This window comes from Styela clava, chromosome 5 (assembly GCF_964204865.1).
Source record: "Styela clava chromosome 5, kaStyClav1.hap1.2, whole genome shotgun sequence".
NCBI lineage: Eukaryota > Metazoa > Chordata > Ascidiacea > Stolidobranchia > Styelidae > Styela > Styela clava.
The window spans coordinates 7,960,776-8,032,864 of record NC_135254.1 but is presented as its reverse complement, the minus strand read 5'-3'; the positions used below and the strand labels follow the sequence as shown (position 1 = coordinate 8,032,864).

Here is a 72,089-nt window from a genome sequence, read left to right as displayed (position 1 = left end):
CCAGGACATTAAGATTGATCAGGAAAAAATCAATAACAGCATTGATGCATCCTTCAGTATAAACAAAACTATTGGCTTCAAAAATCTGAAAAACAATTGAAATATTGGAGATGGCAAGGCTTTGCAATATTTATCGATTTGATGACAAGTATTTTTTTAGCATGATACATCAGCTAGCGAAAAATCATGGAAGACTCCGATAATATTTTAATTCAATTCGACTAGTATACTGTCAATTGATACAGCAATTATAATGAAAGTGAAATAATCAACTTTACAAAAGATTACTCAAAAAGCCACATAGAACTGAAAAAAATTTAAAAATCGATTGCCATGGACTACGGTGTTGGCTAGCATATAAGAGCATATCAGATGATGATCTATTACAGTGGTTTCCAGCTTTTTGTTAAAAACAATCCAAGTGAAAAAAATCCAAGTGAAAAAGCTGTGCTTTTTTGACGAACTAGTTTTGAAATCTTGGTGTGGCTTTACTTAAGCAAAACAGCTGCTAAGTTTGTTTTTACACTGTGATACACAACACACAATTACACACACAATACACAATTACTATTGAGCAACATTCAATGCGATTACAAAATGAACAATAAAATTTACTATAAAATAAATGCTGTAACTTTTAGGTTTTTGCTGAAAAAACAAGCGACCCAAGAAATTTTCAGGCAACCTAAGTTTGGGTTGTGGGGGTGGCCCATAGGTTGAGAAACAAATCTATTCGCAACACAATGAATGACCCTATTACCTTGAGATTTATGGTATCATATCCACACATAGAATTGATGTTGATGGTTCCATTCTCTTGCAAGCAGCATGAATAAGGAACTCCACATGCAGTTGGGCCTGGTGCAGTACAATTGTGATAAACATTCACTTCCCAGTCTCTGTATAGTTCTCCTCCACAGCATTGGAACTGGGAAATTGATGAATTGAATGTAGCTTTGTACAAATAGATTAAATTTACATGAAATAAATTCTGTGCTTTACATTGCAAAGTAAATTATTTAAATGGAACTCAATTTATGAAAATGTATGTAAAGGGTGGATAGGTACCGGTATATGTTTTGGATCACTCTTTCGATACATTTTAGAATTTTATACAAGTCATGATGGCTCACTTTATTAAAGTAAAACTTAGCAGGAATCCTATTTATACAAGATGAAATGGCACGGTCAAACTTAGTAAGAAACCGGACTAAATTGTGGGCTGTGCACCAGTGAATCTGTGCATTTATTTATAATAAGTGTTGCAATTACACATTAGCAGTTTATTAAAAAAGAGCTAAGTTGAAATGTATATCACAAGTTAAGCTCAAACAATTTTAACACAAATAGGCTGATAGTTGAATGAATGTGCAATTATTGTTGATGCAAACTACCCCCATAAACAGTTTCTCGTGTTGAGTAATTTCAACCATTATAAGTCTAGTTAGCAAATATCTTACCTCTCTTTGTACATAATCTATGACATCTTTCATATCTCGATCATCATAATACGTTGTCAAACCTTTCAATATGAAATGATTCACGAAGTCTTTTGCCTGCAAAAAACAATGATTTAAATGTTGGGTGGAAGAAAACCTAGCAACCCTTGCTAAACTAGATAGCGAGACCGCCGACTTATCTATCAGCAGTTTGATTCCTTCGTTCTGACTCAATAGCGACACCACGTGTCTCAACACTAATTAATTAATAACTCGCCAATTATACGACATAATTCATCCAAAATCAATAGGCTTCTGGTCCGAGATATGATGAATGAAAATGTATTCAACCTCGCTTTCGTGAGATATCGAGCATAACATACGAAAGTGTCCAACAGACAAACGAGAATATCGGTTGGAAACCGAAGACTTATCGATCGATAGTTAGGGGATCCCCCAAAACAGAAACTGCAGTTTCGATTCATCCGCTCTTGTAACTTGCGCACTGCGCATCGCACACACACACTCGGCGGGTTTCAAAATTCTCTCGCTTTACAAAAATCTAGATCACTATATCAATAATTGATTGATAACTCGCTAATTATACGACATAATTCGCCCAAAATCAATAGGATTCTGGTCCGAGATAAGATGAATGCACATGCAAAATCTGGAGCAGATTCAATCCCGCTTTCGTGAGATATCGCGTGCATCTAACAGACACACACACACACAGACAGACATACATACAAATACCTATCAATATACTTACCGATCTTAAGATCGATAAGTAACAAACAAATACCTATCAACATACTTACCCATTAGGATATTAAGTCACAGTACCAAGGAATAATTGCCAATTTTAATCGATACAACAGTATTGTCCCGCTCATCTACATTGATATTTAGAGATACCACGCAAGACTCGGCAGTATTATGCATCAAACTAAGCGGTAGGGCAGGGATTCCCAAACCAGGGGTCTCGACCCCAAATTGGGTCGGAGTTATAAGTAGGTAGGGTCGCAAACAGGTCATGGGGTCGCTGAGGTATGGTAGAGGATGGATGTACAAAACATCCAAGATTTGACAAACCATGTTAAATTTAGCAGTTTGTACCATGGCTTACTGTAAAACAGGCCCATAGGTATCGCTCTATGCTTAAGCTATAGAAAATATAGGTGATTAATGTGACATCACTGTTTGGTTTTAGCTTATTTTACTTAATACCACCATATGACCAAACTTAAAAGTCCAGTAAAAAAAGCTCTAAAGTTTCGTGAAAAATATATAGGCTATATTGACCTCGGGTCGCAGGACACTTGAAAGTTGTCTTTGAAGTTGTCCTGAAAAAAGCTTGGGAACCCCTGCATTAGGGATACGCCTGTCCTCGCAACTCTGTAATTAACCTGTAATGGTTCGCTTAATAAATCCAGCAGGGTGATAATTATGTGCAAGAAAATTGGTGGCTTTGTCGTCTGCTGCTATCCAGACCATGTATCTGGAACAAATACCTTGCTGACTAATCCCATACCGACATGGTCTGGTAATCAGATGAGAGGTCGTGGAATGCCCGGCATTATGATTAAACAGTCTTATCGTCTTTCATCTCTCCTAGGATAAATATGTACATCCAATGTAGTTCTGGACCAGATAAAGCCAAATGTGATATCATAATACTCACAGGTTCCTTGAACACAAGAGCAAGAATTCCACAAGTCAGCTCGATGATTACAAAAAATAGAATTGAGTACACAAACTGAAAAACAAAAATTGATACTGTAAGTAAAGACATTTTCTGAGATTAACTATATACGAGTCTTTTTCAATTTTCCTAGCTTTGGTAAGCCAATCATGAATAAAAATCAAGTTTACATCATTGAAAATAATGAATGAGAAAGTAAGTTTTCCAGTCCAAACATTTTCCAGTTAGCTTACAGTTATATATAAATGTATATATTAGTAATTAGATATATTTCAAAAATAATGCAGGGCACCCATAAAGTCCCTTCGCAAGTTCAATTATGTTATGGAGTCAGTTCTCAATGTATGTTAACAAGACAGTTGTTTTTAATCAGCAATTGTTCAAGTATTTTTACTTCACTTAGTACATCTGTTAGGGCCAAAACAATATATGGTATCGACATTTCCCTTCGCAATTGTAAATTTTTTCAAGACCCAATGGACACCCTATATTATATTAATTCTACATAATCTCTACCACAGAAAATTTATTCAAACCTTTGACAAAAGGAGTAAGACAAATATACCATTTTTTCAAGTATGTACAGATAGGGTCATGAACCCATGGGGGGCACAAAGATGAATTGCTTTCGTAAAATATCTTTGAAGGAATTATGTTTTGATTTACAGCTTTGTGGAAATTATAGATTCTTTGTGTTTTACTCGGGTTCAGATTAAACTTTCACAAAATATATACAGTGAAATAAGTGCACATAATTTATCCACTCACTGTTTTCAGCATGCATAAGTTGTCTCTGAGAGCTCCTATGCCACCTAATGTAGCAAATATGAAACAAAAAGATCCAATAAAACAAAGAACAACAGACGGAGTTAGAAAAACAGCATTTGCTTCTGATGAATATTGCTGTCGCATGATTTCAGAATAAACTCCCAGTGAGATTAGGCAAAATCCAAGAAGCTGAAACAAATAAAAAATTAATTAGCATAGGATGCGGTTTACATATTTATCCCGGGGAGAGGAAAGGCGTTAAAAGACGGCTTAACCATATGGTGAACCACGGCCTCTCATCTGATCACCATTCCATGTTGGGTATGGGATTAGCTGGTTATTTGTTTTCGGAAGCACGAACCTAATGGTAGAGGAAGCCGTAACGTAAGCGACTGGCGGCTACGTGAACCGCCCTATGATGACGAGGAGTCCAGCAATCCTCTGCACATGACCATCCCCGCATGGGATTCGAACGTGCGAACCCACACAGAATAATCAGAGGTGCGATAGCGAGCGTATTCCTAACGCTTAGCAGGGTGAGCCACACCACTACTTGAATAATAACAAGTTACAACATAATTTACAGATTATACCAAGATAAAGTATTCATAAACAAATGAATTAATTTTGACCTCTAACATGATAAAAAAAAGACAACACTGAGGATGGAAAGCCACCAAATAAAGTTACAAGCATGAATAACCTATTACATTGGTGTGGGCAGTGAAGTATCACATGGACGATACCCCCTTGTAACATAGAATATACAGTGAGTGGAAAAAAATGCTGAGATGATCCCTAATCTGACTTCCAGCTTGCAAGTAATGTCATGACTCATAATACATGAATACAAGCTAGATGCTTACTAATTGGGCTTCAATTATTTTAAGCTTGGAAGTATACATGCATATAAAAAAAATGAGATGCTTAAAAATCATGCTTATTAATGCTTGTGAGCATAGTGATATTTAGGGCTGGGCATTTCGAATCGAATATTCCGATCGAATAGTAAATTATTCGAGTCGGTTTAGAGCAAAATTTTGAATCGCCGCCATCTTGCTTTTTTTTCCGCCAATGATCGAGGTGAATTCCCCAATTTTTTTTCAGCAAAGCCATATTTTTTCAACACAATTCTGACATATGACCAATTGCTGCAGTGGCCAGTCAGTTATTGATAAAACGTGTCTCTAATGGTGTGTTAATAACGCTCAGTAATCTGTCTGAGTAACATATTCTATTTATTCAGTAATTCATTGGTTGAGAGGACCAATTAAAATAAAAAAGTGCTTACAATTATATATTTTCAAGTATTCGAGATTCGATTCTGAAATCAGAAGGTATTCGAATATGCCCAGCCCTAGTGATAATATGTCCTGATCGCATAACCAATGGAAATACAAACAGTGAAGTGACAAATATGATTAAATGAACATCCATGCTTACCGAAGTGAAGTCTGTTAAACTCATTAGGCCGACTATATCCACAGTGTTATGCAAGTGAGTAAAAACATCTCAATTGAATGTGATTCACTATCATTTTTGTATTAATTGTAAGATCATACTAACGTATGAAATCAAACTTACTCTTGTTGAAAAAAGGTTTTTGATTGAAATTATTTGAAGTTGAGGGACTTTGTTGTGTGTCTTTTATACAGTTAGTTTATTACGATTCAAAAATAAAAAACAAACAAACACAATACATTTCAAACGGATAAAAATATCTTAAAAATTATATCATAAAATCTTACCCAAAATATAAAATTATACAGTAGAAGTAAATTCTTCAGCCAAACATAAACACCTTCCTGATCACATCCCATGCACCAGCAGCATATGCAGGTTTTAATATTGTTTCCTCCATCAACACCGTCTTCAACTATGCCTGGAAATTATGGTATATGAGTATAATCTAATATTTGTTTCATTTCACAATATTATATCAGTATAAGGGGTTTCTGGTTTTTCTATTACAAGGTTTTCGAACAAGTGGCCAAATATTTTGCCCACCTAGACTATCGGGCCATATAAATGTGAGTTAAGAAGTTACAATTTATGAACAATATTTGGGTCTAGCATAGTTTCGTACCTAAAGAGCTTTCAGTGGGCGTAACATAACAATTTTTGCATGTGTCAATCCTAACCCTCGCCTGACTGTGTCATCCAAAAATTACGTCACAGTGACCTAATAGACCCAATCAAGCTATACAAACTGTCATCCGAGACGCGCAGACGATCACCCGGAATACAACCAAGCTATTTTTCTTGTCGCAACGATCCTGATATGAGAGAAATCGCTACCGTTAGTGAGTTCTCTTTCATCGGCACAGATGCAACTTCGGGCGATCATAGATAGGTATACTTTGGCAAGCTCTATGACATGATTGTGACGTCGTAGTGATGTAATTTTTGGATGACATAGTCAGGTGGGGGTTAGGATGGAAGTTCGGATAGAAGTTCGCTGGGTACAAAACTACACGAGACCCCAATATTCACAGTGTCACAAACGCAAAAATGAAAACGGAAAGCCTCGTGCCCAAACTAAATTTAATCGAAATCTCAACAAACTCCTTGAGCTAAAACATCAAAATTTTTAGTTTGGTACTGGAAGCATCAGGCGGGCCACATCGTCAGGTATACGATATATATTCATAATTTTGCAACAAAAGGCATAGCAAGTAGATACTGGTACGATAATGGGCTGTAGAATAGGAAAAAACATCCTAACAAAATTTTGAATCCGACTCATGGTTCTGTGGTTGAAGACAATTTTGACTCACAACTCAAACTAAACATTTACAACAAAATGTGCATGACCTATTGGATTACCGGTATCTGTTGTAAGGGGTCAACGTACCGGTAATGTTCTTAGAGTTGACCTTGACTACAACTTTGAAATTAGAGAAAGAGAAGTCTCCGTCTCCAGTATCAATAAAAATATGCCAAGTTACAGACTGACACAGCATTAGGTAAATAGGCCCATATTTCTCAGTTTAATATTTTTAAATTTTTCGTAACAAAATCAATACCGGTACTTCAGTACTTTACTGAATTACCGTATTACTTTTCTAAGTCGAAACAGTACATAAAAAAATATCGGTAAGATACGGTACCTAATTGACGAAAACAAAAGTAGGCTAATTCTTACCGGTACCATCTGTCACAGTTCGATTGTATACGGAAGACGTTCTGCTTTTGGCAGATCTTATACCGCAGCAACAAAGGCATTCTGCCTGGGTCCCATCCTTTCCTTCTGAAAATTTCATCTTGTGAATGTAAATCCACTACTTCACCATGTAGATATCCAACGAAAAGCTAGCAAACAGACAACTATAATACATGAACAAACATACGAATATACCGTAACACTTGAATCATGGAACTGCAGAACTGAATTGAATAGGAAAATAAAAAACGGAATATCTTCTTGACCTTCGACCCCAGAAAAAATTTGATCTACTGTGCGCGTCACAGGCGCACTTGTTTATCGCATAAGTTTTAGGCCGCGAGCCGAGGCCCTGAAAGACGCCTAGAAAGAGAGTTTCGTAGCGCACATCAGGTAACTACCTGAAAATGATTTTAAAATATTCCTTAAAAATTTAGTAACAAATATTGCCTTGTTCCCACTTCAAAAAGTTGCACGTATTACGGAAAAGACGCTTTTACTACAAGAAATATGTCGACACCTCAAAACCAAACAGTGCTAAGTCCACTTTTCCAAAAAATGACATTTTTCAATTGCTGATTTTCCTGGACTTAGCTCTACATTTTGGTCTATTTGCCTTATCTCTAGGTGCTCTAGATCTCAAGACAGCTATGGACATTAACCTGCTTTTTTTAGGGCATTTGAGAACTAAACAGAGCTGTGTCTACTATAGTGGACTAAGCTCTGGATAACTGCATTGTAAGTTGGGGCTAAGTCCGTTTTTTGGACATAGCTCCTCTCAAAAAATATAATACAAAGCGCTAAGTTCGTTTTTTGGACATAGCTCCTCTCAAAAAATATAATACAAAGCGCTAAGTCCATACCAGCCTCTATAATAACATAATAAAGGGGCCCTAAGTCCAATAAAATTGTTTCTGGTCCAGAAAATTGAGAGCCAAAAAGGGTTAAGTCCAAAAAAAACCCCCCCAAAAAAAATTGGGGCGGAGCACAAATTTTTTTATACCATCTAAATATGGCCTTCATTGTAACTTTGGTGGACCATAAAAACTAGACATCTTCGATGTAAGGTATTAGAGAAATAAAAAAAAAAGAAACAAAAAAAAAACGTTTTTTGCGTTTTTCTCAAAACTAGAAAAATGGACTTAGCCCAATTTGGATTTCATGCGTCGATGTGCTACGATCTGTCCAATATTCTCTACATTTTCGGCAATGAACAATGACTTCTGAATGACGTAACAATTGAATCGAATCAGCTGTTAGCGAGCGGATGAATATTAGTTATTACTGCTCGACCTTGCGTTGAGTTGGGCAGCCTTTCCATAGCCCTGTTTAGTTATTATTGGACACGTTTAGTGGCCATAACGATCGTTTCAATATTATGTTGTTGGACTCGTAGTGGACATAACGATCGTTTCAATGTTATGTTGTTGTTGTTGTTCTTGTTCTTTGACACGTTTTTAAAAAGTCGCTTTTCTCTTCGAATACTGGACCAATTGCTTTGAAATTTTCAGTGGTCAAAGATAAAAATTTTCTCCAGAAGGCTATTACTTTTTTTTTCGATATGACGTCATCAAAAATTATGTGACTCAACGTGTCCATATATTTGAGCATAGCCTTCTTGTTGTTGTTGTTGTTCTTTGACACGTTTTTAAAAAGTCGCTTTTCTCTTCGAATACTAGACCCATTGCTTTGAAATTTTTAGTGGTTGAAGATAAAATTTTTCTCCAGAAGGCTATTACTTTTATTTATTTCAAAATTTTGCGTGAATTCTATGAAATTTGATATTTCGTCTAAAATTTTGCTGTATTATTTTTTATCCATGGGAACACGGATTTTAGTCAGTGTCATGATTGGCTGTACGTTTTGATTCTGCAAAATTCTTGCTACTGGAAATTCAGAACTTTTTTGAGGGTACCGGTAGCGTCAAAGGTACCGGTAAGGACTGATTCGCTCTGGTCTAACGTGTCCATATATTTGTGCGTAGCTCTCTTGTTAGTTAAGTTATGCTAAGACGTTGTTCAAAAATGTATAGGTAAGTTATTAAACACTTGTAGATCCTTACCACAGATATGGGCCATGAGACGAAGCCTTGAAAACGCCCGGAAAAAAAGTTTCGTAGCGCACATATGGTAACTAAATAAATTCTTCAGTTTTGTGTGAAAATGAACATACTGAACGCATTACAGCTTTTTCCGCAATCCTGATGCGAAATTGAATATAAGAGGTTCCCGGAAATTCAATAACCATAAGTTTACAACACATACATAAGAACTATGCAATTCGAGAGCCCTACAGCACACTAACACAAATGTATTCCTGTAATCCCTAATCCTGTAATTCCCTAATCCTTAGGCCCACATTTTGCACAATTTTTTGCCCTTGCAAAGGCAAGGTCGCAGAAATAGTGCAGCGGAAGTTCGTGACCACTTAAAAAATTACTTTATGGTTGATGAAGCTTGCCCTTGGCAATTACAAGGAGTTAGAAATACATAAAAAGTTATTTTTGTTTAGTTTAGTGGTTACCATTGAAAAACATATTAATATCACAAATGAATTTGAACGTTTGGCAAGCTGCACTAAATATTTTTGGTTCTAATTAGGGATGGCCAGTATGGAATAATTTACTATTCTAGAATAATTAAATACAGAATCCTGTTTTATTTTTATCGATATACAAATGCGGTGAATTACAATTTTAAAAAAGCAACGGCGCGGTGGTGTAGATCAACGGGCTAAGAGTTAGGAATACGCTCGCCACCGCACCTCTAATTACTCTGCGTGGGTTCGCAGGTTCGAATCCCATGCAGGGATGGTTATGTGCAAGAGTATTGCTGGACTCCTCGCCGTCGTTGGGTTGTTCACGTAACCGCTGGTCGGTTACGGCTTCCTCCACCACCAAGTCCATGCTTCCGAAAACAAGCAATATAACTAACCCCATACCCGACTTGGAATGGTAACCGGACGAGAGGCCGTGGTTCGCCATATGGATAAGCCGTCTTATCGGCTTTCCTCTCCCCGGGAAAAATATGTAAATCCTATCCTAATGTTTTGCCTGACCAAAATCGGACTTCCTCAGTCAATCATAATTTATTAGGTAGATTACAAAAAATATGGCATACAAGTAACCAACAACAAAAAATACTTTAATTGAGTGACAGGAGTCGCGAGTGACCTCGAAAGCAGCGACACCAACAACGCTGATTCACATTAGCGAATACATTTTATGTAATAACCCCAAGCAGTTTACAAAAAGAACAGCATAAAAAGCTACATCCATTTTATAGAAGCTATCAAACGTATTTATTTTTAAGCAATGAAGTCACAAATTAACATCTTGAGCAGGAAAACACAAATAAATCAGTTATTTCTCACTTAGAAATTTACCGGAAAAGTCAAGAAAATTGAATGTATGTTTAATATGTACATAACATAGTGAACAAAAATATTACAATTAGTCTTTTTTCAGTTTATGTGGTTATGTATTCGAACGAAGGCAATATTATTTCTAGAAACAGGACTACGACACTAACAAATGTCCGAAAAAAAACAAATAAATGATACTTATTAAATCAACTGCAATATCTAATTCACTTTCCTCTGAATTGTTTTCGAAACCCACTATCTCGAAAATCGACTTTTCCTCTATAAGTGTACTGTGATTTTTGCAGTCAATACAAAAACAAAAATCTGTGCAATTTAAGTTGATTTTGGCACAGTTGCATAAATTATTTTGACTATTTTTCTTACACTTGCAGTTTGCCAACTCAAGAACTGATTTGAGGGCCACATGCTTCTTCAGTGAATTATTGTTGGGTGGCAGAGTATAATGAATCCTTATGATTGCCAGTGTTAAATAGACGTGCCCTGGTATCATTTACATTCTTCATATCCTCTTCATACAGTGAACAAACAAATTCCTCAGCTTTATTTATTAATGCCTCGTTAACCTCAAAAGATCTTTATAGTTATAGAGAAAAAAATGAATTGAAAACCTCGATGAAGTCTCCAACTTGAGTTTGATGGGCAGTTCCAATTGCAGAAAAGTGCTAAAGTATTTCAATATGAATAGCCCATCTAAGCTGTTTGCAACTATTATGATTCTCATATACCTTTCGCTTCAAGACTTGTTTAATCCATTTTATAGCACTGATAGCAGCAGGGATTAGAGCCTGCTTTAGGTCGGATTGGTGGAACTTTGCCGTTTTCTTTTGTAGTACAGTATCTAAAATGAGGAAGAAAATCATATTTGGAACAGCATGAGCGTAAAAATACCACTAAATACTAACTAATACCTTGAATAAATAATGCATTTTATCTGATGTACTCAATGAGCGTATATTTGCTCATTGCATGTACTACAGTCCAGCAGTGTTTGCATATCATTACTAGACTATATCTACACTAAATTTTGATATATCACAGTCTGAAATGCCCTATGACAGTATGAGTATGGACTATATTTTAAAACATCAACTGTCTGTCTACAACTTGATTTCTCACCTCTCAATCGTTTCCAATGCTACTTTCTTTCCACTCCGGCATAACTTATCATTGCTTCCCAGGTTCTTGTCGACTCTATGAATTTAGATTTAGACCAACCGACATTAGTAAAATTGATTATTTTCTTCTCTTTCACACAACCGTGCATTACAGAAACAGCCATTAATTTCTATTTCCAAATATGCTGTGGCCTATATAGTAGTATAAGTCTGCTGAGTAGTCAAGAAGAGTCATTAAATTAATCATAAACATTTCATGCGAGCCAGAAAATATCGTTGTTTGTGACATATTATCTAGGTCTGGCCTTCCTTGGAGTTACCGCACCGTACCTATTTAACAACGTCTTATGAGCTAGTGCTCAACTAAAATTGCTATTTATGGTAAAGATATACAAGTGTTTAATATCTTACTTATACTTTTCAACACCTCCGTAGAATAACTGAACTAATAATAACTGAAAAAAACTATGAAAAGGCTACTCAACGCTAAAGCGAGCAGTAGTACATCTGATATTCATCCGACCACTGGGGATCCACCCACAGCTGACTAATTTGATTGTTACGTCATGCAGAAGTCTGCGTTCATTGGCCCATGATACTGGAAAAGCAGAGAAAATAGGACAGATGGTAACACATATTTATTGTAGTAAAAGCGTCTTTTCTGTAAAACGTGCAACTTTTGGAAGTGGGAACAAGGCAATATTTGTTACTAAATTTCTAAGGAACATTTAAAATCATTTTCAGGTAGTTACCTTATGTGCGCTACGAAACTGAAAGATAAATGGCCTCGGCTCGCGGCCTATTTTCTTCCCAAGAAAAACACGAGTTCATTATGACTACCGTGTTTCCCCGAAAATAAGACCTACCCTGAAAATAAGACCTAGCATGAATTTTCAAAATTGATTTCAATGTGAGTCCCTCCCCTTATTACAATAAGACCTAGTCGATAGCGCAAAATTTTTTTTTGTCTGGTCGATAGCAAGAAATATTTCCTATTCGCTTTAAAGGATTTATAATTTCTGTTTAGCATTAAATAAAATCTTGATATTTATGAGTAAATGGATATCGTTTTTCATATTTTGCATTTTGAAAATCTCGCAATTATAAAAATGAAAATAAAAGACATCCCCTGAAAATAAGCCCTAGTGTTATTTTTTGAGAGAAAATTGAAATGTGACACTGTCTTATTTTCGGGGAAACACGGTATTTCATGAAAATTACAGACGATTTATAAAAGTTAGTAAACCGTCTAGGCCAGTGATTCCCAAAGTGGGCGATATCGCCCCCCAGTGGGCGAAAACGATACAGAGGGGGGCGAAAAAGTCTGAGGGGGCGATAGGGGGGCGATTTCGCGAAAGCTGTTTTATGTTCGGCGCACTTAATTCTGTACTTTGTGTGCATTCGCAGACTTGAATCATGTGGGCGATATTCACACGCGAAAGGATTACTGGTCTCGTCTTTGCAGTAAGGTAAGGTAGTTTGCGTATCCCAGTGGTCGGCAAAATACTGCCGAAGTAAAATAATCTGGCCCGGGACGATTCACTGAATGGACCTTTCCCCGACCTTTGACCGCGGAAAATTCTTTCCATACTTTACCATTTTAAAATTTTCGGTGCTTATTTTAAGAGTGGTTTCGCGAGCTGTGGCCTGTAAAATGGGGTATTTGATTCAAACTATCATTCTAATACACACCATTTAACAATCTGTTTTTTAAAAGTACCGATAAAGAATTTCAGCCTAGTCTATCACAGCTATTTCTACACTAATTTTTGATTGCTGTATTTAAACTGAAACTCATAGAAAGACAAAGTAATCATTGATTTATTTGATTTATATTTAAATTTCCGAAAAACAACTAAATACTAACGAATATAATTCAAAAACGTGAAAATGAGGTAGTGCTCACGACCACCCCTGAAATCTGTCCGAGTGAGAGTGTCTGAGCGCCTGCGAAAGGGGGCATTGTTACGTTTTTTGCATCTTGCTGATTGGCCAATGTCACGAAGTAAACAAGGAAGTCTATGTCCGGGGAAATATCCAAACGGAGGTTTTGACGATGAAAATTTTTTATTCATAATCTACGCTCGAGGAGTAAATTACATTTTTTTACGTAACAGAATTTATCGTGAGACACGTTTAGAGTAAATTATACTATATCCTAACAATTTAGTGAACAGCCACTCGTTTAACGAGCCTACAATTTAATTATAATTAGACAAATGGAAACACGCAGAAAAGTTGATGCTGAGTGCAGGGGTTCAATAGCGCAGTAAATATTCGAATATATTGCAAAGCAATAAGGAAATAAAATTCATATTCATATTCGGGAGATTCATCATGCTTGATTTTTGTAAGAATGTATCTTCTTAAAGAAAATATATATTTATCAAAATTTCACAAATCGTGCGAAAATATTCACTTCGATGTTTGGAAGTACATATTTGTGCAAACCATTATTTTCGAAAATGAACATTACAAAGAACAAGCAAAGAAGTGGGTTTGGTGATGCCCATTTAGAAAATGTTTCAATCTTGGCGTCGTAAAGCTATCCAGCGTGATTCAGCAACAAGACAGTGTCACATTAAATGTCATTGTAAAATTTTTTTAATAAGACGACTGAGTTGAGTTCACGATTGTCGCAGTTTTCGCGTATGTTCCGTTTTTAACTCTCAAAAAATATATGCGACCCGCAAAAGACTAGCAACCCTGAATTTTGTCCTGCGATCGACATAAAATTTGCCGACCCCTGGGCCGTAGCCGATAGTCAGTCACGGCTTCTTCCACATCCGAGTCCATGAATCCAAAAAAATGGCTGGTTAATTATGGACTGGAGGCCGTGATAGGATGAGGAATCGGGGATTTTTCCGAAATATTTTGGTGCAGGTCATCAGGCTGTACGAATGAATGAAATGTACGAAAATCATTATTATAAGTTTGGAAAATTAACTTTGTTCTTATTATTTTAATGTGAAATGGGGTGAATTTAGGAAGTGAAATGCTATAAGGCAAGAGTACACGGCGGTTTTTGAGGAGGTAGGACCCTGGATTCTTTCATTTCCGACCTATTATATGGTGAAAAAGAGGTTTTCAGCCGTGCTACTATTGCTATTAAAACAATGAAATCACCTTTCCATAAGTAAATGGGGTAATTTTAGATATAAAAAAACACTCGCTGAAGAACACCAAGCTCATCTATCTCATTAAAAAACACTATAAACTATGATTTGTCTTCTTATTTGGTCTGTAATAAATTCGTTTCTGACTTTATATTTTTTTGTAGTGCAGGGGGGCGATGAAGTTGTATAAACTACTTTAGGGGGGCGATGGTCAAAAAAGTTTGGGAACCACTGGTCTAGGCCACAGCATTGCATAGACCAATTTTGTCGCGACTCGGAGGACCCTACCGCTATGGATGTTTCCCCGATCCTTAAAAATTCTCTCTACAATATATGCTTTTCTAACGAGTGTTTTGAAGAGTTGGCACCTAACTGATTTACATGTTCAAAACCATTAATTTTATTAAAATATACAACTACGTGCCGCTTACAGGTACTGATTAAATTACTTCATTTCAACTAATTCTCGTAAACATGACTAAAAATTGACAAACAACATGTAAAACTGAAATAACAAGGCAATGCTTACAACCATGCTTAGATGTAAAAATCTAGAAAAAGCTGTGATAGACTAGGCTAAACGTTTCTACCGATACTTTTAAATGAAAAGTTGTTGAATGTTTAGAATTAAAATGATGATTTGAAACTTATAAACCGGTTCATAAGCGCCGACTCAAATAAAAGTAAAAACCACATATATACAATCGTTAACCACTGAAAATTCTAAAAAATTGGTCCAATAGTTGAAGAAAGAAAACAATTTTTCACAACAACAAGAAAAGGAATACCACTTCGTAAATTTCGTGTCCAATAATCTATTCTTGCTGACATCAATATCTGGATATGAAGGGGGATGATGCGTCAGATCAAAAACTCTAAGACGAGAATAATGACAATAACTCTTGGTTTGTGGGATACTAGTGGTGTAATTCAATTGTGCACCGTAACAGATCACTTTGTTGCTATACGTTTCATACGACACATTCTTTGATAAAAAAAAACACTGTCACCACTTTAACGTGTATATATAGTGCTCAATATCTTTTCAATGTAAGTCGAGTCTGAATAGAGAGTATAGGATTGTATTCAGTGTATCGTGGAAAACTAGAAAGAAAAGAAAATACGCCACTTCACTCGGTGCTCCCGTAATAAGTGTACCAAGATGGCGCACAACCTGAACATAGTATGTGTACCTGGTTAGGGTTCAGGTTGTGCGCCATCTTGGTGCACATACTACCGGAGCGCCCTTCATTCACGTAGGCGTTGAAGCTGAGGGGTACGAGTCAGAGTCGGTCCAGGAAATTGTTAAATTATGGTCACTCAAATCTGAGACATCACATCTTATCCCTACAATCTCAAATATGTCACAAAACAACAACTATGTATGGATCCTGTTGGTGAATTTTGAGCAGTGAACTGTGAACTATACAAGTCTAGAGTTCTGGATGTAATTTGACGCCAATTACCAGTGAATATATACTTGGATGAACATCTGCAATACCTTTACAGTAACCCGTTATCATTTACGGTAAATTAAATGTTAATAGAGATTCAAATGATAATTTCCAGGGATTGGCCAATTCTCTGATGTCCTGGCCGTCACGTTAGCGAAGCGATTCATAGATTCAATACTTCTTCGCTAATATTATAATACTATTGACCGTATAAATCACGAATTAAATTGATAGGCTTTTCGATGGAATCTTAAGAAATAAATCTCATAGCTGTTCAAGAAGTTTTTTTAAGAATCTAACATATTGCTTTGGGGTACTTGGGTCGGTGAGTAGTAAATCTGCTTATAATGGCGAGATTATGTCATCCGACACACAATGACCTGCGTATATTCAATATTCTATATATCTATATATATATATATATATAAGAATTTATGTGAAAAATAATGTAATATAAACCAAAATTGTCCTCACCTGCTTTTTTATAACAATAGGTAAAGTAAGTTTGGTTACAGCGTAAAACAGCGTAGTACAAACGCTCAAACACGACAAGCAAGGTCCAGTGATTTCCCTACACCCCCCCTATAGGGGGTGAACACCCCCCCTAAAATTTTAAACACCCCCCCTAATTTTGAGGTGCGATTCCACATTTTATTTCCTAACTCAAGTATAATTGTATTCAAATATAACGACTATGGCATATTTATCAGTGTAGATGAGGGGTTCTAAACCGCAGTCTGCGGGCCAATTACGGCCGGCGTGACGATTTAAAATGGCCCGCCGAACTTGAGTGAAATAGTTTAACGAGCTAACCCTTCATGTAGTACCTTTTGAGTTTTAGATACCGTCTATTGTTACATCATTATCACAGTTTAAGGACGTTTATTTCGCAACAATTGAATTATACCGGTATCTTATGTATACGTATGGGTATTAGAATTACACACTTCAGTATTTTAGATATTTGCCGTATATTAAGAAAGCTCAAAGATGTCACAAAACAAAAACTAGGCACTGAAAACAGACGATTTTTAGATGAATGACCGCGTTTTTATTTCTTTATTGAAAAGAATCAAACTTCAGCGAATTGTCTTCTTACCAACAAAATATTTCAGTTCTGAAGGAATACAACATTATGCGCCATTATGATCAGTTGACGCGCGTATTTCAAAATTTAATTCATACAAAAGTCAAACACACATGTTCAAAAAAATGTGAAATGTGTAACAAAACAAGCCATAAGTAGCCATTCATACAATGCCAGATGAGCAAGTAACTTCATTAGTCACTATCAGTTGCAAATTACTTGTTGAAACGTAGTAGTATATATATATTTACGGTTGAAAGTCGTGCTTGTTATCTATTTCCCGGGAATTCTATCAGCTAAATATTATAATTATTGATTTTATTACATAACAAACCGCGATGCTAGGTGTATCTAAAATCAAGCTTAGAGCCTATTTTGGTGCCTATTTCTCAAAATTTTCTGAACCCCAGCCGTGTCGTCCCGCACTTTTCCTCGCTCCCCTTTTCTGGCCCTACAATTTTATTCTGCTGTGGATTTTGGCTCGCCGTCAATCAACTTGGGGAGCCCCTCATGTACATCGTTTCTTAAATACATACCATTTTTTTAAGAATACAAATAACCTAGTCTCTAATAGTAAATTATTTACCACCCCCCCCTAAATTTCGAAACACCCCCCCTAAAATAAAAAGCTGGGGAACATACTGGCAAGGTCAACAGGCATACCTTCATAGCAGCCCAAAGTTGGATATGGTAATAGTACTGGGTACACTGTAATTAAAGAGTTCTAAGACAGCAAGTGATTTAACTTGGATATCTCCAATAAACACTTGGGGGTCCATACGACCGTGATGGAAAATTTATGGGTCTACAGTGAAAAAAAGGTTGGGAAGCCCTTTTCCAGACTTAACATCTGCTATACCGTTACAGTATCCTGTTATCATTTAAAATTAAAGTTTGATAAACATTCAAATGACAAATTCCAGGGATTGGCCAATTCTCGGATCTCCTGGCCGTCACATTAGCAAAGCGATTCATAGGGCCATTTTGTGTCCAATAAAAAATACGTCAGGAAAACATAATAATAGAATAACAAAGAACGAAATGTAATAAGCAAAATGTATCCATGTCAGTGCGACCCGTGTCTAATCATACTTTGCTCTAGAAAGTAGTTGCTCCAGCAGTTCTATTTTCTTAGAAACAATCTGTTAGTCGTTGGTTCCATCTCACTTAAGTTGTATTTTGATTCAAGTTACACGAATTGATTTTCGCCGGTAGGCTATTGTTTTGTCATTGTGTCGATTAATTTGCCTTTATTACGTAATGAATGCGCGTAGCAATCAATGAGGTTGTACATTTGTACAATATCATTTCTAGCAAATTAATCATTCGAATCGACCAATCTAAGTGCCTGGTATTAGAAACTCTATCCATAAAAAAGGAAAAAAATGAAGGTACATGTCAAAATAAGGACGTTTTTCAGACATAAGGACATAAATATTTTCTAAAATAAAGACCTTCAAAATAAGGACAAATCTTAGAAATAAGGACGTTATGGCAACCCTGATTATGATACTATTGACCGTATAATCAACAAATTGAATTGCTAGGCTTGCCCACGAAAGCTTTGAGAGTGAATCTGATAACTGTTTATAAAGTTTTTTAAGAATTTAACATAGTGTTTTGGGTAATTGGGCCACTGAGTATAAAAAACGCTTATAATGGTGAAATTGTGTCATTGGGTTTGACTTTTCGTATGCATGAACTCTACACACAATGACCTGCATATATTTATTAATCTGGCAGATTATTTATGGATATTTTATATATATAGGAAATTATGTGAAACAAATAATGTAATGATAACCAAAATTGTCTTCACATGTGCTATGATACGAGAGAAATTACGTGAAATAGAATATTGAACACGCGTCTAACTTGATGTGAACTATTGTGATGCGTGAATCAAGTTCAATTGCTACGTGATATGGGTGCGTTTTTAACATAATAGGTATAACACAGGGAAATGACGTGCAACAAAATTTAAACCATAATTTAAATTTCCTGAAACTGCGTTACCGTAACTGGATGAATCAAGTTTAGGTGCTGCGTGTTTGGCCGTTGTTTCATTGATCTATTTTTAGATACAGGGCAGGTACCTGGTGGACGATAGACGAAAAGTCAAACCTTCATGGAGATTTCTATAAACTGCAGAAATTTAGTTTATGAGTTAAGATTGGTTTCTGTTCCGAAAATGGGTTTACTAATTTACGTTTTGAGGTATAGATTGAAGGGGATGGGAAGCATATAATTAAATAAAAGTCCTCGCGACTGGGAATTTGTTGGAAGCGCAGATAATGGTATCGGCTGACGGCTATTTACAAAAATTGTGGGCAAGTGCAATACCTCTCTATTATTTAGAGAAGATGCTTCTTTTCCTTGCTCACTATGTTAAAATGTATCGCACACGGTTAGTGATAATAAACTATCAGCAAAGATTTACTATTTGTTGTCAATTGTCTGCATGAAATTATTAATTTTACTTAGTTCATTCTTTGCGAAAAATAAAATCATGAAAAATGAATCCTAACTTTTTTAATTCGCATTCTATCTCACGTGTATAGGCTATATTTCCCCAATCTGGAATAATCTTTTATAATCCCTTGCTTGTTCATAAAATAGTGTTTAAGCTTTCGGTATCTTCTAATTCGAAATTCTCGACCTCGTTCCAAAACAAAATCTTCGAACGAACTTCTCTGGTTTGATCTGTATTAATAAATTTGCTTTTCTGAGAACCTTCAATTATTGGAATCTACTTCATCTTGGCTGTTTCCATGGTCGCGTAAAGTCGCTTTAGAGCCACGTGAGTCGACATCAAAAGTTTAACGCTAAATATTCGTTCACTTTACCAACTTTTTGATCTTCAGTGAACTATTGTCACCTCATCTGGTGAGTAACTTTATTTACCCGGGGTCCTTGTTACGTTAGTTGAGCCAAATAAATTGAATTATCAATAAGTGAAGTCAGTCAAGGAATTTTTAAAACTCACAGACAACTAATAATGATAGGGCCAAACCTATAGTAACTTTTTTATGTGTTTACAGATATTTAATTGAAAATATTTATTTGTAGCTAAGCATTTAGTTGTGTTATCAAACCTATCAAAAAGCGAAAATGGATTTTGTCGAAGTAATTTTCTTTATCACTCTCATCTGTGGATTGTTTGCGGAAAAGTTACCCGGTAAGATTTGCTAACAGTTACTTGTTAAATTTTGCAATACTGGATTGCAGACAATATTTTGGGTGCTCCCGAAGTATGCGAACCAAGATGGCGGACATCGGAACGTAACATGGGTAACAGGTTAGGGTTAGGCGATAATTTTTTTCCAATTTTCCTTATTTTAGTCCTATTATCAGTTCGAAGACTAGCCAAGAGCCTCCCGTAGTATTTATACCTAAAATTATGGCCTAACCCTAACCTAGTACACATATTACATTCCGATGTCCGCCATCTTGGTTCGCATACTTCGGGAGCCCCATATTTTGTCTCTTTTCGTCTTTGACTTGCAGTACTTGGAATGTTAGAATATTGGTACAATTTTGAAATTGAAATTTTTATCCTCCTCAATATTTTGGCATGTCCCCTTTTCATCGAGCTTGAGATTTACTACATTTTATACTTGTTAGATGGAGTCTGCATTACTAAGATTGTGAACGGAAAACTCGTTCAAGTTGGAGATTGTAAGGTAAATTTAACGTTAGTATTTTATCAGGCTTCTATGGACCTTCAATATAAAACAAGTATTCATAAAAACTAATATTTCTGGAAGTACCCGAATCTTTGCAGGTTTTTACACCTAATACGAAGGGTTGGCATGGGATTAAAACTGAAAAATTCATCTTGAAACGCCGATATTGTTTCAACCACCGGACCATCGTGATCATTAATTAAATCTCCTCCCTCTAACACACATTTTTATACGTGTTATAATCATTTTACTAATCATTTCCATTTTATTTTTATTTCACAGAAAAATGATGGGTCCGGTAAGTTTGCCATATTTCATGATATACTCTGTTTTCATGCTGAATATTACCGTGGGCGTCAACAAATGACGAAATTTCCGGTGTTTCAAATGTGTAGCGTAGCACACACGTTCCATACTTGGCCCACTTGTTTAACTGTTTTGAAATATGTAATAAGTGGTTGAAGTAAGTGTATGAATTTGGATTCAAACTATGTTACAGATATCTTCAGATTAATTCAAAAGAATCTTGACGAGAAGAAACAAATTCAGGGTGAGTTTTTTCTGTTTTGGGATTTTGTAGTTTGATATAGAATTGTCACGCCGGTCGAAGTGTTAATGCCCCCATGCGGTGTTGCTTTAAATACAGCTGTGAATTAAAAAAGATTTAAAAACGGGATTGAAAAAGCGATTATTTCGTTGTATCGCCTTTATTTAACTGGAATTATTAAATAAATATTTTGTCAAAGATTTTATCAAATGAACACACCAGATTCGATGATATCATTTTCTGAAAGCCCGGTCGTTGATCGTTTTTCTAATATAAAACATTGGGTACTCCCGAAATATGTGAACCAAGATGGCGGACACCGGGACGTAGTATGTGTACCAGGTTAGGGCTAGGCCATAATTTCAGGTACAAATACTACGGGAGTCATTTGGCTAGTCCCCGAACTTGTAATGGAACTAAAAAAGGGAAAGTGGAATGAAATTATGGCCTAACCCTAACCTGGTACACGTACTGCGTGCCGGGATCCACCATCTTTGTTCACATACTTCGGGAGTACCAAATAGTCATTGGCCGCATTGGTATTGTTTTTAGATAAATGTAACATCACATACAATTCGAAATGCTACCGAGTGGTTGTATATGACACACTGAACGTCACGTTTACCCATGCAGAATCAATTTGCAAATCAATGAACAACGGAGAACCTTCGAACATTTACGACTTCCAGCATTTCAATGTGTCGCTTTCGTATCTGAGTTCACTGGTCACTGCTAGGCGTAAATTTGTTAGCATTTGGACTGGGATGGAATATAAGGTCAGTTTGAGGTATCAAAGCTGGAATCCGAGTATTTGGCAAGTTAACAATATCTTATGATTTATCAACGGACTGTTTAATTAAGATAACAGCAAACTAAAACACCGCAGAGTTTGGTCAGACTTTCCGCCAAGCAGTTCGTTTAATTGGCTGAAATTTACAAACAGTGGGCACGTCAACAATGACTCATGTTTTATAAATGGATTGAATAATTAATTTTAAATATATAATTGTTATTAAACTATATTGTGACGTCACAACCAAGCAACCCAGTTCCGTTCGAATATTTTTCAAATATTCGAGAATATAGAATTTCTGGTATTTTGAGTGATAATTGGGTTCTCCCATTTCATGTAGTTTATAATAGGTAATTGGTGCGCCTCACTTAATAATGACTACTACTTTTATTACAAAGTTATTACATTACCATATCTGTAGCATATTTTAAAATCGTCTATATTCAATTGTTGCAGAACAATCAGCTTCTCTTGTCCGACGGAAAATCACATTCTCTTCCAGCGGAAGTGTGGTCGTACCCCACCAACCCGTCACCCGATGTATCGCTCACCAATGTTGTAGTTGCAGCCAGAGAAGGGTCTGGCCGTTTGTATCAGGGAATGTCTAATAATAAACCATCCGCGACCACATATGGTGTCATGTGTGAAGTGTAGACCCGATCAATACTTGGGTTGATAGTTTATGGATTGCTCGATATAACAAACAATTTAATGACTTAAATTTTATTGTAACCCAAATTGTTAAGTTTATCCCGATATTGATTGTGTCGATTTTACTGTTCCTTGCATTATTGATAATTTTATAGCCGAACATCTGAAATTAATTATTGAACGTGTGGCGAAGTCAATATTATATATTATTTATACATATTTCAAACCTGATATTCTCTTCAATGACCTGTGTACCCACGAGCGAAAATATCCTCAACCAAGACAGGTTGAAACCCCAGGCTTGGGGACCTCGACAATCAATTTTAAACTATTATTCTTTTCATGTTCCAGAACATAGCCAATCCCACATGACGTCATTATTATAAATAGCTTTAAAAAAAGCTGTTGACTCGTTAACCTAAAAGTTAGAAGCGCTGAAATATGTTTGGTCGTATTGTGAAATATATTTTCTAAAAATACGCATTCCCGTCATTTTGAGGTATTGTGGCGGATCTTTGATAAAAATAGTTGAGTAGCCCTATAGCAGGGGTCGGCAACCTTTTGTCGCTCGCGGGCCAAAATTAAAGGTTGCAAGTCATTGGTGGGCCGCACATATTTTTAGAATGTTAAAAATCGAATGAATGACCAATGAATCACATTTTATCACACAGATCAAAAGTTAAATTTTAAGCAGCGAGCGAAGACTGACCATTTGAATATTTTTGCGCCATTAAACCATTTGCACTTCAACTTTTCTGCGTTTTGTTGTCATTTGTCTAAATTATAATTAAATTATAGGCCCATTAAACGAGTGAATGTGAATTACGGTATATACTTGTTACGGTATAATATAATTTAGTCTACACGTAAATTCTTTTTTGCGTAAAGAATATAATCGACAAAACAGCTATAATTTGTTACTATATTTCAGTGAAGCGTCGCGGCCCGGATCAGGCCCGCGGGCGGTAGGTTGCCGACCCCTGCCCTATAGTCTCTAAAACCTCTTATTGTATAAATCGGCTCTGTGCGTAATTTAGCCTCATATTACCCTTAAAAGAGATCAGTTATCTATGTGACATATATGACAGAGTTCAAGGACCTGTGGTGTCGATTTGCTCGTCAGAATCCGCAAAAAAAAGCATTTTTCCTGTATCATACATAGCAATTTTTCGTAGCTTGAAACGTTGTATAGACCCTGAACACCCCCTACCTCCCATATTTGAAAATTACTGGCTACGCCTTTGTCAGAGTTGCTTCTGTTACATCTGACTGTGCATAAAAATCAAACCGATCATAAGAGAAGACAAAGTTACCTAAATATGAGGGTTATATTACAGATATTTTTATTCGTGCATTTTTGTTTTATATTTTATTCATCGATAAATTAGTAGAAAAATTAAAGGACTCGCAATTATGTTTGTTATAATAAATTAATCTCGCTTCTACTCATTATTGCTTACTCATATTATATCATTATAAACCAAATAAATTATCCATTTCTGTAGACTTGTCCATGGAAGCTTCTTGTTAAGCAAATAAAATGAATAGATTCTCATCCAATATGATATCTGTATGTTGGGTGTCTATGGAGGCCTAAAATGTTTTAAAATTGCAAAGGGAATTTATCGATACCATATATTGTTTTGGCCCTCACAGTGATAAATGAAGTAAGGATACTTGAACAATTACTGATTAAAAAACAACAAACCATGTTAAGATATATTGAGAACTGACTTCCTAACAAAATTGAAATTGTAAAGGGATTTTATGGACACCCAGTTACCCTTACATGATAATAAGTATTGTTCCGATCAATTGTGCTTTATTTGTCAATGTTCGTAACCAGTGAATCAGTTATCGCAAACCTTTATGGGCAAAGTCAGAGCCAGAGCACAACACATTCCTAAAATAACGTGAATTTAATATAAATTGATCATTTCAGAAGAATACACAGCCGTGAACGTAGCATTAGTAAAAAAAAGGCCCGTAGTATGCGAACAAAGATGGCGGACGCCGGAACGTAGTTTGTGTACCAGGTTAGGGTTAGGCCATACTTTTATTTGTATATCAGCTGCGAACGTAGCATTAGTAAAAAATAATAATTTATTTGTCTACTTTCCTGGTCGGATATTTACATGAGTTTATTATATATTGTGAGGAGTCGCACACGCTGCCAATTTCAGTACCATTCAGTGTATTGTAATTTATTTTCCAACTATGTTTCGTTTCGTCGATGCTACCAAAAAAAAACTGTTCAATGGTGTTTTAGCAACCTATTCTATCAATTACTCATTAAAAATACATACTCTGTTATTATTACGTTGGACAGCGCTACAATAAACATTCTAATTTGTTAAATTCTAGATATGCATTAATAGGAAATGCAAAACCAAGTTTACTAAGATTTCAAAATAAATTCAACCAAAATTAAATTAAATAAATATTCATCAACAATCAATCTAAGACGACTTGTTGGGTATAGTCATTTTAGAGACAGCTATATGTGGGACTATAGTATACCATTATGTCTATATCTTTCGAATTGAATAAATATTATAATAACATGGAAACTTTTTTTTCATTATATTCATAAAGCCGAGTCAAAAAAGTTTTATAAACTCGACAGAATGCAACACAGTTTTGTGTTTTCATATACCTGATTGATCCCGGTTTGCTATCAATTTAATGCGATGAATAAACATAAGTTTGTTTACTATAATCTGCCAATATCAACACATAACCAAACCATAAAGTTAATAAGGAAGACTACAGAAATTATACCAAGCGGGAGGCGTTCTGCACAGACCCTGTAATGCGCCGATGTCTGTTTTTGAATTTTATCATTCCAAGACATATTTACCCATCGCTTCAATGTATATGCATGTTAAAAATGTAAAAAAATGAACTGATACTTTAATACAGGGGTCGGTAACCTACGGCCCGCGGAGCACTATAATCCGGTCCGCGACGCTTCACTAAATTATAGTAACAAAACATTCGTTTTGACGAATATATTCTTTAGACTAAATTATATTATTTCCTAACACTTATATATTTCATAATTATAATTAAGCAAATGGCAACAAAACGCAGAAAAGTTGATGCTAAGTGCAGAGGGTTCAATGGCGCTGAAAATATTCAAATGGAATTTAATGGGATGCAATAAGGAAATAAATCTTTATTCTATTTGAGAGATGTATCACTGCTTGATTTTTAATATAAGAAGTACCATCCGTTCGGTTTTTCAACTTTCTAAAAATATGTGCGGCCCGCCAATGACAGGTTGCCAGGGGTTGCCGACCCCTGCTTTAATATTTAGATTTTTCAATTTACCATTGTGCCTAAAATACACAAATTAGCTTTATTTTTTAACTTTTTTTTTTATAAAAAATGCAAAAAGATAACGTTGCGAATATAAATCACAAAGATTGATTATCAAAATCGTCAGAGAAAAGCATAACAATCGTGTTGCACGCTTAGGTTATATATAAGTTTATTTTTTGTTGAAACAAATAAAATTTTTATATGTAAATAAGAAGAAATTTGAGAATACTATGCAATTGTGTTCGGGCAAATTAAATTTATTATTGACAGGGTTATAAAGTAGCATATGTATACAGAGCATAGATTATGTGCTTTTCATACCTTGTATATTTAATTTGTCACGTAATATCTTGGATGTCTCAGTTTTCAAGATTTATAATAAAAATATTTTTCACAAAATATCCGTAAACTATACGGCCTTTTAGGTAGATATTTTTATAGTGATAAATAAATAATAAAATAGAAAATAAAATATTTTATCCCTTAACTTTAAAAAAGAAGGGAAAATACAAAAGTTATAGCAATTATGCAAAGTCATCGATTCCAATTAATTACTGATACTCGTCTACATTTAACAACGTTTGAAAGGGATGGCGGTTAGTTCCGCGTCCGCTGTTTTGATTTATTATCGTTGGGTAGTATCGCTTTGATTTTGATGACTTTGATTTAAAAATGCACATTTTCCTCCTGTCAACCAACCAACCAAATTTTATGGAAGGACGGAAAAAAAAGAGAGAATAAAGGAAGTCGCACTAGCGAGAATTTTGCGGATCATTCTCACTGAACTGGAGACATACCTGTACAAGATGGCGTTATGTAATTAAGGTTTGTTTAAAGAAGAGGTGCCCAAAGTTTTTGAATGGGGCTGCATTTCATTTTTGCTGAGATTACACGAACAGCAAATTTATTCGTAAGACTTAGAAGTATCTTAAATCAAGAGACAGTACATCAAGTTTTTTTATTTTTTTTGCTAGGAATAAGTATTGTCTCAATTGAAACACTTCATATCCAAAATTCGAAGCATTCTAGGTTCATTTAAATTTGTAGGAAATTAAGACCAAATATGACTAGAATAAATGATGTACAGCAAATAGCAAATGTAAATATATGGAAAAGTTGATGACGGAAAAACAATATTTGAAGGTACGTTCTGACAACGATTAAAATATAATTTACGTCAGTAGGCATTGGAATGGGAATTGCAAATGTTTGCTCTTATGCTGTTTTATCAGGAATGTCCACACTAAAGCACTAAATTTTGCGGAATTTGAGATAAGCCGAACCATTTTTAGAGTCGATCAATAGTCATGTTGGTTATATCCGTATTATTGAGCACGCACAAACAGGGTATATAAGCCCGGCTGTTATCCCGCATCGGTTATCTTCCAATACATATTCTGGAACTGAAGAAAAATGCTCGATTTTGACATCTCGAAATTTTGTACTGAAATTAGGAATAAAAATGCATTCGGTTTCTGATACTGCGGGGTCGATACTAAATGTGCGCAAACTCTCTTACTTGGTGGGTAAAACGACAAGAGTACATTTGCAAAAACTGATTTCTGTGGGTAGATGAGCCAGTAGTTAGGGCGTGTACCTAGCTATGTTGGTGTCGCAGGCTAATGTATTTGCGTTCATCCGTCATGCTTGCCAGTTTGCTGAAGGCATAATAGATTCATCACGTATCAATAGGAGCTCGCACAAAGCCTTGCTTGGAATGAAGCTGAATGAAGACCAAAAATACCGCATGTTTTCTGTTAAATGATGCGAGTTAATAATTTTGCATACTTTTTATATAATATTTTACAGACGTTCTGCAACCTTTATATTAACTATGGGCAAGATTCAACAGATCATATTGATGGCTGCGATGCTGTACGTCGGCGAAGCTCGTGAGTAAATAAAGAAATCTATTGTAGAAACAATGTACAATGCAATATATTTATAAATTCTTGTTTATAAATATATACATAAACATGATAGATAGACAATAAGGAGTACTCAGGAGCGTTTTGGTGGGGCTACGGTAAAATTATTAAAGTGAGCCAAAAGTTCAATTCACGGCGCCATAAGGCGTTTAAAGGACAAAAAAATGAAAACCGAAATTTTGTTGAATAAATTTTCGGGTTGCGTCTAGTTCGCCTTTTGCCACACGTCGTTTGGTTAATAGCACGTCTTTTTTCAAGCATTACACATTCTTATTTTCCGCGGATTCGACAATCGCTATTGATGGTTTTCAAACGCCGAAGAATAGCTATTTTGATATGATATATTTTTAAGATACATTTATCCAATGTTGCCACAGTTGACAATTCTTTTTTAATATCTCAATTATCACGAAAATGAGCGTCAGTATCAGCGCCGACTAAAACAATAACATATCTAAAAGACGATTAAAAAATCTGGCGATGTTCATTGCGATTGCGTCAAATGATAATGCGCAAAATAATATCGTTTTACTGCGAAACCTTGATGAGCTAACCGTAAAACGACGCTGTTGTTTTTGAGTAAAAAATTGAGTAAGAAATTTTGTATAATTTTTTTTTTCAAACGGGGATGGTTGCGCCTTTGAGAGGTAGGGCTGATGAAAAACTAGGGATGACGAAAAATGCCAGATAATACAAAATACAAATTGGAATTCAAATCTTTAATGAATTATTTTTTGAAAATTACCTTTGTTCTTTTTAATATCAAGCTTATGAACTAGGTATACACTTTATTTCAGGTAAAATTGATTCAATCCGAACGGATAAATACGAGCTAAGCTACTACAATGATGGAGATGATTCTGTATCATTTTGTGAAGCACTTGTAGCTTGTTCGGAACTTGGCTCAGGATCAAGGCTTGTTAAAGTCAACGAGGAAGATACCCAGACACAAATGAATTGGATGCTCGAGTATTGGTAATACGTTGTTCATTATTCTGCTTATACTATAAGATTTAACAAACAAAAAATAAACACGGTAACTTCTACTACTCATCTCTCCAGCTGCTTTAAACATAACCAGTATTATTTCTTTCAGGAGTTATCCACGAGTTTGGATCGGCGCCACTGATATGCGATCAGAAGGAGTTTGGTACTGGTTGGATGGCACATCTTTGAGATACGGTTATACAAATTGGTGAGTCGTGTCCTTATTTGCAATACGTAGCATAAAAAGCTGTAAATAGATGATAACTGATTGTATATAATACTGTAAAAGTCATTAGCTCACATCTAATGTAATAAACAAATTTTCGATATGATATGTTATATATTATGTTTATGTGGAGTTTCATTATTTTATTTAGGGGTGATAACCAGCCGAATACCGACCGAACTACCGAACAATGTGTAGCATCAGGTACAGATCCCAGAGATGATACAGATGGAATGTGGCATGACTTTTCGTGTGATTTAAAGTTTGGATATATTTGCCAAAGAGGTCAATATTTTGATATGGTTGTATATAATTTTATTTCAAGTTTAAATCATTTGATATTGATAAATTTCCTAGATTAGAATTTCGTATGTGTGAAAAATGCCAAATAAAAAGTTGGGAGATAAAATATGCACAACAAGAATGTTTCTATAAACTATAAAGATTAAATTATTTAGACAAGCAAATTATTTTCAAAAACATACAATTCGAGTTTTAGATATCAGCAGCACAAGATCGTTGTCAACTGATCCAGTAATCCAATTGTTCTATTCAAACAACCCCACATCTTTTGCGGATGCGCAAAAAGAATGCGAAAGCCAAGGAGCCAAGATTGTGAGAGGAGACCAAGAACGTTATGAAAAAATTCGGCAAATATTGCCTAAGTAAGCTAATCAAAAGTTAAAAATGGATTAAGAAACTCAGCACAAAGAGGTCTTTCCTCAAATAAAATTCGACAACTTATTTAGAATTTGCTAACACACATGTTGAATAAAAACAGAACCGATGTATTTTGGAACTTATTCTAATAAGAGCATAACTTTTGTGCAGAGCGTCTTGGATTACTGAAACTCCTAATTACAGTCGCACATAAACAGAAGTTAAAGTGTTACGAATATTTCAGTTTCGTAAAAGAAACATTGTCTGGTTCTGTTTTTATGGGACGCCCTGTATTATTGTATGAAACAAAATATAACAATTTCACGTAATCAGTCTGACATGTTCCTCTTATAAAGGAGAATCTTTTTTTCTATGAGTGTGGAGGGGAAGTGTTCAATTCAGTCCTGGCCACTGGTCCAATATGACGATGATGAGTTGAAAAACTATAGGACCTAATTCCAAAAACATTTTTTACTTAAACACCATAAATTGCTATAAAACGGATGATGCATTCAAATAATGAATTCAGGTACAACAACACAAAAGTCTGGATTCAAGACGAATCATCTGACAGCGGATGTGCCGTGATGAGTCACAATCGATGGCAAACACATGAATGCAATAAAGGCAAATTTGGATACATCTGTGAAACCGGTAATATTTTCAATTTATTGAAGTTTTCTGGCTCAGTCGTCTCGAAACATTTTTAATATACCTAAGTTATTTAAACAACCTGAATTTTATCGAATTTTTTGGACACCAAATGAGATAAAGTTTTTTTGCTAAATTATTGTTGTTAAGCTGTTGATGGTTGGAAAAAGTTGCTTTTCTCGGCAACTAATAGGCTAATAGACAAATTATCAGTGCTCAAAGATGTGCTTTTTTTCAATAACTTCTTTCGATATTGGGTTGGAATCGATATTTTACCTCAAATTGTTTTTTGTATGTTGTTTTCTTTTATTTCATGGAAACACTTTTATTTGTACATGCATACAAGTAGTTGACCATTGCTTTCTTGTTATGTTTCAGATGAGGAAAGCGTACAAGAATAAATCGAAAAAAGGGACTTTGTGTTACATATATTAATTCTTTTGAAGCAGGGGTCGGCAACCTACTGCCTTCGGGCTATATCCGGCACGCGGAGTAAATTAATCCGACCCAAAATGCTTCACTGGAATTTAGCGACAAAACGGTGGCTGCGAATTTTAAATATAATTTAATTTTATAATCTACGCTCGACAAGCATATTATTGGACACAAAGTGGACCTATGGATCGTTTTGTTATTAGATTCTTATTGTTCTTGTTTTTAACTTTCACAAAAAAAATATATGCGGCCCTCCTAGATTCGCAACCCTTAGTTTTGGCCCGCAAGAGACAAAAGGTTGCCGATCCCTGGGTTAACGTAATGTGGTGTTTTTAATAATTCTTATTGTAATTAGGACTGCTTGTGGTGCCAACAAAAGTTATCGTGTCGTAAATGTATATAGTGACGCTTAATATTATTCTGTTACGTGATTCAAGTTATTGTAGCAAATTATACTAATATTAGGTTGTGTTAATTTTTTTCGTGTTTTCAATGTTACTGAATAAATTACTAGAAAATTCAAATTTGGGTTTTATTGTCTCAGATTTGCTATTTTAAAAATCAACAATTCGGCCTTGTTAGCATTTGGGCAAAATGATTTTAACACTTCCATCATCTGTAGTACGCATGACTTTTGTCGCGTAATAAAATATACGCAGGGAGGATAGGGTGCTTCCAACTTTATAGTAAATTGTAAACCATACGGAGAAAATGTCGGGCACCACATCGCATGTACCATCACAAAAGATATGTGTCACATTTTAAATGTGCAAATAGTGATTGGTATCCAATTGCAATATTCTGATAACTATCTTTTGGGAAAACGTCATGCAATATGATATCCAAGTATTCGTTCGAAATATTAAAGTGTAATGTATGGCAACTCTCACTTAGGGTCAATGATCGTCCTAGAGTTGATCATTAGTTTTCTATGTTCAGCTAGCGTCGTGTGTGCTTCTGTATTCAATATAATCTGTGTAATGTTTTGAATAACAAATACAAGTTTCTGCAATACAACAAACTGAATCTTAAATCAGTCTATCAGTGCAGTTAATATTAGCCAGTTATAATATAAGTACACAACGTAGCAGGGCATAACATAAAGATAGCACTTGACGAATTCGTTTGAGAACAATTTTTCTGTCGCCCGACTTTTTGTATAAGTGCCTCAAAGGTCGATTTGTTTGGCAAGTACATTTGTTGGTCTAACGTTTAATATTTCACCTTGAATATATTTTATCGATGTTTTTTTGGGTGCTGATGCTGCTGTGATATCCTAGTTCTCTTTATTATTTTTTCAACGATCTTAACAACAGTCGATTTACACTGGAATTTATTGAAGTAGCGGCAACACCAATGAACAGCATGTGAAATCTGATTAGTTCGCTTACAATATTCGTGGTTCTTGTAGATCAGTATGTCGTTTTCTCTTGAGGTCTGTGAAAATAGAAGCGCCATGTGAGCTACTTCTTTTCGCAACTTGCCTGTGTTCGCGAGCAGCAAAGTCTTCAAAAAACAGCTTTGGAATTGTCTGCGAGCGGAAAAGTATCATTGATGCGAGAGAAATCTTGACACGGAATCGAACTAACACATCAATTAAAAAATGTTATATAGTATCGTGCCTTCGAGTTTTCATGCACATAATCGAGAAATCCATGATTATAAGTGGTATACATGGGTAGAAAGATTCCTAGGTGTCATTTGTCAACCCATGAAAGTTTGAGGGTGTGTATGTGTAAATACGGTAATATTTGTAGATGTACGGGTGTGCAAAAGTACGCAGGTGCAAAGGTAAGGGGGTTGGAAATGTCCGCGTGTGGCAAATCAGTTGAAAGGTTTGTTAACGTTATCGTTCTTAGAAAGATTTTTTCGACAGTTATACGTAGGCTTACCATACGTCCCGCTTTTCAGCGTTTTGTCTCGCCGTCCCGATAAGTCAGCCAAAAGTCCCGCTTTTACAGCGTAATACACAAACATGTTCTCGTTACTGTTGTTTCGGTGTAGCTCAGCGCTAGCCTACTTACTGAAGGTGAATGCCTTCGTTTCCCACTGATTCCCATTGATGGCAGACGTATCGCATGTAAATGTAGGCAAAATTCGAATTATTTGTACCGGTATCGTTAACGTCAATTCCCTCCTATTTTTCGAACTGAACCCGATATTTGGACAGAGAATATGCGCATGAAATTTTGATAACAATATGGTCAATAAAGACAGCCGGGACAGCTTAAAATGTGGGAATGTAGGGCAAAATTGAAAAATGTGAAGTTGCAAAATCACAGCTAAGGGGTCGTTGTCTTTTGAGGCGTCCCGATTTGATGTCACAAAAATATGGTAACCCTACTTATACGCCATGTCGTATATTCAGTTCGCACATTGGCGGTTGGTTTTACATTTACTTCAATTAACACTTTAAATCGTGCTGATATGAAATGTCCCATATTTTAATTATTATACACAACCCCAAAATACATCGAAAACAAACGGAAGCTGCTTAAAAAATTACACCAACGGCTATGGGCAATTTTTGCTGCTTAACCGCCGAGCTTGCTCATGATTTCTTGCATTTGCAGACTCGCTGAGCGGCTTGTCTTTATCAAGCTGCTTAACCGCGGAGCTTGCTGACTGCTCACTCTCGCAGATTTGTTTTACTTACATATAGACTCGCTCCACACTTTTTTCTCATTTTAATGACATTCCTTGGCCTATCATCTCTTTCCTTTGCGACTTGCCTTTTGCTGGCTCTCCAGGTTTCCTTGAAATTGCTCTGGAGTATTATATTTGCTTTGTGACTGGCCTTTTACTGGCTCTCCAGGTCTCTCTCTACTGCCACCACTACCTTTTTTTACCATTTCTTATCATCTCCACACTCTTTTATTTCCCTGACTCTCTGGCCTATCTTCTTTCCAGGGGGGCTGGCCTTCTGGTCTCTATTACCATCCTTATCCTGCTCTACAGCTCGGTTGGGTTCTTCCTTCCTTGGCGGCTGGTATTTTGCTGGCTTCTCCAGGACTCTATTACCACATATTACACCTTTACCCTTTCTGATCCTGCTCTACAATTCGGTGGGATTCGAACCCCTGATATCTGGCCTAATGTTAAATCTGAAGTCTCCTCGTTTCCACCGAGCCACGGCTACTGACGAGGATCGAGCGGATCAGAATCTTACTTAATTAACAACGCCACGCATGGCAGCTCACGACGAGGCTATTTAACTCCCACAAATTACAATCCATATACTTCATTGTTTTGAAGCAAGTGTATTCAAGCCTGAATGGAATTCTGATTCTTTCAACACACAGAATAAAAACATTATCTGTGACAATTGTTGTTGTGCGAATCCACTGGCGTATCTTAGTTTATTTCATGGTTTTGTAATTGCTTTTTATTTTGAATTGGCCGAGTTATATTGGAACTTGTTCTATGGGGCGAGAATGACATATTTTCTTTTGTCTGGGTATGGTTCATGCTTGGGTGGGGTTTGATGGAGTCGGATTATCCGTTGCTCTTTTAATACAGTTCCTTTGTAGATGTTCGGTTTCTTTGCACTACCTGCATACTGCCTCTTTCTCACAATTAATGAAAGTATGTCCAGTTTCCAAGCATCTCCCACAAGTGGGAATATACATTTCTCGGGGGAGATATGTCTTGCACCTAATTTCGTTAAATATCAGAAAGTCAGGTAGACGGTCTTTTTCAAAATCGTAGGTAATTACATAATACATAAAAGGCGAGTTTATTAACATGAAATCAATCAAATTAATAATTGGTTACTGGTTGGGGCTGGCAAATTATTCGAATATTAGAATAGCGGTTTAATATTCGAATAACTGGTAAACGGGGCGTGGACATAACACTCTCGGGCGACCGAATCAAAGAATCAATAATAACACAACACACTTGCGGTTGTTTGGCGACCACGCAGGAAACACACACATCACGTCAAAGTTGAGTGGTATAATTGCGTTATAGTGTTTTTATTCATTCACTTTCAGTAGCTACGATACTGCATTAATGTTTAAATGAGCATAATGTGCGTCAATGTCGCGACAATATCAAGTTTTAGTGGGCCGTTTCGTAAAATTTGAAACACCAATACAAGTATTTAATGAAGTAACATAACGAAAATTTCTGAACGAATAGTCGATATATACTGATTTGTGACTGATTAGTAACAATGCCATTATGTCCATTTTATCAGAATTATTGACGAATACGCAGTGACAACATTTTCAAAATCTTATTTATCGCGAACATAACATGAACAAAAGTACAAACATAAAAAACAACGAGTCAGGCGACCAGTACCCAAGATATTGTTGACTCCTTATTTTAAGTTGGCGATAAAGACGATCAAAGCCGACACGAAAGAAAGCAATCAGAATAAAATTAATTTGCAAACTTAGGCTCCAAGTTCATTCCTATATTTGCGCTCAGCGTTTGTTCCCAATGAGCGCACAATATCTTTATAGTTCGTCGAACAGAGTGCACAGTTTTGCGAGAAGAAAAAAAACGACGTTGATGTCCACCAGGGTGCAAGACTTGACACATACCTAATAATGAAAACGTCATTTGAACGTAGATAGATGGCAGGAATAATTACACCAAAATCACGAAAGATACTTATGTATAGTAAAATGTATGTAAAAATTTAAAAAGTCTGCTCACAAACTTATAGGGTGGGCCGCAAAAAACACTTCGGCGGGCCCCGGGTTGGGCAGCCTTGGTCTAAATCAGAGGCGTAGAATAAATGATGTACAATGTAAATATATGGATAAGTTGATGACGGAAAAACAATATTTGAAGGTTCGGCTCTAATACTAACTCCACCACCACTTTATCAGTTGACGAGCAGTTACAAATATTTACTTTGAGTTCGTCCTAACTTAAAGGGCTCCTAACAAAGATCAAAATAGAAATTGCGTTAGTAGGCATTAGAATTGAAATTACAAATGTTTGCTCTCGTGTTGTTTTCTGAGAAATGTCCACACTAAGGCTGCCCACAATAAATTTCGCGGAACTTATGATAAGCTGAACCGTTTTTAGAGCAGATTCTTTTTCAATAGTATTGTTGGTAATAATGGGAATTTTCTTCTAATTATTAAAGCGCGCACAAACAAGGTATATAAGCCCGGCTGTTATTCCTCATTGGGTATCTTTCGATGCATATTCTGATACCGGTACTGAAAAAAAAATGCTACGCTTTTTTAACCTTTCGAAATTTTGTACTGGAATTAGAAATAAAAATGCATTCGGTTTTAGATAGGCTACTGTGATTCGATACTGATTTTGTGCAATCTCTTCTACTCAGTTGTTGAAACGATGATTTAACATTTGATTTTTATCAATTTTATGTTCGGGTCATGCAAGAAATGGCTGATGAATGGAGTTCAAAATCTGGGGGATTTATTTTATATAGGCTACCTATTCTGGTTTGTCGTTTCTAAGTTTACAAAACAGTCGGTACGTTTTTTTGCAAAATATAGAATTGAAACGATACGTTAAGTGCAAAGAAAAGCATATAACACCATAACGCAAACACAACGACATTTTAAATTTGTCGCTTTTTTCTGGTAGCTAGCGCCGTGGGAAAATCTCGCACAATTCACGATTGAGACGCGCGAGTTCGGTGTCCAAGCAAAGATCACGTGATACCGGATAATCGAATAGTAAAATGTCTTTCGAATATTTTATTATTCGATTCGTTATTCGAATATTTTGCCCAGTCCTAGTTGTTACGTGTTTTGTTGTTACGATGACTTGGTATTTTAAATACGTGCTCAAGTTTTGTTGCTATTTTAACTTGCGTTGTTTGTGTGCGGCTCTTCTCAACTTTGAGGTTTGAAATTTGGCTCTGGGACTAAAAAAGTTTGAGAACTACTGAGCTATAGGATTGGACCTAGCTATATTGGCGTTACAGGTTAATGCATTTGCATTCATCCCTCATGCTCACCAGTTTGCTGAAGGCATAATAGATTCATCACGTATCAATAGATGCTCGCACAAAGCCTTGCTTGGAATGAAGCTGAATGAAGCCCCAAAAATACCGCATGTTTTCTGTTAAATGATGCAAGTTAATAATTTTGCATACTTTTTATATAATATTTTACAGACGTTCTGCAACCTTAATATCAACTATGGGCATAACTCAGCAATTCATATTGATGGTTGCGATGCTGTACGTCGGCGAAGCTCGTAAGTAAATACTGGAATCTACTGTATAACAATGTACAATGCAATATAAACATAAATCCATGTCTGATACATAAACGAGAATATCGGTCGGAAACCGAAGACTTATTGATCGAAAGTTAGGGGATCCCCCTAAACAGAAACTGCGGTTTCGATTCATCCGCTCTTACTCCATAGTGCCACCGTGTGTCCCATCACTAATAATTATTAACTCGCTAATTATACGAAATAACATAATTCATCCAAAACCAATAGGTTTCTGGTCCGAGATATGATGAATGTACATGAAAAATTTGTAGCAGATTCAACCTCGCTTTCGTGAGATATCGCGTGTATCTAACAGACAAACAAACAAACAGACAAATACCTATCAACATACTTACCGATCAAGATCGATGAGTAACAAAAAGGGGTACTTTAGGAGGTCAGCCAGAATTTTTTTTCAGCGGTGGGGTTACGGTGAAATTAAAACAGTGAGTCAAAAGTGCAATTCACGACGCCATAGGGCGTTTAAAGAACGAAAAAATGAAAACCGAGAGTCTGTTAAATAAAATTTCCGGTCGCGTGTACCTCGCTTCCCTTTAGCCGCACGTCGTTTGGTGAATATTTAGCACGTCTTATTTCAAGCATTACACATTCTTATTTTCCGCGCATTGGAAAATCGCTATTGATTGTTTTCAAACGTCGAAGAATTTTCTTATGATATATTTTTAAAATACATTTATCCAATGTTGCCACAGTTGGCAATTCTTTTTTAATATCTCAACTATCACGAAGAGAGCGTCAGTATCAGCGCCGACTAAAACGATAACATATCTAAAAGATGGTTAAAAAGTCTGGCGGTGTTCATTGCGATTGTGTCAAATGATGATGCGCAGAATAATATCGTTTTACCGAGAAACCTTGATGCGCTAACCGCAAAGCGACGCTGTTGTTTCTGAGTGAAAAGTAGAAATTTTGCATCAGAAATTTTTTTCCAAACGGGGGTGGCTGCGCCTTTGAGAGGTAGGGCTGGTGAAAAACTGAAGAGTGACAAAAAATGCCGTACAATACAAAATACAAATTGGAATACAATTCTTTAATGGAAGTTTTTTTTAAATTCCATTCGGGATTTAAATATATAAATTAAGGACTAAAAATCATCTTCATTTTAGGGAAAATTGATTCTCTTTACATGGATAAATACGAGCTAAGTTACTACAATGATGGAGATGATTCTGTACCATTCTGTGAAGCACTTGTAGCTTGTTCAGTACTTGGCTCGGGATCAAGGCTGGTTAAAGTCAACGAAGAAGATACACAGAAGCAAATGGATTGGATGCTCGAGTATTGGTAATGAGTTGTTTAGTCTTCTTCCTATACTTATTCTAACATGACCATATTAAAAAAACGGTATTTTCTACAATCTACTCATCTCTCCAGCTTTAAACATTACCATTTTCTTTCTTTCAGGGGTTATCCACGAGTTTGGATTGGCGCCACTGATATGCGATCAGAAGGAGTTTTGTACTGGCTGGATGGAACATCTTTCAGATACGGTTATACAAAATGGTGAGTTGTATGTTTAACCATGGTATAAAACTTGGTATAAAAAAACATGGTATAAAAGTTAGCGATACGAGTTTGAGTGTCTGAATTTAAATACAACTTGATTATTTTAGGGCATAAGTGAGCTTCAACCATTGGCAATAATTAGTATATATATACATATAAAAATCGACTACAGAAATGTTGTAGTACTATATATATATATACATGCCATATTCGTGTATTATTAATTTGCCAATAAGAGGACAGAATCAATAATAAATTATTCAAATGCAGATTTGAAAATTGCGCCCCAATAAACGCCAGGAAGTTAGGTGGCATTTGGCGGTGAGGAACAATGTATATTTTTGTACAGAATGACTGGTACTCCGGTAGTGTGTGTAACAGATTAGGGTTAGACCATAATTTTATTCCGATTTTCCTTATTTTAGTTCTATTACAAGTTTGGGGATTGTCTTTGTTAGCCAAGTGAATATACCACCTGCCCATAGGTTTCAGTCTCTTTACACAAATTGATGTAAAATAGGCAAACAAAATTAGTTACCTCCATAATGGTACACAAACTTCTGGAGCGCCGAATGACTAATTCAATGATAAATAATAAATGAATGAAATCAATTGCAACAATATTTATTGAGATTTTCCTCTTTGCCCTAATTTTCAAAAATACATTAAAAACCTGTTAGAAATTATTCCTATACTGCAATTGTTTGTACATAATATCATAATTTTTACTGAGAAAAATGTGAAAAAGAAAACTTCATTTAAGACGTTTCTGTTTAATACGCCTCTACTTTGGGATTGATTGTTTATTTTAATAAGTTTTGTCAACATTATGATTTCGAACTAAATTCAGGGATGAGACCCAACCCCAACTTGATAATACTTACGAGGAATGTGCCACATATGGTGCGTCTCAATCTGCCTATCCAGACGGAGTGTGGCATGACTATCCATGTAGTGACCATTATGGATATGTTTGCCAGAGAGGTAATTATTTTTGTAAAATTTATTTTGCGTTGCTGAATTGATTCATATTGCTGGTAAAATATTACTATAATTATCGTTATTATCAGTGCTTTGATCGAATAAAGATAGTTGTGAGTTTTATTCTGAAATTATTCATAATCAATATATATTAAGTCCTCCTATTTAGGCTTGGTACACACACATATATAATTAACATGTTATATATAGATATAAGCACCAGATCGTTGTCGCCAGATTCCAGTATGACGCCATATTCCACAATTGTAACTTCATTCGCCAATGCACAAAAAGAATGCAAAAGCAGAGGAGCAAGAATAGCCCGAGCATACAATGGACGTTACGAAGAAATCTTACAATTACTACCAAAGTAAGAATATATCTAGAACTGAATATGATGTTTTGGTCATTTACGATTTATCATTTGAAGCAGGAAAAATTGGGGAAAGAGTTATTCTTTTATTACTGCTTTAACTATCGCACGATTTGATATCAAATCATGAGAATTTAATAATAGGTACTCCCGTAGTATGTGAGCCAAGATGGGAGACATCGGAACGTAGTATGTGTACCTGGTTATGGTTAGGCCATAGTTTTAGGTACAAATAGTACGGGAGTCACTTGGCTAGTCCACCATCTCGTAATAGAACGAAAATAAGGAAAATATGAATAAAATTATGTTCTAGTCCCAATCTGGTACACTTACTACGTTCCGGTGTCCGCCATCTTGGTTCAAATACTTAGGGAGGACCCAATAATTGATATTTATCAGAATTGTGCCGGTCGCAAGCGTATCTCAATCTCTATCTGAACATTTCCACAAAATATTTCAACGATCATTGATTCATCTTATTCGATGTACTTTCTATTATTAATTTGTATCCTTCAGAGACGAAAATACAAAATTCTGGATTCAAGATGAATCATCTGACAGCGGATGTGCCGTGATGAGTTATAATCGATGGCAAACTCATGAATGCAATGAAGAAAATTTCGGATTCATCTGTGAAATCGGTAATATGTTTAGTTTATCGAAGTTTTCTGGCTCAGTTGTCTTGAAACAATTGTAAAGTACCCAAGGTATGTAAAGATGTTGACGGTTGAAAAATGTCGCTTTTCTGCACAACTAATAGATCATCAGACAGATTTGCAATGCTCAAATATAAAGCCACTGTTGGGTTGAATCTTTCAATATTTTTTTAAAAATCTTTTAAATTAAGTTGTAATCTATAGTTTACCCAAATGTATGTTTTATCTTTTATGGGAACACTTTTACATGACGCTTGACATTTGTATATGTATATATATATATATATCTGACCATTGCTTTCTTGTTCTATTTCAGATGAAGAAAGCGTGCAAGCATAAAATCGAAAAAAGAAAGACTCTGTGTTACATATTTTAATTCATTTAAATCAGGGGTCGGGAACCTACGGCCCTTGGATCATATCAGACACACGGAGTAAATTAATCCGGCCCGCGATGCTTCACTGAAAATTTAACGACAAAATGGCGAATTTCAACTATGGTTTAATTTTATAATCTACGCTCGATGAGCAGATTGGACACGGAGTAGACCTATGGTCTATGGATCGTTTTGTTATTAGATTGTTATTGTTCTTGTTTTAAATTTATTTTTTTTTAAATATATATACGACCTGCCTAGATTTGCAACCATTAATTTTGGCCCGCGAGAGACAAAAGGTTGCCGGCCCCTGAGTTAACGAATACTGCTATGGTGTTTTTATTAATTCTTATCGTAATTAAGACTGGTTTAAGTTATTGAAGCGAATTGCAATAATATTATGTGTGGGTTAATTTTTTTGTGTTTTAATGTTACTGAATAAATTACTAAAAAATTCAAATTTGAATTTGAATTTTTTATTGTATCAGAGTTGCTATTTTTGAAAATCTTTTAATAAAATCGATAGATGGATGCAGAATGCAAAGGAATGGTATTTAAAATCTAATGCGACAAATAATACATTAACTCAGTGTCATAATATCCACATCGGAAATAGGCCGAACAATCTTCTTAAATCCCAGAAATAATTGCGAATATTTTTTGTTCTAAATAATATAGTATTAATCACAACTTTGTTATCGCATTTTCGAATGCTCCGAATCCATGCTATATTTTACATTCCACGTTACGAACAATAGATGAAGTTTTTTAGGCTTAGTGGAAGTTTAGAGTCATGCTTGAATATACAACTACAAAAAGTACTTTACCAGGTGTAACATACAATGTTCATGTGTGCCGTGATCATCAAAAATCATTCATACAGATGCGGTGTCTTTTTTACGACTACCCTGTTCCTGAAGTAAATAAAAAAAAAACGATTCCAATTGCACGCGCCATACATGGCGGACTGTTTTTACAAAAAACAAATTTTGGGTACTCCCGAAGTATGCGAACCAATATGGCGGACACCGGAACGTAGTATGTGTACCAGGTTAGGGTTAGGTCATAATTTCATTTCAATTTGTTTTATTTTAGTTCTGTTACGAGTTCAGATACTAGCCAAGTAACTCCCATAGTATTTGTATCTGAATTTATGACCTAACCCTAAACTGGTTTATATATATATATATATATATACGTTCCGGTATCCGCCACCTTGGTTCACATACTTTAAGACCACCATTTTTGAATCACAAGCACTTTCCGAACGTATGTAAAAAATTATAAGCTGATTTCGACGTCATAATCATCATACGAGACTATAAAATATTTGATAAAATCAAACAAATGATAAAGGTTTCATTGTTTTCTATTTTACTGGACATGAAGTCGACTCATGCATCGTCTGGATGGTAACTGACTCAGATGAACGTATATGGTCGGTCGTATCGTTATCACCCAGTCCTATACCGAAAACTGCATTATGTGTTGTTTTATTATTATTTGTTATGGTATAATCATGTTTTCTGTTTTGACGAAAAAAATATTTTCTCTCTCTCTCTGTTTCTGATTCGCACAGTCTGCTGAAGGTTTCATTGTTTTGCATTTAAAAGTTATTGCCCGATTTTATATCGTGTATGTTTATTTTATTATGTTCTTTAACTGTTTTGTTTTTATGGACGGGCGCGTACTTGTACGTTTTTTAAATTTGCTCTCAATGTATGTTCGTCCTCCAGGTCTTCTGCATTTTGTTTGTCCGTTTGTTGTTGTCTTGTTTTATGCCAGAGTGACCAAAATAAACTTGATTGATTGATTGAAATAAAACTAATTACAGAATCTGGAGAGTAAACAATACCTTGAGTGAAGTTTTAAATGCCCAAAATTAAATAAATGAGGTATTGTACTCTGGAGTAGGGGTGTGCAACCTCTATTAAAAGAGGGCCAAATACAAGTAACTGGGTGAAGCCGCGGGCCGCACCTTCATTTAAGTTTGTCTTACTAGTAGTTACAGGCACTTTTTTGCTATTAATCTTGGGACATTGTTCTTGCGAGAAACGGCAGGGTTGTCCATGGGACACGTCCCATGGAATGAACTGGGACAGCACACATTTGTATTTCCCATGGGACACGTGGGACACAAAAACTGTATGATTTTTGGGGAAATGATAGTAAAACATTTCACTATGGATTTCGTGTCCATATATTCGAACATAGCTCTCTTGTTAGTTATAAAGAGCAAACTATATTCAGAATTAACAATATACTTTGTGAAAGGGCTGATGGACACATGTATAATAGTTATGAATATAAGGTTACCAAAGTCCGTAAATTTTGTTGTTTTGCATGTCTCTTTGTACATGTAGTTCTACTTAGTAGACGCTAAACCTAAGTTTAACAATTTTTATTGCATTGTATTTCATTGGGACTCCCATGGGATGGGACAGGCATAATTGCTATGGGATGAGATGGGCAGAAAAATATGTCCCATTGACAAGCCTGAGAAACGGTGAGTTAAAATGCACAAATTTCTAAAGGAAACTGCTATTCAAGTTTATTGTCACACCGACATTACATCGTTTTTTAACATTGTGTATATTGCAACAGGATTGTGCTAGCTAGTTTTACTAATATGACAGTGGCACTCGGGTACTGGTAATCTGGTAAAGGCTTTTTGACGCAAAGATATTAGAATTGTTTGCACGTACCAGATTAACTAAACTAAAAACTCGTTTGACGGGCACACCATTCAAAATTAACGGGCCGCACAATTTTTCCTTGCGGGCCGAATTTGGCCCGCGGGCCGCAGTTCGCACACCCTTGCTCTAGAGTCTAGAATGTAGAAGTTGTAACGAAATTTATTCACACTGACAGTGGTGTTTTCCGATAACAATCACTTTCCCTAATTTACTTTGTTCAAGATTTTTCCGGACATTATCAATAGAATTTTTCAAGTCTTGTGTCAATAGTCACGTTTTGGTGTTTACGTCTCAGTCATAAATATATGATAAAACGATATCACTAATAGCCACATTAAATTGTTTTAATGACAGTTTTAAACGTCGCTTCACGTTGTGACATACAGATAATTGATCTGTCAACGTATAGGTAACTATGTTTTATACCTAAATAATAATATCCCTATTGATAGTAAGGCGTGTAGTTTTTTATGTTAGAATACTTTTCTCATATGGCTTTACGATATTCTGTATAAAGAGTAATCTGTAGGTCGTGGAGATTTCTTTTATTATTCAAAAGACTTTTGGTTTTGTTCCCTCTTTCTCAGGTTCTAAAAATGCAAGCTGAGGATATCAAAACATTGAACTGAAATAATTTTATTCCGCATTTTAAGTCAAAGTGTATACCAGTTTATAGAATAAACTGTAAATCTTACATGTTGTAATGAAACCTTCTAAATTATTTAATAATTGTTCAACGAAACCTGGAAATCGACTTGAGAAAATGACAAATAATTTTGACTTGCGTAAAAATTGTTACATACTCACATAATTTTAATTACGTTTGACATTTGAAACTGCAGTGACAAGCAATAAACTTTGCTAAATGAAATCTGGAGACCACTGCGCTATTTTTTGCTCCAAATAAAAGAATTTGTCAAGAACAAATTAAAAGTTCCTCACTAAATAAACTGGTTTCCAAAGTTTCATATTAAAAATACGAGCTCGTCACTGATAAAATTTCTTTTGTTGTTACAGTTTTACGTCAAAATATAATGATGCAACTGGCGTGAATCGCGAATAAACTAAACATCAATCCTTGTTTATAATTTGTGCTGTCGATTGGGGTTTCTGTAACACTAACTCCTTATTCTTCTATGCTTTTATGCTGGTGGATCCGTATGCATATTCTGCGAGGACTCTGTAGCAAGAGTCGAGATAACTATTCTAAGTGATTCAAGACTTCACAAATAATGTTAGGTCTGATCAAGTTCAGACTTCCTCAGGAATCTATTATTCAATTACCAAACGTATATATTTAACATAATAACATAATATTTAACAGAAATATATGACATTTTAGCATTTTAGCAGCAAGACATTTTAGCACCAAGAGGGGTCGGTCGACATAGTTGACCTTGTATTCTTGCCCGCCCCCTCCCGAGTATATTTTATAATTACTTTTCCCATCCGTTGTAATCTGTACATTCTTGATATTGTAACAAATTAACCAATAATTTTGGAAATAATGACATCAAGACTAAAAATAATTCCTAAGTCATAAATATTCGAGAATATTCAAGAACATTCTAAATATGACATTTCAACATAACGTGCAAAATAACGAATAAATTCCCATGTGATATGTTGAATGTGACATGTGATATGTTGACCTTGTTTTACATAAAGAATCAGTGTAAGAACGGTCTCGAATAATCGAGAAAATGGTGTATCCCTTTAAATGCGATCTCAAACATTTCAAGCGATCGTCGTCTTTATCGTCATGCTTATCGTCAAATATCAATAATTTTGATGATCGCTACGCTACTGTATGAATAATAACTTGAAATTGTAAGTTGGTTTATTTGATTTAATTTATTGTAATATAATTATCGGAGGAAATAAAATCTATACAGGCAATTGTCTAGATCCTTGCTGTTATATCAAATTAACAGACGTCTCGACTTGAACAAGTAACAACCGATTATATTCTGTTTGGAGTCAGATTAATATCTAGCTAGTTTAATTAGCCTAATTAGCAACTACAACAGAAGTCGTCTCAATATATTCCGAAATAAATCATTATCTCTCTCCCTCCCCTCTCTCATTTAGGATGACCACATGTTTATAATGTCTATACTTATCGTCTTACCTTGAAAATACTTTTTCATAACGCTCATTGTATACCCGAGCTAATCTTGTTCCTTTTCTTTCTCATTCTCTCTGCGCATTTGCAAAAGAAGTAGGAGTGCTTGAATAAGTTGTCGATACTGCTGATAGAAACCTGACAGAACCTATATCTATAACATATTAATTAAACAAATACATTTTTAAGGAAATCTGGAAGGTGATCAGCAATAGATTGGCATTTAAATGAGAATTCCTTCCAAGCATATAATGCTTGGAATAAATAAAATTATGGTTATATGCAATGTTATTTCCGAGTCATAGCATAATCCAGGAGTCGCCAACCAGTCAAAGACAAGAGCCACGTATCGTACTTTATTACAGCGAAGAGCCGCACTATAAAAATACCACACACAAACACCAGATATATCTCTACAGAATCTACATGCTAAAAGAATGAAGCGCTTTATCTGTACATCAAGAGCCGCGCATTGGCACCCCTGGCATAGTTGAACGTACAATTATAATAACCTAATATTAGTCATAAAGATATTCATTATAGCTAAATACATATAATTTAAACAAGACAGCAATGATCAAAATACAAACAAAAATGAAAAAAAAAATGCAAATTGGAACGATTGAGCATCGAGCTACTGAAAGCTTGGCAAACAGGCGGGCCGGAATAAAATCTCCCAATGCTTCATGAAAAGTGTTTCGGAGATTAAAATGAAACAGCACAATATTCTGTAAAATGTCCGTTTCGTAGAACGCGTATTAAATTAAAAATGTACGGTATTTTACGAACTATAAGATGAGCTTTAAATTGCCATTTATTTAAAAACCAACTAAGTGCCTTATAAGCCATACGCAATGTATAGATCAGGTAGTGCTTCATGCTTTGTTGCCTACACTTAACCAGTACCAGTCCCGGTTGCGTCTTATAGTCCGATGCGCTTTATGTATGGCCAGAATCCCAATATAAGCAATTTATTAACAGTGCGCATTATGGACCATAAAATACGACAATAGGGTTATTAATTGCGAAAACCTGCATATCTAACCACAACAACAAGATAAATAAATTAAGCAAAGCAATCCATAAGTCCACTTTTTTGTACCCAATTATGAAAAATTAAGTTTACAAAATATTTACCTCTCTGACAAATGTTACCAAAACTATTTTGACAAGAATAATCATGCCAAACTCCAAACTTTTTGTCATAATATGTACGGACATTTTACAGAATATTGTGCTGTTTCATTTTAATCTCCGAAACACTTTTCATGAAGCATTGGGAGATTTTATTCCGGCCCGCCTGTTTGCCAAGCTTTCAGTAGCTCGATGCTCAATCGTTCCAATTTGCATTTTTTTTTTCATTTTTGTTTGTATTTTGATCATTGCTGTCTTGTTTAAATTATATGTATTTAGCTATAATGAATATCTTTATGACTAATATTAGGTTATTATAATTGTACGTTCAACTATGCCAGGGGTGCCAATGCGCGGCTCTTGATGTACAGATAAAGCGCTTCATTCTTTTAGCATGTAGATTCTGTAGAGATATATCTGGTGTTTGTGTGTGGTATTTTTATAGTGCGGCTCTTCGCTGTAATAAAGTACGATACGTGGCTCTTGTCTTTGACTGGTTGGCGACTCCTGGATTATGCTATGACTCGGAAATAACATTGCATATAACCATAATTTTATTTATTCCAAGCATTATATGCTTGGAAGGAATTCTCATTTAAATGCCAATCTATTGCTGATCACCTTCCAGATTTCCTTAAAAATGTATTTGTTTAATTAATATGTTATAGATATAGGTTCTGTCAGGTTTCTATCAGCAGTATCGACAACTTATTCAAGCACTCCTACTTCTTTTGCAAATGCGCAGAGAGAATGAGAAAGAAAAGGAACAAGATTAGCTCGGGTATACAATGAGCGTTATGAAAAAGTATTTTCAAGGTAAGACGATAAGTATAGACATTATAAACATGTGGTCATCCTAAATGAGAGAGGGGAGGGAGAGAGATAATGATTTATTTCGGAATATATTGAGACGACTTCTGTTGTAGTTGCTAATTAGGCTAATTAAACTAGCTAGATATTAATCTGACTCCAAACAGAATATAATCGGTTGTTACTTGTTCAAGTCGAGACGTCTGTTAATTTGATATAACAGCAAGGATCTAGACAATTGCCTGTATAGATTTTATTTCCTCCGATAATTATATTACAATAAATTAAATCAAATAAACCAACTTACAATTTCAAGTTATTATTCATACAGTAGCGTAGCGATCATCAAAATTATTGATATTTGACGATAAGCATGACGATAAAGACGACGATCGCTTGAAATGTTTGAGATCGCATTTAAAGGGATACACCATTTTCTCGATTATTCGAGACCGTTCTTACACTGATTCTTTATGTAAAACAAGGTCAACATATCACATGTCACATTCAACATATCACATGGGAATTTATTCGTTATTTTGCACGTTATGTTGAAATGTCATATTTAGAATGTTCTTGAATATTCTCGAATATTTATGACTTAGGAATTATTTTTAGTCTTGATGTCATTATTTCCAAAATTATTGGTTAATTTGTTACAATATCAAGAATGTACAGATTACAACGGATGGGAAAAGTAATTATAAAATATACTCGGGAGGGGGCGGGCAAGAATACAAGGTCAACTATGTCGACCGACCCCTCTTGGTGCTAAAATGTCTTGCTGCTAAAATGCTAAAATGTCATATATTTCTGTTAAATATTATGTTATTATGTTAAATATATACGTTTGGTAATTGAATAATAGATTCCTGAGGAAGTCTGAACTTGATCAGACCTAACATTATTTGTGAAGTCTTGAATCACTTAGAATAGTTATCTCGACTCTTGCTACAGAGTCCTCGCAGAATATGCATACGGATCCACCAGCATAAAAGCATAGAAGAATAAGGAGTTAGTGTTACAGAAACCCCAATCGACAGCACAAATTATAAACAAGGATTGATGTTTAGTTTATTCGCGATTCACGCCAGTTGCATCATTATATTTTGACGTAAAACTGTAACAACAAAAGAAATTTTATCAGTGACGAGCTCGTATTTTTAATATGAAACTTTGGAAACCAGTTTATTTAGTGAGGAACTTTTAATTTGTTCTTGACAAATTCTTTTATTTGGAGCAAAAAATAGCGCAGTGGTCTCCAGATTTCATTTAGCAAAGTTTATTGCTTGTCACTGCAGTTTCAAATGTCAAACGTAATTAAAATTATGTGAGTATGTAACAATTTTTACGCAAGTCAAAATTATTTGTCATTTTCTCAAGTCGATTTCCAGGTTTCGTTGAACAATTATTAAATAATTTAGAAGGTTTCATTACAACATGTAAGATTTACAGTTTATTCTATAAACTGGTATACACTTTGACTTAAAATGCGGAATAAAATTATTTCAGTTCAATGTTTTGATATCCTCAGCTTGCATTTTTAGAACCTGAGAAAGAGGGAACAAAACCAAAAGTCTTTTGAATAATAAAAGAAATCTCCACGACCTACAGATTACTCTTTATACAGAATATCGTAAAGCCATATGAGAAAAGTATTCTAACATGAAAAACTACACGCCTTACTATCAATAGGGATATTATTATTTAGGTATAAAACATAGTTACCTATACGTTGACAGATCAATTATCTGTATGTCACAACGTGAAGCGACGTTTAAAACTGTCATTAAAACAATTTAATGTGGCTATTAGTGATATCGTTTTATCATATATTTATGACTGAGACGTAAACACCAAAACGTGACTATTGACACAAGACTTGAAAAATTCTATTGATAATGTCCGGAAAAATCTTGAACAAAGTAAATTAGGGAAAGTGATTGTTATCGGAAAACACCACTGTCAGTGTGAATAAATTTCGTTACAACTTCTACATTCTAGACTCTAGAGCAAGGGTGTGCGAACTGCGGCCCGCGGGCCAAATTCGGCCCGCAAGGAAAAATTGTGCGGCCCGTTAATTTTGAATGGTGTGCCCGTCAAACGAGTTTTTAGTTTAGTTAATCTGGTACGTGCAAACAATTCTAATATCTTTGCGTCAAAAAGCCTTTACCAGATTACCAGTACCCGAGTGCCACTGTCATATTAGTAAAACTAGCTAGCACAATCCTGTTGCAATATACACAATGTTAAAAAACGATGTAATGTCGGTGTGACAATAAACTTGAATAGCAGTTTCCTTTAGAAATTTGTGCATTTTAACTCACCGTTTCTCAGGCTTGTCAATGGGACATATTTTTCTGCCCATCTCATCCCATAGCAATTATGCCTGTCCCATCCCATGGGAGTCCCAATGAAATACAATGCAATAATAGTTTGCTCTTTATAACTAACAAGAGAGCTATGTTCGAATATATGGACACGAAATCCATAGTGAAATGTTTTACTATCATTTCCCCAAAAATCATACAGTTTTTGTGTCCCACGTGTCCCATGGGAAATACAAATGTGTGCTGTCCCAGTTCATTCCATGGGACGTGTCCCATGGACAACCCTGCCGTTTCTCGCAAGAACAATGTCCCAAGATTAATAGCAAAAAAGTGCCTGTAACTACTAGTAAGACAAACTTAAATGAAGGTGCGGCCCGCGGCTTCACCCAGTTACTTGTATTTGGCCCTCTTTTAATAGAGGTTGCACACCCCTACTCCAGAGTACAATACCTCATTTATTTAATTTTGGGCATTTAAAACTTCACTCAAGGTATTGTTTACTCTCCAGATTCTGTAATTAGTTTTATTTCAATCAATCAATCAAGTTTATTTTGGTCACTCTGGCATAAAACAAGACAACAACAAACGGACAAACAAAATGCAGAAGACCTGGAGGACGAACATACATTGAGAGCAAATTTAAAAAACGTACAAGTACGCGCCCGTCCATAAAAACAAAACAGTTAAAGAACATAATAAAATAAACATACACGATATAAAATCGGGCAATAACTTTTAAATGCAAAACAATGAAACCTTCAGCAGACTGTGCGAATCAGAAACAGAGAGAGAGAGAAAATATTTTTTTCGTCAAAACAGAAAACATGATTATACCATAACAAATAATAATAAAAAAACACATAATGCAGTTTTCGGTATAGGACTGGGTGATAACGATACGACCGACCATATACGTTCATCTGAGTCAGTTACCATCCAGACGATGCATGAGTCGACTTCATGTCCAGTAAAATAGAAAACAATGAAACCTTTATCATTTGTTTGATTTTATCAAATATTTTATAGTCTCGTATGATGATTATGACGTCGAAATCAGCTTATAATTTTTTACATACGTTCGGAAAGTGCTTGTGATTCAAAAATGGTGGTCTTAAAGTATGTGAACCAAGGTGGCGGATACCGGAACGTATATATATATATATATATATATAAACCAGTTTAGGGTTAGGTCATAAATTCAGATACAAATACTATGGGAGTTACTTGGCTAGTATCTGAACTCGTAACAGAACTAAAATAAAACAAATTGAAATGAAATTATGACCTAACCCTAACCTGGTACACATACTACGTTCCGGTGTCCGCCATATTGGTTCGCATACTTCGGGAGTACCCAAAATTTGTTTTTTGTAAAAACAGTCCGCCATGTATGGCGCGTGCAATTGGAATCGTTTTTTTTTTTATTTACTTCAGGAACAGGGTAGTCGTAAAAAAGACACCGCATCTGTATGAATGATTTTTGATGATCACGGCACACATGAACATTGTATGTTACACCTGGTAAAGTACTTTTTGTAGTTGTATATTCAAGCATGACTCTAAACTTCCACTAAGCCTAAAAAACTTCATCGATTGTTCGTAACGTGGAATGTAAAATATAGCATGGATTCGGAGCATTCGAAAATGCGATAACAAAGTTGTGATTAATACTATATTATTTAGAACAAAAAATATTCGCAATTATTTCTGGGATTTAAGAAGATTGTTCGGCCTATTTCCGATGTGGATATTATGACACTGAGTTAATGTATTATTTGTCGCATTAGATTTTAAATACCATTCCTTTGCATTCTGCATCCATCTATCGATTTTATTAAAAGATTTTCAAAAATAGCAACTCTGATACATTTTTACACTGCGCCATTGTTAATTCAGATCTCTAGGTTTTTATTTAAAGTCTGAAAGATTTTGTTTTCTTAACGGCATTGTAGGCGAGAAACTAATAAAAGGCAAAGTAGCATCTAGTTCTCGTATAACCCATAAAACAGTCTACAGCTGCACTTCCGAAAGAGACAAATGCTGCAAGAAATGAACCGATCAATTGCATTGTTAAGGCATAAACGATGTCAAAGCCTATAGCTGAATTACGGTACACAGCGGTGCAGACATGCGTCCAACATTTGGTGTTTTGAAAATTACCACAACGACCCGAAAATTAACAATTTGACTAGGAGCGATCGCAGCCCTGATTGCCCAACTGGCGGTACATTATAATAGTTTAGTTATTGTTAGATTAATTTAAGGCCGATTTTATCAATTTTTAACACTGATATGTTAGCGTTTTTTAGTATTTTATTCGAGCTTTGGTGGGTCACGAATGATACGCGTTGGGTCACTTCGTGTCCCGCGTGTCAGTGGTTCGCCATCTCTGATATATGTAGTGATATAAATGTAGATTGAGCTATTTCTGTGAATGCATAATAAAAAACAGAACTTGACAAATTGACTTCGGGAAATCGGAACTTTTCGAAGCTGTGATAGTTCAAACTATTTGTGAATCTCTAAGGAAACAACGTCAATAAAATCAATGCAGGTATGCCCGTCATATTTAGTCTTTATTATATATCTATACTTAAAAAAAGCGAAATAGCCAAATTATTATTAGCAAAAAACAGGACAAATTGTGGGATTAATCACTCATACAATGTGTTGCGTGAAGAATTAGATCTCGCAACATATGAATAATTTTTTGTTTTGGCAATTTATTGAAGCTTCTGAAATGCAAAGTCTCAAGAACTGGCCAGTAATAACTTTTTTGCTTTCATTCAACTTTATTCGAAAGCTCTCATGTACGTGGATCGCATGGACAGGACGAGACTCAGAGAATGAGAGTGGCGTTGCAATGTCAAATTAAAGCAGAATGCTATTATGCAGTGAACGTCGTTGTATGAAGAAATGTAATAAACTCGATAGCACGATTAATATGTTCAATATTGACAATCGTTTGAGGTTTTGTGATTGCTTAGGACTAGAACGAATAATAATCGTCAACTATTGCCTTGTGAATCCCAAAAATACTTGTCAGAGATTACTGATACCTCAATACTGCAATTACTTGATTTCAAGTACAAACAGCAGCGACTTCAGCGCCGGTTATAGCCGAGTTTGTCGCGCCTACAAAAAGCTCCATTATTTGTTCAGCTTTCGACGTCCAATAACCGGTCTCAAAATAATCAAGGTTTATAAAATGCTTTAAAAACACTTTATTTCCCCATCTTAGACACAAATTGTAATGTTTTTATTGAATCCACAATTTAAAAAAAACTCTATTTCGAAAAGTCTGTTAATTAAATCGTCCATTCAAGAGTTATATAAGCAAACATTTACGAATTCATAAAATTAATGTAAAAGCATTTGATATTTTACATCCGATTATAGTTTTAATATCTGTTATTTGTTCTTATATTGATATTACTTGCTAACAATGAGGGTTGGGAATTTTTGAGAATTTTAGAAGCCCGAAATATATACATTTGGAATATAAAGCGGTTCGTAAATAATATAAATTCCGCGAATATTTTTCAATACCGTATATAGCTATGCAATAAAAATTTAATAGCGTTACATTTAAATTTGTTCAGGTAGTTATTTGTGAACCTAACGAACAAAAAGAATGAGAATATCGGTCGGAGACCGAAGACTTATCGATCCAAACTGCGGTTTCGATTCATGACTCTATAGTGACACCGCGTGTCCCATCACTAATTAAATATTAACTCACTAAATATACGACATAATTCATCCAAAATCAATAGACTTTTGGTCCGAGATATGCTGAATGCACATGCAAAATTTGGAGCAGATTTAATCTCGCCTTCGTGAGATATCGCGTTCATCTAACAGACAGACAGACAAACAGACAAATACCTGTCAACATACTTACCGATCTAAAGATCGATAAGTAATAAAAATTTGACCAGCAAAGTGATTCTCCACCAGGGTGTAATAAATTGAGTAGTTATAAAGAATTTGATTTAGATTATTGTTGCCTGAAAAATACTTATTTTTGTCTCGAATCATTGGAATTCAAAAGACACGGGTACAACTTACTGTAAATAGGTTGCTACTTTGGAACAAAATAAACGTATTTATTCATTTTTTAAATTCACGTTCTACTGAAATATAAAAAAACCTTAATTTTATCAATTATGTGGAGCCATATCTTTTTACCAAAACATCACCGTTCTAGCAAAAATCATCCTTTCCTAGAAGGTTCTTAATTAAAATATATCTTGTTTGTTGAAGACTTCTCGAAATGCCGATCCTATAATTTTACAACTTTTCATAGTATAGAACAACAATTTCATAGTATTCCGACTTCCTTCGACCATTCCCCACTCTGTAAATATTGTATATAATGTAAAATATTTATAAGGTATGTCTAATGTATATTGTAAAAGCTTTGGGAAAGTGTGTTAGTTTAGACTATTTGTTTTGCTTCGTATCGTTTTATTACACAAAAACGTCAAATATCTGTCTACATATTTTTATAAAGTAAAGTCAATCCTATATAAAAATTTAAAATTTAAACTGAATAAAGGTCAACGCCACTTTAATGGCAATCGGTGACGCCAACATGGTGACATAGATAGTTCATTAATGTTTGTTCAACTGTGAAACCCTTGACATATTATATTATGTAAAAAGTTTGCCCTACAAATCTCTGCCCATACCAATAAACTTTAATTCGTTGAACCCGACATTATTTATCATCTACAACTAAAAGTCAGAATTAAATGAAATTAACTGAACAAATCTGTTTCGAAATTACATCATATTTAATAGGATATAAACATAAAATAAGCAATTCCCGGCACATCAAAAGCAAGCAAGCTTTATTTTGATTGTAAATTGATCATGAAATTTTGTGTGTTTTTTAAACTTTTTTGAATACGCACCATATATATCAAGGATGGCGAAGCTCTTTCAATGAATGGGTCAAAAATTATGTTTTTATCGCGGAACAGAAGAGAGTGGGTCACAGATATTTATGTTGTATCTATAGGAAACTTCTGAAATCTTATAGGCTTCTGTTGATGTTGGTGTAATTTTGTGCTTTACTTATGCAGCACTTCTATCAGGGACTTTTTATGGCACTCGATTTATAAAATTAGAGTACGAAAGCACGCATAGGAATTACCAAAAACGTTTAGGATGATGCGGCAAATTATTTTACGGTTACAAAGAGTTTGGGGGGAGTTCTCTCGGATAGTGTTATATTTGTCCATCGTCTTTTAACCACATTAAGGCATTTTTACACTGCGCCATTGTTAATTCAGATCTCTAGGTTTTTATTTAAAGTCTGAAAGATTTTGTTTTCTTAACGGCATTGTAGGCGAGAAACTAATAAAAGGCAAAGTAGCATCTAGTTCTCGTATAACCCATAAAACAGTCTACAGCTGCACTTCCGAAAGAGACAAATGCTGCAAGAAATGAACCGATCAATTGCATTGTTAAGGCATAAACGATGTCAAAGCCTATAGCTGAATTACGGTACACAGCGGTGCAGACATGCGTCCAACATTTGGTGTTTTGAAAATTACCACAACGACCCGAAAATTAACAATTTGACTAGGAGCGATCGCAGCCCTGATTGCCCAACTGGCGGTACATTATAATAGTTTAGTTATTGTTAGATTAATTTAAGGCCGATTTTATCAATTTTTAACACTGATATGTTAGCGTTTTTTAGTATTTTATTCGAGCTTTGGTGGGTCACGAATGATACGCGTTGGGTCACTTCGTGTCCCGCGTGTCAGTGGTTCGCCATCTCTGATATATGTAGTGATATAAATGTAGATTGAGCTATTTCTGTGAATGCATAATAAAAAACAGAACTTGACAAATTGACTTCGGGAAATGGGAACTTTTCGAAGCTGTGATAGTTCAAACTATTTGTGAATCTCTAAGGAAACAACGTCAATAAAATCAATGCAGGTATGCCCGTCATATTTAGTCTTTATTATATATCTATACTTAAAAAAAGCGAAATAGCCAAATTATTATTAGCAAAAAACAGGACAAATTGTGGGATTAATCACTCATACAATGTGTTGCGTGAAGAATTAGATCTCGCAACATATGAATAATTTTTTGTTTTGGCAATTTATTGAAGCTTCTGAAATGCAAAGTCTCAAGAACTGGCCAGTAATAACTTTTTTGCTTTCATTCAACTTTATTCGAAAGCTCTCATGTACGTGGATCGCATGGACAGGACGAGACTCAGAGAATGAGAGTGGCGTTGCAATGTCAAATTAAAGCAGAATGCTATTATGCAGTGAACGTCGTTGTATGAAGAAATGTAATAAACTCGATAGCACGATTAATATGTTCAATATTGACAATCGTTTGAGGTTTTGTGATTGCTTAGGACTAGAACGAATAATAATCGTCAACTATTGCCTTGTGAATCCCAAAAATACTTGTCAGAGATTACTGATACCTCAATACTGCAATTACTTGATTTCAAGTACAAACAGCAGCGACTTCAGCGCCGGTTATAGCCGAGTTTGTCGCGCCTACAAAAAGCTCCATTATTTGTTCAGCTTTCGACGTCCAATAACCGGTCTCAAAATAATCAAGGTTTATAAAATGCTTTAAAAACACTTTATTTCCCCATCTTAGACACAAATTGTAATGTTTTTATTGAATCCACAATTTAAAAAAAACTCTATTTCGAAAAGTCTGTTAATTAAATCGTCCATTCAAGAGTTATATAAGCAAACATTTACGAATTCATAAAATTAATGTAAAAGCATTTGATATTTTACATCCGATTATAGTTTTAATATCTGTTATTTGTTCTTATATTGATATTACTTGCTAACAATGAGGGTTGGGAATTTTTGAGAATTTTAGAAGCCCGAAATATATACATTTGGAATATAAAGCGGTTCGTAAATAATATAAATTCCGCGAATATTTTTCAATACCGTATATAGCTATGCAATAAAAATTTAATAGCGTTACATTTAAATTTGTTCAGGTAGTTATTTGTGAACCTAACGAACAAAAAGAATGAGAATATCGGTCGGAGACCGAAGACTTATCGATCCAAACTGCGGTTTCGATTCATGACTCTATAGTGACACCGCGTGTCCCATCACTAATTAAATATTAACTCACTAAATATACGACATAATTCATCCAAAATCAATAGACTTTTGGTCCGAGATATGCTGAATGCACATGCAAAATTTGGGGCAGATTTAATCTCGCCTTCGTGAGATATCGCGTTCATCTAACAGACAGACAGACAAACAGACAAATACCTGTCAACATACTTACCGATCTAAAGATCGATAAGTAATAAAAATTTGACCAGCAAAGTGATTCTCCACCAGGGTGTAATAAATTGAGTAGTTATAAAGAATTTGATTTAGATTATTGTTGCCTGAAAAATACTTATTTTTGTCTCGAATCATTGGAATTCAAAAGACACGGGTACAACTTACTGTAAATAGGTTGCTACTTTGGAACAAAATAAACGTATTTATTCATTTTTTAAATTCACGTTCTACTGAAATATAAAAAAACCTTAATTTTATCAATTATGTGGAGCCATATCTTTTTACCAAAACATCACCGTTCTAGCAAAAATCATCCTTTCCTAGAAGGTTCTTAATTAAAATATATCTTGTTTGTTGAAGACTTCTCGAAATGCCGATCCTATAATTTTACAACTTTTCATAGTATAGAACAACAATTTCATAGTATTCCGACTTCCTTCGACCATTCCCCACTCTGTAAATATTGTATATAATGTAAAATATTTATAAGGTATGTCTAATGTATATTGTAAAAGCTTTGGGAAAGTGTGTTAGTTTAGACTATTTGTTTTGCTTCGTATCGTTTTATTACACAAAAACGTCAAATATCTGTCTACATATTTTTATAAAGTAAAGTCAATCCTATATAAAAATTTAAAATTTAAACTGAATAAAGGTCAACGCCACTTTAATGGCAATCGGTGACGCCAACATGGTGACATAGATAGTTCATTAATGTTTGTTCAACTGTGAAACCCTTGACATATTATATTATGTAAAAAGTTTGCCCTACAAATCTCTGCCCATACCAATAAACTTTAATTCGTTGAACCCGACATTATTTATCATCTACAACTAAAAGTCAGAATTAAATGAAATTAACTGAACAAATCTGTTTCGAAATTACATCATATTTAATAGGATATAAACATAAAATAAGCAATTCCCGGCACATCAAAAGCAAGCAAGCTTTATTTTGATTGTAAATTGATCATGAAATTTTGTGTGTTTTTTAAACTTTTTTGAATACGCACCATATATATCAAGGATGGCGAAGCTCTTTCAATGAATGGGTCAAAAATTATGTTTTTATCGCGGAACAGAAGAGAGTGGGTCACAGATATTTATGTTGTATCTATAGGAAACTTCTGAAATCTTATAGGCTTCTGTTGATGTTGGTGTAATTTTGTGCTTTACTTATGCAGCACTTCTATCAGGGACTTTTTATGGCACTCGATTTATGAAATTAGAGTACGAAAGCACGCATAGGAATTACCAAAAACGTTTAGGATGATGCGGCAAATTATTTTACGGTTACAAAGAGTTTGGGGGGAGTTCTCTCGGATAGTGTTATATTTGTCCATCGTCTTTTAACCACATTAAGGCATTTTTACACTGCGCCATTGTTAATTCAGATCTCTAGGTTTTTATTTAAAGTCTGAAAGATTTTGTTTTCTTAACGGCATTGTAGGCGAGAAACTAATAAAAGGCAAAGTAGCATCTAGTTCTCGTATAACCCATAAAACAGTCTACAGCTGCACTTCCGAAAGAGACAAATGCTGCAAGAAATGAACCGATCAATTGCATTGTTAAGGCATAAACGATGTCAAAGCCTATAGCTGAATTACGGTACACAGCGGTGCAGACATGCGTCCAACATTGGGTGTTTTGAAAATTACCACAACGACCCGAAAATTAACAATTTGACTAGGAGCGATCGCAGCCCTGATTGCCCAACTGGCGGTACATTATAATAGTTTAGTTATTGTTAGATTAATTTAAGGCCGATTTTATCAATTTTTAACACTGATATGTTAGCGTTTTTTAGTATTATATTCGTGCTTTGGTGGGTCACGAATGATACGCGTTGGGTCACTTCGTGTCCCGCGAGTCAGTGGTTCGCCATCTCTGATATATGTAGTGATATAAATGTAGATTGAGCTATTTCTGTGAATGCATAATAAAAAACAGAACTTGACAAATTGACTTCGGGAAATGGGAACTTTTCGAAGCTGTGATAGTTCAAACTATTTGTGAATCTCTAAGGAAACAACGTCAATAAAATCAATGCGGGTATGCCCGTCATATTTAGTCTTTATTATGTATCTATACTTAAAAAAAGCGAAATAGCCAAATTATTATTAGCAAAAAACATGACAAATTGTGGGATTAATCACTCATACAATGTGTTGCGTGAAGAATTAGATCTCGCAACATATGAATAATTTTTTGTTTTGGCAATTTATTGAAGCTTCTGAAATGCAAAGTCTCAAGAACTGGCCAGTAATAACTTTTTTGCTTTCATTCAACTTTATTCGAAAGCTCTCATGTACGTGGATCGCATGGACAGGACGAGACTCAGAGAATGAGAGTGGCGTTGCAATGTCAAATTAAAGCAGAATGCTATTATGCAGTGAACGTCGTTGTATGAAGAAATGTAATAAACTCGATAGCACGATTAATATGTTCAATATTGACAATCGTTTGAGGTTTTGTGATTGCTTAGGACTAAAACGAATAATAATCGTCAACTATTGCCTTGTGAATCCCAAAAATACTTGTCAGAGATTACTGATACCTCAATACTGCAATTACTTGATTTCAAGTACAAACAGCAGCGACTTCAGCGCCGGTTATAGCCGAGTTTGTCGCGCCTACAAAAAGCTCCATTATTTGTTCAGCTTTCGACGTCCAATAACCGGTCTCAAAATAATCAAGGTTTATAAAAGCTTTAAAGACACTTTATTTCCCCATCTTAGACACAAATTGTAATGTTTTTATTGAATCCACAATTTAAAAAAAACTCTATTTCGAAAAGTCTGTTAATTAAATCGTCCATTCAAAAGTTATATAAGCAAACATTTACGAATTCATAAAATTAATGTAAAAGCATTTGATATTTTACATCCGATTATAGTTTTAATATCTGTTATTTGTTCTTATATTGATATTACTTGCTAACAATGAGGGTTGGGAATTTTTGAGAATTTTAGAAGCCCGAAATATATACATTTGGAATATAAAGCGGTTCGTAAATAATATAAATTCCGCGAATATTTTTCAATACCGTATATAGCTATGCAATAAAAATTTAATAGCGTTACATTTAAATTTGTTCAGGTAGTTATTTGTGAACCTAACGAACAAAAAGAATGAGAATATCGGTCGGAGACCGAAGACTTATCGATCCAAACTGCGGTTTCGATTCATGACTCTATAGTGACACCGCGTGTCCCATCACTAATTAAATATTAACTCACTAAATATACGACATAATTCATCCAAAATCAATAGACTTTTGGTCCGAGATATGCTGAATGCACATGCAAAATTTGGAGCAGATTTAATCTCGCCTTCGTGAGATATCGCGTTCATCTAACAGACAGACAGACAAACAGACAAATACCTGTCAACATACTTACCGATCTAAAGATCGATAAGTAATAAAAATTTGACCAGCAAAGTGATTCTCCACCAGGGTGTAATAAATTGAGTAGTTATAAAGAATATGATTTAGATTATTGTTGCCTGAAAAATACTTATTTTTGTCTCGAATCATTGGAATTCAAAAGACACGGGTACAACTTACTGTAAATAGGTTGCTACTTTGGAACAAAATAAACGTATTTATTCATTTTTTAAATTCACGTTCTACTGAAATATAAAAAAACCTTAATTTTATCAATTATGTGGAGCCATATCTTTTTACCAAAACATCACCGTTCTAGCAAAAATCATCCTTTCCTAGAAGGTTCTTAATTAAAATATATCTTGTTTGTTGAAGACTTCTCGAAATGCCGATCCTATAATTTTACAACTTTTCATAGTATAGAACAACAATTTCATAGTATTCCGACTTCCTTCGACCATTCCCCACTCTGTAAATATTGTATATAATGTAAAATATTTATAAGGTATGTCTAATGTATATTGTAAAAGCTTTGGGAAAGTGTGTTAGTTTAGACTATTTGTTTTGCTTCGTATCGTTTTATTACACAAAAACGTCAAATATCTGTCTACATATTTTTATAAAGTAAAGTCAATCCTATATAAAAATTTAAAATTTAAACTGAATAAAGGTCAACGCCACTTTAATGGCAATCGGTGACGCCAACATGGTGACATAGATAGTTCATTAATGTTTGTTCAACTGTGAAACCCTTGACATATTATATTATGTAAAAGTTTGCCCTACAAATCTCTGCCCATACCAATAAACTTTAATTCGTTGAACCCGACATTTTTATCATCTACAACTAAAAGTCAGAATTAAATAAAATTAACTGAACAAATCTGTTTCGAAATTACATCATATTTAATAGGATATAAACATAAAATAAGCAATTCCCGGCACATCAAAAGCAAGCAAGCTTTATTTTGATTGTAAATTGATCATGAAATTTTGTGTGTTTTTTAAACTTTTTTGAATACGCACCATATATATCAAGGATGGCGAAGCTCTTTCAATGAATGGGTCAAAAATTATGTTTTTATATATCGCGGAACAGAAGAGAGTGGGTCACAGATATTTATGTTGTATCTATAGGAAACTTCTGAAATCTTATAGGCTTCTGTTGATGTTGGTGTAATTTTGTGCCTTACTTATGCAGCACTTCTATCAGGGACTTTTTATGGCACTCGATTTATGAAATTAGAGTACGAAAGCACGCATAGGAATTACCAAAAACGTTTAGGATGATGCGGCAAATTATTTTACGGTTACAAAGAGTTTGGGGGGAGTTCTCTCGGATAGTGTTATATTTGTCCATCGTCTTTTAACCACATTAAGGCATTTTTACACTGCGCCATTGTTAATTCAGATCTCTAGGTTTTTATTTAAAGTCTGAAAGATTTTGTTTTCTTAACGGCATTGTAGGCGAGAAACTAATAAAAGGCAAAGTAGCATCTAGTTCTCGTATAACCCATAAAACAGTCTACAGCTGCACTTCCGAAAGAGACAAATGCTGCAAGAAATGAACCGATCAATTGCATTGTTAAGGCATAAACGATGTCAAAGCCTATAGCTGAATTACGGTACACAGCGGTGCAGACATGCGTCCAACATTAGGTGTTTTGAAAATTACCACAACGACCCGAAAATTAACAATTTGACTAGGAGCGATCGCAGCCCTGATTGCCCAACTGGCGGTACATTATAATAGTTTAGTTATTGTTAGATTAATTTAAGGCCGATTTTATCAATTTTTAACACTGATATGTTAGCGTTTTTTAGTATTTTATTCGTGCTTTGGTGGGTCACGAATGATACGCGTTGGGTCACTTCGTGTCCCGCGAGTAGTGGTTCGCCATCTCTGATATATGTAGTGATATAAATGTAGATTGAGCTATTTCTGTGAATGCATAATAAAAGAAAGAACTTAACAAATTGACTTCGGGAAATGGGAACTTTTCGGAGCTGTGATAGTTCAAACTATTTGTGAATCTCTAAGGAAACAACGTCAATATTTTCCGAAACACAGCTACCAGATATAGGTAACAATTGATTGGATAAACAGGCATGTTACTCATTGAATGGTCATATCGATATCAACACTTGAAAATGCAAATTTAATTTATTCGAGTACTATCCATGTTGACTGACGGACACTGTTAACTATTATGAAACTGTTGTAGTATTTATAAAATTATTTCCGCGTTGCTGACAATTGATTGGCGTTTGATAATTCTTTATTTAATAATTGTTTGACGCTAAAGGATTAATGTATATTTTTTTCAATCAACTTAATGCTGTTTAAATAGGAAATGTTATAATGCACACCGGTATTTAGTTATGACGAATAGTTACATATATATCTAATTTCTACTCATTCTGCTTTACCGCATTCGATTTTCATGACTTATTTACTTTAGAAACTTCATTGTTTTATATGACTATGTGTCAAAATTGAGAAAATATTAATACGTTTCGAGTGTAACTACCTAACTATCACTGGATGCGTGAACGCAACAAATGGTTTATTTACGCGATGAGGGGCGATGACCTTTAGAATTTGCAAATTACTGTGGAATACGACACAAAGCGATGTCAAAATTATCTTTCATTCTTCTTCTTTAAAGTTGCAAAAGTCTATGTAAATTCAATCCATTTATGGCGACCTGCAAATGCCTTGCAAATTTTAGTTGAGATTCGACCCTCACCATGCGCCCCACGCATTGCTTTAATTCACAGCCAAATATTAACTGATTTCTGAAAATGAAAATGTGATAAGATATAGGTATCATATCTCATACATACGCGAAAGTTACTAATTGAATGGTCATATCGATGGGAGTGAAAACGCTTCATCTCATTGGAGACATCTTACGAAATGTCAAAACTGACAATCTAAGTAGTTTGCAAATTCTAGGAAATTATGGCATGTTGGATCATGCTCAAAAGTAATTTGGGTACTATTTATTTTAGTTGTTGGTTGAGGTTTGTTGAAATAATAATTTATGGTGTGAATAAGAACTTTTTTTCCATGTTTCTAAGGACGCGGCAAACCTGGTTATATAAGCCTCACTCTTATCCCGTATTGAGCATTTTCCGACGGAAATTTTGGGTTTATTTCTGATGGAATGACATTGAATGTGCAGACCTAAGTTTTGTGTTCCCGATGGTAGCTTTAGGGTTCGTGTATACCATGGGTGGCCAACACGTCGATCGCCACGTCTCGAGTAGTCGATCGCGTCTGATGTTAGTGAATTTAACACCATACCCACAGAAAATTGCTTTGACCCAGTTTAATGCTGCGCCTGATGTGTGTTTTAAAACAGGACGAATATTGTACGGAACATACGCCAGTATTTGAGTCTGGGCAAGACCGACAGAGCATATCAAAACGTAACAAATGCAAGTTTCGCCGCTGTCAAGGGGTAAAATGAACGTGTCAATTATTGTGTTCCTTGACTGAAAAACGACCCTTGAATCGCTTCCGCGGCATACAAAAGTTGATGTATCACTTCTCAGCGGTAACAGTGGCATTGGAATGCCCAATTCTAATTCCAAGCGAGAAAAGAATCTGGTTTGAAGGAAATTGTAAATTAGATTGAAGTTGGGGCAGTCATGTAACATTTGTGGTTTGAGAATATTTATTTTCCACTGTTTAGAATCAGATAATACATGAATACTTTTAAATTTTTTGTAAGCGTGTGTGCATCGATTTTTTTGTATGATTTTATCTGATCAGTCGTCGATCGCGGTCGAAGGCAGGTTGGCCACCCCTGCTGTATATCTTGCCAAGCAGTTTGCTTAAGGTGTAATAGATTGTGGAGAATGCTGACTCAAAGTGATTTTGGCCTGTCAAAAAATAGTAGCTCATTACGTATTTATTGTTGTGTGTTCATAGTCTTGCTCGGAATGAAAGTGTTAACCACCCAATGAAAATACTTTATGTTTTTGTCAAATGATTCAGCTAATTTTCTTTGCAGACTTTATTTTTATGTTCTAACATTCTAACCTGAATATTTACTATGTTAAACGCTGTACTAATTTTGATGGCTGCAATGATGTACGTTGGAGAATCACGTAAGTCTATACTATAGAGAAATCGTTAGTAGAAAAACGTACAATATTGTTTCAAGTTCTTGTCTGATACGTGAATGATACAGTTAATGGACTGCTTCTTAAAATGAATCAAGAGTGACATAAAAAAGCATATTCAAATTGGAATACAATTTTGAAATTGCATAAGTTTTGGCTTTAGTTTTCAATAATAAATAAATATTGTTCTTAAAGAAATATATACATCAAAATGATTTATCGTTATTTTAGGTAAAATTGATTCAATCCGCACGGATAAATACGAGCTAAGCTACTACAATGATGGAGATGATTCTGTATCATTTTGTGAAGCACTTGTAGCTTGTTCGGAACTTGGCTTCGGATCAAGGCTTGTTAAAGTCAACGAGGAAGATACACAGACACAAATGAATTGGATGCTCGAGTATTGGTAATGAGTTGTTCATTCTTCTCCTCATACTTATTCTATCAGATTTAACAAAAACACCGGTAACTTCTACTTCTCATCTCTCCAGCTTCAAACATTACCACTATTACTTCTTTCAGGGGTTATCCACGAGTTTGGATTGGCGTCACTGATATTCGAGTAGAAGGAGCTTGGTACTGGTTGGATGGAACATCCTTGAGATACAGTTATACAAATTGGTGAGTCGTGTCTTTATTTGCAATACGTAGCATAAAAAGCTGTAGATAGATAATAACTGAGTGTATATTACTGTTAAATTCATTAGCTCACATTTAATGTAATAAACAAATTGTCGATATTGACGATGTTTATTTATGTGGAATTTCATTATTTTTAAGGGGTTATAACCAGCCGAATTCTGGTCAAACTAACGAACAATGTGGAACGTCAGGTAGAGATGAAATGGATGATACAGATGGAATGTGGCATGACTTTTCGTGTGATTCAAAGTTTGGATATATTTGCCAAAGAGGTCAATATTTTGATGTGATTGTAAATCTTTTTACTTCAAGTTTAAATCATTTGATATTGATAAATTTCCTAGATTAGAATTTCGTATGTGTGAAATATGCTAAATAAAAAGTTGCGAAATAAAATATGTACAACAAGAATGTTTTTATAAACTATATAGTTTAAATTATTAAGACAATCAAAATAATCTCAAAAATATATAACTCGTGTTTTAGATATCAGCAGCACAAGATCGTTGTCAACTGATCCAGTAATCCAATTGTTCTATTCAAACAACCCCACATCTTTTGCGGATGCGCAAAAAGAATGCGAAAGCCAAGGAGCCAAGATTGTGAGAGGAGACCAAGAACGTTATGAGAAAATTCGGCAAATATTGCCTAAGTGAGCTACTCAAAAGTTAAAAATGGATTAAGAAACTCAGCACAAAGAGGTCTTTCCTCAAATAAAATTGGACAACTTATTTAGAATTTGCTAACACACATGTTGAATAAAAACAGGACCGATGTATTTTGTAACTTATTCTGAAGAGAGCATAACTTTTGTGCAAAGAGTCTTGTACTGAAACGCCTAATTACAGTCGCACATAAATTAAAAGTGTTACGAATTTTATAGTTTCGTAAAAGAAACATTGTCTGGTTCTGTTTTTATGGGACGCCCTGTATTATTGTATGAAACAAAATATAACAATTTCACGTAATCAGTCTGACATGTTCCTCTTATAACGGAGAATCTTTTTTTCTATGAGTGTGGAGGGGAAGTGTTCAATTCAGTCCGAGCCACTAGTCCAATATGACGATGATGAGTAGAAAAACTATATGACCTAACTTCAAAAACAATTTTTACTTAAACACCATAAATTGCTATAAAGCGAATGATGCATTCAAATAATGAATTCAGGAACAACAACACAAAAGTCTGGATTCAAGACAAATCATCTGACAGCGGATGTGCCGTGATGAGTTACAATCGATGGCAAACACATGAATGCAATAAAGGCAAATTTGGATACATCTGTGAAACCGGTAATATTTTCAATTTAATAATGTTTTCTGGCTCAGTCGTCTCGAAACATTTTTTAATATACCTAAGTTATTTGAATAACCTGAGTTTAATCGAATTTTTCGGACACCAAATGAGATAAAGATTTATTTGCTAAATTGTTTTTGTTAAGCTGTTGATGGTTGGGAAAAGTCGCTTTTCTCGGCAACTAATAGGCTAATAGACAAATTATCAAAGATGCGCTTTTTTTCAATATCTCCTTTCAATATTAGGTTGTACTCGATATTTTACCCAAATTGTTTTTTGTATATTGTTTTCTTTCATTTCATGGAAACACTTTTATTTGACTTTTGACATTAGTATGCATGTATTTGACCATTGCTTTCTTGTTCTATTTCAGATGAGGAAAGCGTACAAGAATAAAATCGAAATAAGAAGGACTGTGTGTTACATATATTAATTCACTTAAAGCAGGGGTCGGCAACATACTGCCCTCGGGCCATATCCGGCACGCAGAGTAAATTAATCCGACCCGCAATGCTTTACTGAAATTTAGCGACAAAACGGCGAATTTTAAATATAATTTAATTTTATACTCTACGATCGATGAGCAGATTATTGAACACGGAATGGAACTATGAATCGTTTTGTTATTGTTCTTAACTTTCACAAAAAAATATATGCGGCCCTCCTAGATTCGCAACCCTTAATTTTGGCCCGCGAGAGACAAAAGGTTGCCGATCCCTGAGTTAACGTAATATGGTGTTTTTGATAATTCTTATTGTAATTAGGACTGCTTGTGGTGCCAACAAAAGTTATCGTGTCGTAAATGTATACAGTGACGCTTAATATTATTCAAGTTATTGTAGCAAATTATACTAATATTAGGTTGTGTTAATTTTTTTTGTGTTTTCAATGTTACTGAATAAATTACTAGAAAATTCAAATTTGGGTTTTTATTGTCTCAGATTTGCTATTTTAAAAATCAACAATTCGGCCATGTTAGCATTTGGGAGAAGGATTCTAACACTTCCATCATCTGTAGTAGGTATGACTTTTGTCGCGTAATAAAATATACGCAGGGAGGATAGGATGCTTCCAACTTTATAGTAAATTGTAAACCATACGGAGAAAATATCGGGCACAACATCGCATCTACCATCCCATGTGTCACTATATAAATGTGCAAATAGTGATTGCAATATTCTGATAACGATTCTTTAGGAAAACGTCATGTACAATGATATACAAGTATTCGTTCGGAATATTAAAGTGTAATGTATGGCAACTCTCACTTAGGGTCGAAGGTCATCCTAGAGTTGATCATTAGTTTTCTATGTTCAGCTGGCGTCGTGTGTGCTTCTGTATCAGATATAATCTGTGTGTAATTTTTTAAATAACAAATACAAGTTTCTGCAATACAACATACTGAATCTTAAATCAGTCTATCAGTGCAGTTAATATTAGCCAGTTATAATATAAGTACACAACGTAGCAGGGCATAACATAAAGCTAGCACTTGACGAATTCGTTTGAGAACAATTTTTCTGTCGCCCGACTTTTTGTATAAGTGCCTCAAAGGTCGATTTGTTTGGCAAGTACATTTGTTGGTCTAACGTTTAATATTTCACCTTGAATATATTTTATCGATGTATTTTTGGGTGCTGATGCTGCTGTGATATCCTAGTTCTCTTTATTCATATTTCAACGATCTTAACAACAGTCGATTTACACTGGAATTTATTGAAGTAGCGGCAGCACCAATGAACAGCACGTGAAATCTGATTAGTTCGCTTACAATATTCGTGGTTCTTGTAGATCAGTATGTCGTTTTCTCTTGAGGTCTGTGAAAATAGAAGCGCCATGTGAGCTGCTTCTTTTCGCAACTTGCCTGTGTTCGCGAGCAGCAAAGTCTTCAAAAAACAGCTTTGGAATTGTCTGCAAGCGGAAAAGGATCATTGATGCGATGGAAATCTTGGCGCGGAATCGAACTAACACATCAATTAAAAAATGTTATATAGTATCATGCCTTCGAGTTTTCATGCACATAATCAAGAAATCCATGATTATATGTGGTATACATGGGTAGAAAGATTTCTAGGTGTCATTTGTAAACCCATGAAAGTTTGAGGGTGTGTATGTATTTACGGTAATATTTGTAGATGGACGGGTATGCAAAAGTACGCAGATGCAAAGGTAAGGGGTTGGAAATGTCCGCGTGTGGCAAATCAGTTAAAAGGTTTGTTAACGTTATCGTTCTTAGAAAGATTTTTTTGACACATATACGCCATGTCGTATATTCAGTTCGCACATTGACGGTTGGTTTTACATTCACTTCAATTAACACTTTAAATCGTGCTGATATGAAATGTCCCATATTTTGATCCTATATTGGATATTATACACAACTCCAAAATACATCGAAAACAAACAAAAGATGCTTAAAAAATTACACCAACGGCTATGGGCAATTTTTGTTGCTTAACCGCCGAGCTTCCTGATGATTTCTTGCATTTGCAGACTCGCTGAGCGTCTTCATCCAGATGCTTAACCGCCGAGCTTGCTGCTTGCATACACACTCTCGCAGATTTTACTTATCTCCACACTTCTTTTTCCATTTCCATGACACTTCTCTGGCTTATCATCTTGTTTCCTTTGCGACTTGCCTTTTGCTGGCTCTCCAGGTCTCCTCTACTGCCACCACTACCTTTTTTTACCATTTCTTATCATCTCCACACTCTTTTATTTCCCTGACTCTCTGGCCTATCTTCTTTCCAGGGGGGCTGGCCTTCTGGTCTCTATTACCATCCTTATCCTGCTCTACAGCTCGGTCGGGTTCTTCCTTCCTTGGCGGCTGGCATTTTGCTGGCTTCTCCAGGACTCTATTACCACATATTACACCTTTACCCTTTCTGATCCTGCTCTACAATTCGGTGGGATTCGAACCCCTGATATCTGGCCTAATTTTAAATCTGAAGTCTCCTCGTTTCCCCCGAGCCACGGCTACTGACGAGGATCGAGCGGATCAGAATCTTACTTAATTAACAACGCCACGCATGGCAGCTCACGACGAGGCTATTTAACTCCCACAAATTACAATCCATATACTTCATTGTTTTGAAGCAAGTGTATTCAAGCCTGAATGGAATTCTGATTCTTTCAACACACAGAATAAAAACATTATCTGTGACAATTGTTGTTGTGCGAATCCACTGGCGTATCTTAGTTTATTTCATGGTTTTGTAATTGCTTTTTATTTTGAATTGGCCGAGTTATATTGGAACTTGTTCTATGGGGCGAGAATGACATATTTTCTTTTGTCTGGGTATGGTTCATGCTTGGGTGGGGTTTGATGGAGTCGGATAATCCGTTGCTCTTTTAATACAGTTCCTTTGTAGATGTTCGGTTTCTTTGCACTACCTGCATACTGCCTCTTTCTCACAATTAATGAAAGTATGTCCAGTTTCCAAGCATCTCCCACAAGTGGGAATATACATTTCTTGGTGGAGATATGTCCTGCACCTAATTTCGTTAAATATCAGAAAGTCAGGTAGACGGTCTTTTTTTAAAATCGTCTATCAGAAAAGATGTAAATCCGTTATAGATGCCGGTGCCTCTATACCAATTTCTGACAGCGTTTCTGATTTCTCCGCACTCGAGTTTGTTGATAATTGACGTTGCCTTTAGATATGATGTTTTTCCTAAGGAATGTCTTTTAATGATATGCGGACTGGAGCTTCTCTGGGCAGAGTAACGAATATTATAGAGTCGTTGGTCCTTATTTGTCCACTGGTAGCATTCAAAAAATTTTCTCTGCAGCTTTCGTTTTCTGTAGCTGAGAAAGAAAAGAAAATTCTATTCTAAGAAAATCCAGAAGGAGGAGAGGCCACTCCCAATTCACGTAGTTCGGAGCAGGCTGACAAATGCCGCAGAATTGCAGAAAAAAAGACTACCAAACGCTCCGTGCTGTTTAATCAAAGACTCGCCTTATTGATAAACAGCGAATAACTATAATTTAACGCAAACATAACATAGACAAAAATAAAAACATAAAAGAAAAACGAGTCCCAATCCAAATTCATTCCTATAATTGCGCTAAGCGTTCGTCGCCTATGATTGCACAACATCTTTCGAGATCGTCGAACAGAACGCACAGTTCTGCGAATGAAAAACGAACGTCGATGTCCACCAGGGAGTAAGACTTGATACATAAAACTTGATACATAAAACTTAATAATAGGAATCGGCATCCGGATGTAGATATATGGCGGGAATAATCACATCAAAACCACGAAACATACTTAAGTCTGCTTACAAAATTTATGGGCGGGCCGCAAAAAACAGTCAGGCGGGCCGTATGCGGCCCGCGGGCTGGTAAACCTTGGTCTAAATCAGGAATGCCTAACCTTTTTCGTCTCGCCGACCACTTTCACGTGACGAAATCGGTTGCGGGCCGCAAACGTTTGTACCAAACAATAATACCAGATAAGTCCTGATTTTGGTGTAGGTAATTACATAATACATAAGAGGCGAGTTTATTAACATGAAATCAATCAAATTAATAATTGGTTACTGAGTGGGGCTGGCAAATTATTCGAATATTAGAATAGCGGAATAATCACATCAAAACCACGAAACATTCTTAAGTCTATTTATAACATAGTAAAAAATTGAAAAGTCTGCTTACAAAATTTATTGGGCGGGCCGCAAAAAACAGTCAGGCGGGCCGCATGCGGCCCGCGGGTTGGTCAACCTTGGTCTAAATCAGGCCTGCCTAACCTTTTTCGTCTCGCGGGCCACTTTCACGTGACGAAATCGGTTGCGGGCCGCAAACGTTTGTACCAAACATTAATACCAGATAAGTCCTGATTTTGGTGTAGGTAATTACATAATACATAAAAGGCGAGTTTACATGAAATCAATCAAATTAATAATTGGTTACTGGGTGGGGCTGGCAAATTATTCGAATATTAGAATAGCGGTTTACTATTCGAAT

The 72,089-nt window shown here is 35.3% G+C and overlaps 5 protein-coding genes across 6 annotated transcripts in view; 4 read left to right on the top strand and 1 right to left on the bottom strand.

Moving 5' to 3' along the window:
* Positions 1 to 7,325, bottom strand: part of LOC120344417 (tetraspanin-15-like) — a 14,056-nt gene extending 6,731 nt beyond the window's left edge. Inside the window, exons 1-7 of one of the 2 annotated variants that reach the window (XM_039413644.2) lie at positions 7,058 to 7,325; positions 5,661 to 5,794; positions 3,913 to 4,101; positions 3,124 to 3,198; positions 1,461 to 1,556; positions 761 to 928; positions 1 to 85 (exon numbers count right to left, since the gene is read on the bottom strand). The exon at positions 1 to 85 is cut by the window's left edge and continues 32 nt beyond it. In XM_039413644.2, the coding sequence (XP_039269578.2) occupies positions 1 to 85; positions 761 to 928; positions 1,461 to 1,556; positions 3,124 to 3,198; positions 3,913 to 4,101; positions 5,661 to 5,794; positions 7,058 to 7,175 (865 nt within the window). In that variant the 5' untranslated portion in view covers positions 7,176 to 7,325. The remainder of the gene's footprint in view (positions 86 to 760; positions 929 to 1,460; positions 1,557 to 3,123; positions 3,199 to 3,912; positions 4,102 to 5,660; positions 5,795 to 7,057) is intronic. The other variant, XM_078112587.1, reaches the window with a different exon arrangement.
* A 12,944-nt stretch (positions 7,326 to 20,269) lies between these two features.
* Positions 20,270 to 24,539, top strand: LOC120344440 (uncharacterized). The gene is made up of 6 exons (XM_039413668.2): positions 20,270 to 20,409; positions 20,856 to 20,914; positions 21,200 to 21,215; positions 21,417 to 21,467; positions 22,017 to 22,240; positions 22,714 to 24,539. Exons 1-6 carry the CDS (start codon positions 20,343 to 20,345, stop codon positions 22,909 to 22,911), a joined length of 615 nt encoding a protein of 204 aa, XP_039269602.2. The 5' UTR covers positions 20,270 to 20,342; the 3' UTR covers positions 22,912 to 24,539.
* A 3,521-nt stretch (positions 24,540 to 28,060) lies between these two features.
* On the top strand, positions 28,061 to 31,632 carry LOC120344442 (macrophage mannose receptor 1-like). Its single transcript, XM_078112376.1, has 7 exons — positions 28,061 to 28,124; positions 28,958 to 29,135; positions 29,257 to 29,355; positions 29,525 to 29,658; positions 29,873 to 30,038; positions 30,563 to 30,687; positions 31,063 to 31,632. The coding sequence occupies exons 1-7, from the start codon at positions 28,067 to 28,069 to the stop codon at positions 31,083 to 31,085; spliced, it is 783 nt and encodes a 260-aa protein (XP_077968502.1). The 5' UTR covers positions 28,061 to 28,066; the 3' UTR covers positions 31,086 to 31,632.
* Positions 31,633 to 37,256: 5,624 nt separating this feature from the next.
* On the top strand, positions 37,257 to 41,323 carry LOC144422843 (low affinity immunoglobulin epsilon Fc receptor-like). The gene is made up of 7 exons (XM_078112725.1): positions 37,257 to 37,314; positions 38,466 to 38,643; positions 38,764 to 38,862; positions 39,716 to 39,849; positions 40,057 to 40,216; positions 40,736 to 40,860; positions 41,192 to 41,323. The coding sequence occupies exons 1-7, from the start codon at positions 37,257 to 37,259 to the stop codon at positions 41,212 to 41,214; spliced, it is 777 nt and encodes a 258-aa protein (XP_077968851.1). The 3' UTR covers positions 41,215 to 41,323.
* A 23,741-nt stretch (positions 41,324 to 65,064) lies between these two features.
* LOC144423072 (C-type mannose receptor 2-like) lies at positions 65,065 to 67,958 on the top strand. The gene is made up of 7 exons (XM_078113276.1): positions 65,065 to 65,163; positions 65,410 to 65,587; positions 65,704 to 65,802; positions 65,962 to 66,095; positions 66,310 to 66,475; positions 66,992 to 67,116; positions 67,494 to 67,958. Exons 1-7 carry the CDS (start codon positions 65,109 to 65,111, stop codon positions 67,514 to 67,516), a joined length of 780 nt encoding a protein of 259 aa, XP_077969402.1. The 5' UTR covers positions 65,065 to 65,108; the 3' UTR covers positions 67,517 to 67,958.
* Positions 67,959 to 72,089: the final 4,131 nt, after the last annotated feature.

Coding starts and splice junctions, on each gene's coding strand:
- LOC120344440 (XM_039413668.2), top strand. CDS start 20,343: ATGGATTTTGTCGAAGTAATTTTCTTTATCACTCTCATCTGTGGATTG. Junction 20,410..20,855: donor GTTTGCGGAAAAGTTACCCG/GTAAGATTTGCT, acceptor TATACTTGTTAG/ATGGAGTCTGCATTACTAAG. Junction 22,241..22,713: donor GGACTGGGATGGAATATAAG/GTCAGTTTGAGG, acceptor CAATTGTTGCAG/AACAATCAGCTTCTCTTGTC.
- LOC120344442 (XM_078112376.1), top strand. CDS start 28,067: ATGGGCAAGATTCAACAGATCATATTGATGGCTGCGATGCTGTACGTC. Junction 29,136..29,256: donor AATTGGATGCTCGAGTATTG/GTAATACGTTGT, acceptor TATTTCTTTCAG/GAGTTATCCACGAGTTTGGA. Junction 29,659..29,872: donor TGGATATATTTGCCAAAGAG/GTCAATATTTTG, acceptor TTCGAGTTTTAG/ATATCAGCAGCACAAGATCG.
- LOC144422843 (XM_078112725.1), top strand. CDS start 37,257: ATGGGCATAACTCAGCAATTCATATTGATGGTTGCGATGCTGTACGTC. Junction 38,644..38,763: donor GATTGGATGCTCGAGTATTG/GTAATGAGTTGT, acceptor TCTTTCTTTCAG/GGGTTATCCACGAGTTTGGA. Junction 39,850..40,056: donor TGGATATGTTTGCCAGAGAG/GTAATTATTTTT, acceptor TGTTATATATAG/ATATAAGCACCAGATCGTTG.
- LOC144423072 (XM_078113276.1), top strand. CDS start 65,109: ATGTTAAACGCTGTACTAATTTTGATGGCTGCAATGATGTACGTTGGA. Junction 65,164..65,409: donor GATGTACGTTGGAGAATCAC/GTAAGTCTATAC, acceptor TCGTTATTTTAG/GTAAAATTGATTCAATCCGC. Junction 67,117..67,493: donor TGGATACATCTGTGAAACCG/GTAATATTTTCA, acceptor GTTCTATTTCAG/ATGAGGAAAGCGTACAAGAA.